We start from the raw sequence: 72,089 nt of genomic DNA, 5'->3' as shown, positions 1-72,089 counted from the left end.
TCCTTGAGCTTCATCATCGATTGATAAGTTTGCAATTCATTCAACAACATCGTTAAGTTATAAGTGATTTTGTTCATGACAGCATTTGTCCGGAATGGCAGATAGCTCTCAGGAAGAGATTCCAGTATCACGCTCACTTGACTTGTTTCGTCTATCATAGCCCCGTGAGCCTCTGCGATGTTAAAATGGACCATCATGTCAGAACATGTTCTCTCAACATCTCCTGTAATGATGCCATGATCTCACGAGCTGTGGGCATGACCTCATGTTTCTTGTTGAGTACATCAGATATACTCGCGATATAGGCCCGGGCATTTTCGTTAGCTGATGCGTGTTGTTATGCGATGAAATAATGGAGTAGAATGCGATGGTGGAATATGCATTGTGCATGTAAGTTTACTCAACAAGATCTAAGTATAAATCCTACTGAGTTGCCTGGTAAGCCCAAAGTCAAACATAGGGATTGAGGAAAATAGTATGCAATGGTAATTTTAGATCACTTTGCGGTAATAAATAAATCAAGGGGTTTGTTGGTTTGTTGTTTATAGTATAAAGTATATGCGGCGGAGTTGAGAAAATAGTTAATAATACGAAAGATACGATGCGTATGCAGGGAACGGGTTGAGAAGGGATTTAGCTAACATTTCCTACGGTTGCATCCATGTTATGCGATTAAGCTACATACATACAACAACAAGTCATCTCTCAATGCAAATGCTACGGCTTCTAGTTTTAGAACACATGTGATGTATGCGATGGTGTCTATAGGACCTACATTTAAGTCTCTATTCTTGTCTAAGCGATGACGAATGACACACACATACACAAGGCGACCACATACTACCATAACCTATCTCTAGGGTGCATGCGATGCATGTTGACAAACAGAACTTATCTCTAAGTCTCTATCTCTTGCTTATGCAGATCTAATCTTGCTCTCTCGAGTCTAGATTCTAACCTAGCTCTCTCAAGTCTTAGGTTCTTTCTTTAGGCTCTCTCTCGAGTAGCTCTAAAGGGTGATGGGCGCAACATAAGACAAGATGATCGCATGCAATGAAGATCCTAGGTCATGTTAACTAAGTACTTCTCAACCCATTCGATAGATTTAGCTACTCATGTGTATTTTAAAAAGAGTGAACAGATGTAGAAATGCAAGTTCCATTCTATATATGAAATCGAAGTACAAAATGACAATGTGAAATCAAGATAAAGAGCCTGGTAGCAATTTCTTGCTTCCCAAGGATTTTACACTATTCTTCTCTACTCTACTTAAAAGATGTTCTTCCTCTCGCAAGAGTCGCCCTCTCTCTATTTTTCCATGCTCCCTGGCACTCTCTCCAGCTGACCAGGACGATCTTCCGTCGTCTTTTCCCTTCTCTTACTTCCGCCTTCTAAGTATAAGAAAATTAAGAACAAGGCTAACTATCGTCTATTTGGTGAACTCTAAAACTGGGTGAACTCTCTAAAACTAGGCTAGCTCTTCGAAGAAAGTGGCCTTTGGTATTTATAGAGCTTCAGGGTGAAAGGCTTTTTCTCTTTTATGATTGCACTGATAGGATGGCATTAATTCTCTGTCTGATGCGCCGAATAATTGTCACTGAAAAGTTGAGTGTACTTGCTACAGTATGTCATTAACGGCATGTCAACTTAATTCGGAATCGACCGTCATCAGCTTTCTGTCCCATCATGATTTATTGAGATTTCACCCAGATGCGCCCACCTTGATGCTTCGGCTCTATGCGGCCACCTTCTTAAGCAGATTTTCGCGAGCGCAAATGATCGCATAGCCTTGCGGTCGCAATCTCTTAATGCGTTCAGACGTTAATTTCTTCGGATCGCATTTCCGTCATGCACCAACGTATTTTCTACACAAAATACATAAGTTAGTTGTTTTAATGTGATGGACGCATGTGATCACAATATTGTGAACTTAATGCGTTTGGATGCAATATTGTGTATTTTTACCATCGCAATCCTGCATTGTTTTATAATTTGCGCTGGAATAATGTGCATTTCTGCCTATTATCATTCGCCCTTACCCACCTATCATAAACATCCCGAATATTTCGGGTCGCCGTTGAACTGGGAACTGGAGGACACTCCTTCCTTAACACAAACCTCAAGTCATCTACTACTAATATTGTATTGATATTTGATTTCCAATTGGAGTAACCCTGTCCATTAAATTTTTCAGAAGCAAGTAGTTGTATAATCCAGTTCGACATTGCTGAAACATTTTAAACAAATTCTATTAAAATATTCATCTAAATCCATTTTAGCAAAACTAATAAAGTACCCAATAAATCTTTATTTATTTGCAATGATACTTAAGTGATTTAGAACAAGTGCTACCGTGGGGCAGTCAAGGATTCCTTCACAGAAGCAAGACAATTCTTGACCAAATACTATTATCTAGAATAACTCATATCCCAATAGTTCTTTTGGTTATCATTTCCGGTCAAGATCTTTACTAACACTTAGTAATTCTTGTAAGTGTGACCCGCCATTTTCAGATCTTATAGGACGGTATGAATATGCCTCCGAGAAAGAAGACAATATCCAAGACAGAACTATAAGACCCTATTCATTTTACTGAAGCTTGGGTTGTTTCGAATCCTATGTTACAACCCTCCGTAGGGATCGCCGCGGTTAACGGCTAGCTAGTGTTGTATAAAAATGACAGCAGGCGCAACATAGAAATCTCACAGTTTAAACTAATGGAGGAGACCATAGGACAATGTTGACACATTTCTTTCACCCACTTACTATGAACCACTTCCCTCATTCACCTTGTTATTGACCCATGCAAACACTTTCCGTATAGAGCAGTCGAGGTAAAATCGACAAGAAGCCGAGCATGGATCTCACGGTGTGAACTTTTGAGGACGTGAGAGCTAATAACTATATATCAAATATATTGTTAATCTCCCACTGAAGTGTTCTAAATGATTGGGTAATTTACTTAGGCATGACGACTAATTTCATACAACCTAAGTCTAAGTGGTTTATCCAAATATAACTCTTATAATTGGATTTAACCTACAATGTCTAGGTGATAAACAGTTTTATTACCTCACATCACTCATGCAAGCTCATAAAATTAGTTAACAACTCTCAATTGTTCGGTCATAATCCCCAAGAGGAGGTATTCCGTAAACCGTCAACTTTTGTACCCCCAGCCTTAGACAGGTTTATGAACCAATATGAGTTTGTAACCGTATTTTATAAGGCAACAATCTATTTTAACGATTAAAATTAGTTGTTAACCTAAGTGAGCATGCATCTGTTCTTTGTTATGGATTTTAAACGTCTAACTAATTTTATAACAACTTACAAAATTTAGACATGCTTAACATCCATAACATTCAACAAAGGTATATAATATAACTATTATATTAAACATAACTCTAACATGCATACTGTATATTATAACAATTATAACATACTGTCAATGCATGTAACATGCTTCCTATGGTGGGGTTTTAAATCTACATGACATGTATGCATATACATGAATTTATTTAATTATCACATACATCCCATGCATAAACAATTAAATACTAACTGTTATGGTTTTCGTTTTGGCATAAACAAGCAAACAGACAGCTAACAATTACAAACAGCTTCATAACCGTCTTTGAACCGCTCGAACCGCTCCAAACCAAACCCAAAACAACTCGAACCGGGCTAGATGAATCTGAACCAAACCAACAAAGCCTGAACCAGACCAACCACAACCATTTGAGGCTGAACCAGATTGAACCTTGAGTAAACCCGTCGAACCGGTTGCTCTTAGTCCAACCCCAATATGTTGTTAAGGCCGATCGTGTAACGCCTGGATGTAATCGTCTAGTGTCATCGCCTGGGGTTGAGAGGAAGTACACGATCACATAGTGTTTCCTGAAACCTGAATGATCATTTAGCTCTATCGCATAGGACTAGACGATCGTTTAGTTCCATCCCAGTGCAATCGTTTAGCTCCATCGCATAGTACTAAGCGATCACATAACACCATCGCCCAGCGCATCCAAGTCGTCGTTTAGTATCCGCCACAGCTAAAACGATCACATAGCTCAATCGTATAGAACATCATCGTGTCGCATAGCATTTATCTACACGATCACTTAGCTCCGCGACCAAACGAACGCTCAGTGCTATCGCGTAGCACTTCATCGCATTGTTTAGCACACATCATTGCTGAACAATTGTATAGCGCCATCGTTTAGCAAAATCAACGTATCGTATAGTTCCCACGACAAAAACTAAACGATCGCGTATTGTTATCGTATAGCAAATGAACGCATCGCTTAGCTCCCGCAGGTACACGATCGTTTAACGTTCAACATCACAACGACCAGCGCATATTACTAAACGATCGTCTAGCTTTTCTTCTCATCGTGTAACATCTGGAGCTAAATGATTGTTTAGCAACTGGACCTCAACAACAAATTTAAGCAGAAACTGAAAAATCTCGAACAGCAGCTCGACCTTCTTCAATTACATCTTAATTTCAACTCTAATGACTCCAAATAAATTACAGACTCTTGCTAACACATAAATGCTCATTAAAAAAAGAGCCAAATACAAATTTAATTGATAAACTAAAGAGAATTAAAATGCCAAAACAGAGAAAACCATAGCAGTGCATCGGTTTCTTATATCTCATGAAAAAACACCCACCTTGCCCAAATTAGACCAAATTAAAAGCTTAAAAGATGCTCTGATACCAATTGAAAGAGTTAAACAACATGCAGCAGAAGTATCAAGGATCCATAAGCATTCTAATTCACTAATTTTAGCAAAAACCAAAGCATGCTCTTCTCAAAAAGTGGGTTTTCAGAACATACCTTTGATGAACTCTCCAAGAAAACGTCTATTCAGCTGTTGTCTTCACGTTGTTATCAACGTGAACCACCTCAAAGCCTTTCCTACTATGATCTTGGAGCTTTAGGCAGAGTTGTGGGACTCAAGAACAACTTGAAGATGTGAAGAAACTAGAAAATACTCGCAGCAGCCCAACTGAAGAAGACGACTTCTTCTTCAGAAAATTTTCTCTCAAATTCTGTATTCTCTTCTTCTCCAGCAACTCCACTCTTCTTTATATATAATAGATGAACATGCAAAGAGATGGAGTGCATGGCTGGCAGCTCATGCTTGGAAAATCAAAGTAGAGAAGATAATGCATTTTGTGTGAGCATAAAGATGATGGTAATGGAGAAAACTCTTTTTCCATTTTGTGAACCATGCAAACGAATTTCCATTTTCTTTTTAAAAAAAAAAATAATTTTAAATAATTTTAATTCAAAATTTTTTCTTAAATTAAATTTAAAAATTAATTAATTTAATATCAAATATTAAATTAATTTTTTCACAATAATCATCTTTATATATTTAAATCATATATAAATATTTATTCTCTTGTTCTGTTTTATTTGAACGTTTCAAATTAATTTCTCAAACTACCCTAAAGCTTACCCATTTACGAGCTAGTAGGGGGACCGCGCGGACCTACAGATCATGGGCTTCAACGATTCGAGATTAATCGGCTAAACTCATTAGTCTGATCTAACCCCTATTCATTAACTAACGAGACACTCCACTATAGCCCATAGTTGAACTCCCCTCACTGTAGATATATTATGTCCACTTAATAACCATAATCAGTAAATCAATTCTTCACAGGTTGTCCGTAATCACAGCTAGGTCAAAAATACCGTTTTACCCTTATGACTACATCTTGTTCCTTAAGTTCCTACTGATCCTCTAATGAAAAATTATGATTCATAATCTCTATGAATAAAATCTTTTCTCTATCATGAGAAGGTAGGGCCCCGATTGTTCAAGACCTAGAGTCAGTACTTAAGAGAACAACCTATCTGCTAACCCTAAATAGGGTAAGAATGAATTCCATCTTGCAAGGCTATGTCCCCAGCTATTCAAACGGTCTTATCCCCAAAATGGTAAGCTCATTGAGCAGTGTTATTAGACTACTCTCACCGTTTGCAGATCAAGGGATAATCCTAAACAAACAGGAGTTCATAGCAAGCTCAGTATTAAGATCGAGTTAACCTAGGTTATATAATAAATGAAGTAGTCAGTTTTAACAGTAAACGGTCGTTATAAAAAAAAGTGACTATTTTCGTGGTCCAATCTATATGCAAACTCATTGCATAGGATACCCTCACTCTCATGACTCAACATGAACAATTTGTGGATCACATCATTTGTAGCACCTTACAACTTCTTGTAACAACTACAAAGTGGGTCGCATCCAATAGTGTTACCAGGATGAGATACCCAATTTCATCCATATACTTATTAGACTATTTAGGCTATATACTGTCAACTTGATCTTGTTTATGTCACTACATAAAGTTACAACATTTAGACTATAGCCAAGGATGCATTTATTGGATTTTCATAATAAGATGCAAAATCAACAAGTCGTTGTTATTGATAGAATAGAATGTGTAACACGAACTGCGAGTTCTAGAACATTCCCAACATTCTAGATATTTCATTTGGAATTGCATAGCAAGCCATCTCTTGATGTCAGTCAGAAATTCTACCTCATTTCCTATGAGTAGAATATCATCAAATACAGAACCAGAAAAGTAATAGTTCTATTAACGATTTTCTTGTAAACACAAAGTTCGTCAACATTTTGTTCAAAGCCATAATATTTGATCACAGTGTCAAATCTCGTATTCCAGGGTCGAGACACTTGTTTTAATCCATAAATAGATGAATTAAGCTTCTAAAATTTTTCCTCTTGACCCCGTTCTATAAACCCTTCTTGTTGAGACATATAGATACTCTTCTCAAGATAACCTTTTGGAAAGGTTGTCTTGACATCCATTTGCAAGATTTTGTAATCATAAAAGGAAACTATGGATAAGAGTAATCTAATAGACTTTATCATGGTAACCAGAGAGAAGGTTTCTTCATACTCTACCTATTCTCTTTGGGTAAACCATTTTGCCACAAACCTAGCCTTGTAGGTCGATACCTTACCAGCTTGGTCTCATTTTCTCTTGTAGATCCACTTGTAATCGATGGGTTTTACCCCTTCTGGTTGATCTACAAGATTCCAGACTAAATTGAAGTACATTGACTCCATTTCAAGGTCCATGGCTTTAATCCACTGGTTTTAATACACATCTCCCATTGCTTGTTTGAAAGTCAATGGATCCTTTAAGCCATCATCTGTTATGATGACTTGAGTATCAGTGAACCTATGTACCAGTCAGGCTATTGCACAACCCTTCCACTATGTCGAGGCACTTTCAACTCTTGAGAATAATGTGAAGTACCAATTTCATCAACAACTCTTGTTGATGGACCTATTCGATCAACAACTCTTATTGATGCATTTGTCGTTTCTCTGGTCATTTCATCTATTACTAACTTACTGTGAGGTTGATGATTTTGATGTGTTCTTCCTCAAGGAAAGTTGCATTTTTCGTCGATATAAATACCTTATCTTCTTAAGGATCATAAAAGAAACCATCTTTTGTCTCTTTAGGGTAACCTACAAATAGGCATACCTTTGAACGGTATTCCAGCTTCTTAGAATTTTGCACCAACACATGTGTTGGGCATCCCAGATCCTGCAGTGACATAAACTACCTTTACGTCCTCTCCATAACTCGTAAGGTATTTCTGAAACACTTTTCGAAGGAACCATGTTAATATATACACCACAGTCTCAACAGCATGTCCCCATAAAGAACTTGGCAACTGAGCATAACTCATCGTAGAACGAACCATGTCTAACAAGGTCCTATTTCTCCTTTCTGCCACACCATTATTTTTAGGTATGCCAGGAGCTGTGAATTGCGACTGAATTCCATGTTCTATCAAATAGTCCTGGAATTTTAAGTTCATATATTCACCACTTCGATCTGATCGGAGTGTTTTAAGCCTTTTACCTAATGGGTTCTCAACTTCAACCTTATATTCCTTTAACTTTTCAAGTATTTCGAACTTATGATGCATTAGGTAAATATGACCATACCTTGAATAATCATCAATGAAGCTGATGAAATATTCATACCCTTCTCTAGCTTTAACATTCATCAGACCAAAAAGGTATGAATGTACCAGCTTCAAGGGTTCTTTGGCTCCAAGACTTTTTCCAGAAAAAGACTTTTTAGTCATTTTACCCTCAAGACAAGTTTCACATGGAGGTAATGAAACTATCTTCTAACTGATTTAGATGACCGTTCTTCATCAATCTCTCAATCCTGTTGAGATTGATGTGACCAAGTCTCAAGTGCCAAAGATAGGAATTTGGAGAAATCTTCCATTTCTTATTTTGAGTTTTAGTTGTTTTAAATATCTCTATGTTAAAAATGGCTTTAACCTCAGTTAGTTTTAACATGTACAAGTTATTTTCTAGTTTCATAGAACAAATTTTGATATCTTTCGAAGTAATGAACACTTCATTTTTTTCAAAAGAAATTTTGTAATTTTGTTCCAATAAACATGAGACGGATATTAAATTCCTTTTTATAGAAGGAATGTAATAAACATTTTCAAGTAAAATGTACCTATCTCCTATAAATAACTTCATATCTCCCACTGTTTTAGCTGAAACAACCTCCCCGGTTCCTACCTTAAAGGTTACTTCACCTTCTGTAAATTGTCTCCAAGAACTTGTTTCCTGAGAGAAAATACAGATATGATTAGCGACATCTGAATCTATTATCCAGGTCTTGTTTTCATTTTTCACTAAGCATGTTTCATTGACAAGTAAATCGTATTTACTATGTCATTCGATTTTCACTTTCTCATTTATATAGTTCAAAACTTTAGATGAGTTGGAAGATAGAGGACATTCCTCTGTTAAAAATTGTTTTGAATCATCATTTGCTAGTAATTTACATGTTGAATTGTTATTACCGTTAACTAAAACAGAAATGAGTATTTTAGAAGAATTCGACATGCTGAAAATTTAAACAAATTCTTATTAGTAAATTGCAACTAAATCCAAATCAAGTTTTAGCAAAAAGTAATAATGTACCCATAATCATTATTTATTTGCAACGATACCATAGTTAGTCAGAATAAGTGCTACCGAGGGGCAGCCAAATACTTCTTCACTAAATCAAGACATTCTTGACTAAATACTATCTTCAGAATAACTCTTATTCCTTAGTCATTAGTCACTGTTTTTGGTTAAAAATTACTAACATTTAGTAATTTTCTAAGTGGTTTTCAGACTTCAGAGGTCGGCCCTAACGATGCTACCAAGTTGGAGAGTTGAGGTTGGGAATGGACCTAAGAAACCCTATCCATTTTTGGAGTTTGAGTTGCTCTAAATCCTATGTTACAACCCTTTGAGGGGATAGTCATCACTAAACGACTAGCAAGGTTGCCTAAAGTCAATAAGCAGGTGCAACATAGGAATTCTACGGTCCAAACTAATGGAAGAGACCGTAGGAGACGTTGACACATATTCTTCACCTACTCACTATGAACTACTTCCCCCATTCACCTTGATCTTGATCCATACAAACACTTTCTGAATGAAGGTCACTCCCAAGGTGACACGAAATGTTGTATGAATCTTATGGTGTGAACTTTCTAGGGATGTGAGAGTTGAAATCAATATATCATATATTTTATTTTACAATGAACAACTTCCCCTTATTTAACTTGATATTCACTCATGCAAACATTTTTCGAATGGAGGTCACTCTCAGGGTGACACGAAGTGTCGCATGAACCTCGCGATGTGAACTTTTTAGGGACGTAAGAATTAAAATCAAAACATTGTATATTTAATTTTACTGTGAACAACTTTCCCCATTCATCTAAATCTTGATTCATGCAAACACTTTCCGAATGGAGGTCACTCCCAGGGTGATACGAAGCGAAGCATGAATCTCGATGTGAACTCTTAGGGATGCGAGAGCTAAAAACAACATATTATATATGTTATTAATCTCCCACTGAAGCGTTCTAACAACATATCATATATGTTATTAAATTCCCGCTGAAGCGTTCTAACAACATATCATATATGTTATTAAACTCCCACTGCAGTGTTATACTAACTGTTTGGGTATATTTATACTCAGGTTCATTCCTGCTAATTAGACAACCTAAGTCTATGTGGTTTATCCAAGTATAACGCTTATAAATAGATTTAACCTACAATGTTTAGGTGATAAACCATTTTATTACCTCACCCCGCTCACATACGCTTATAACAATGCTCAATTATTCGGCTATAATCCTCAGATAGAAGGTGTTCCATAGATCGTCAACTTAAAAACCTCCAACCTTAGATAGGATTATATACCAGTTGAGTTTATAACCGTAATTTATATAATAACGACCTATTTTAACTATTAAAACAAGTGTTTAACCTACATGAGCATGCAGCTTATCTTTGTTATGGATTTTAATGTCTAATTCAATTTTATAACAACTTATAAAAATAGACGTACTTTGCATCCATAACATTCAACAAAGGCATTCAACATTTAATATAACACTTATATTAAACATAAGAAATCCTAAACATGCATACTATATATCCCTAAATCGGGTAAGCGTGAAATTTCATCTTGCACCCTATGTCCCTAGCTATTTACCCAGTCTTACCCCTGAAATAGGAGGTTTATTGAGTCAGTCTTAAACAGTAAACAACGTTATAAAGTAAGAGTGATTTATTTCTTGGTCTGATCTTATACAAACTCATTGCATAGACACCCCCACTCCTCATGTCAATACATGAACGAATTAAGATCACTTCGTTTGTAGCACCTTACAATAAATTGTAACAACTACAAAGTGGACCGCATCCGATAGTGTTACTAGAATAAGGCACCCAACCTTATTCGTATTCTATAAACCATTTTGGCTTTTTACTCGAACTTGATCCATCTTTATGTCTCAACATAAAGTTCAAGTATTCATATAATAGTCATGGATTTTAGTTTATTGGATTTAGACTTTACAAGTGCAATTTACAAAATTCAATAACAACTTTATTGAATAAATGTTGAATAACATCTTTATTGATAATAGAAAATGTTGAACTTTAAAAACTGCAAGTTTTAGAACATACAACCCAACACCCAGCTTGCCCTTCAAACCAAAAACTTCAAGAACTCAGCCTTTGCAGCGTAGAAAAAAAACAGCACGCGTCAAAACTTCTGAAGATGAACTAAGCAATGAAGCTTCACCTGATGAACATGAGTCAGAAGCTAAACTTGCATTAGACCATGAGGACACCAACCTTGTGGATCTCAACCTGCCACTTCCCTTTTTAAGCCTCTTAGCCCTAACATCTCCTATTAATGAACCAAATGGTCCAAGTCACCATAATGGAACGCATAGGGACTAGATTAGTGAAACAATAAGCCCCAGAAATTCTTCTTTCCGCTCTCACCTGCCTTTTGCCTTTGACCCACCAACAGTCATCTATAAGCCAAGGTGGATTGGGAACAAGCAACACTCACACCACTAACAGTCAGTTAAGCAAATGCATGAATCACAACTTTTTTAGTCCAATGCACCTACACCTCCTAGTGCACAAGTCAACATGGATGGGCTCAAATAGTTCATCCAAGCACAACTTCGACCCTTGGCTGCACCCATGGAAGCTCTTCACTTGCAACAGGTGACTCTGCAACGCCAAAATGTTGTTTTAAGGGATTACTTGCATCAGAAAATGCAGAGGAGTCAAGACCGGTTTGACTTCATGATGCAATATATTAATCAAGTCTTGACGGGAATATTTCTCCCACCTCCGTTGTCGCAACACTTGCGAGATCCCCTTAGATTCATAGATGAAGACCTTACCCCTGAATGCAGGGACTATGCGCTGGCCTCGTAAACAAATATGGGGTGTTGGCCTTTTGATTATATGCTTTTGATAAAATTTTTGTATGCATTTATCCATTTTGAATTTCATGTATATATCTTTACCATTAATAAAATTTACATCATTTTGATCCTTGCATTTGTCTTAAATAATCTTCTTATTTTGCCTTTATCATTATTCTAGTGTCTTGCATCATGCTTTAATACCTCGATGATGACACTAATTCCTGATAACTCCCAAATGTTTAGGATAGGCATTAGAAATCTAAATCTAAAAACCTCATTGAATGAAACATATTTTTAATTTTCCATGTGTGCATGCCTCATCTCAAACCTCATTTTGAAATTTTCTAAGATATTTTTGTAGTTCTTTTTCAGTAATGAGGACCTTGCTAACCTCCAAAATTTAGGGGTGGGGAGGTTCAAGTTGATGTGTCCTCTAGTTTATAAAAATCTTCATAATTTCACTCATTTCAAAAAAAAAAAAAAGGGATTTTGAATATATAGCAAAACTTCACTATCAATGTAAAAGAAAAAAACCAGCCTGATATAAGTTAAGATTGAAAATGACACTTACTCGTAGTTGGATGTCTGCAAGACATCTGTGGGGACATGTTAAAACGAAGGTAAGTAACCAGGACCAATGCATCCCAAACTCCATTGTTTAAGCCCGAAGAAAGGAGAACATAAAGCTTAGATAAGAGTTTAGTTGTGAAAAGTACTTGCTCGTAGTTGGATGTTCGCATGACACCCATGGGGGCAAGCCGAAATGAAGGTGAGTTACTTGAGTCAACGCATGGGTGGTCTTTAAGAAATAAGAACTTGCATTGAAAGAATTTTTATAGCGAGAAAGCCTTTTAACACATTACTGAACTTGAAAGATGGAAATATTTTAGAAACCAAAAGAACTTTTGAAGAATGTACTTGCCTCATAAGAGATCAAGTATATATTTCTTTAGGAATGGAACAAACTTATATTTCTAAATGCCAATCTCGAACACTCTTAGGTTAAAGGACATGATGAGAGATGGTGCTAGTTGCATTGAGGCCATGAGAGTATGTTAAGGAATTATTTTGGGAATGCTTAAGGATGAGCATTCTTCAAAATTTGGGGGTGTGATAACTTGTAAAAATACAAGTTATTGTTCTCTCAAAGTTGGATTAATTAGGATTAAAAGTGATGTAAATGTGTTCATAATAAAGGAAAGCGCATGGAATCGTATATATGTGATAAACTCATGCAAAAGTATCCTCTTAAGTAAAAAAGTTGCATCACTAACGTACTTTAATGTAGGAACTAGGAAAATTTACTAAGTGTTGCATATAATGCCAATGCAAGGAGCATATGTCCAGCTAACCCAATGCATGAAAGGTACATTTGACTTGTGCAATCAACGTCAAATCACAATTTGCAAGCATGGGCATCTAACTAGCAACGTCTGATTAAGGCGGAATGGCAGGCGACTGTCTCAAGATATGGAATTTAATGCTATCACATCACCAAATGGGTGTCCTGATTGCCTATATAAAGAGATATAGGTTGCAATGAGAGGAGTTAGTTAGAGAGTTAGCCATTTTTTATACTTCACTTCCGCCGACTACGAGAAAGAAATAGGAGGGACAATAGCCATTATCCACCGTTGGTAACAAGGTGCTGCTGAAGAGAAGCTCAAGAGAAACATCTCCTTCAACCTTTCCATCGAGTTGGCAATAGCAAGCACAAAAACAAGCTAAAGAGGACAAGAGATTGAACTTTGCGGCTTGAATTCTTTCTTTTACTTTGCATTCTCATTCACTATCCTACTTGATCGAAGTAAGATTATATGTATCAAGACTTATTTCTTTAATTCAATCTCCATCTCAACCATTCTTTACATCTCCATCTGTTAATTTTCTAAGTTGTTTGTGTATGTGAATCTTCTGGCTTCATAGTTGCATAAAGTTTGTTGCTTGAATCCACCTGATCAGTTGATTGAAGTGAAAAAGTAATTAGTTACTCAAGAGAGTAGTTATTTGTTGAACGCATCAAGCTAAGGTGTGAGTACTTCTGGAGATAAAATTATCCATGTCATTTACTTGTTCATTTTAACTAATGCATACAACCTAGAGATAAGATAAGTATGGCATCCACATCGAGAGTTGTTAAGCATAAATTAAAGAACAAACTCTAACAACATCACATGTTCACACTTAGATTTTATCATACATCTTTACCATTTTCATTTCATTGTCATTGTGATTATATAGGCTTGTTATTTTCATTAGGAAATCAACGCATATTATCTAACACTCGATCCAATCATCCATGAACCTTTTTTTCCCTTTATCTGAACTCCTACTTCCTCTAGCAGGTGTGCTAGTAGTTTAGTGTATATAGCCAACACATATTGATCAATTAGGAAACCTCTGCAATAGGTCTAAAGACCAAGTCTGCGTTAGTTTACTTTAGAATCCAGGACACTCAAGTTAGATTATACTTGGTTTCTAGCTTAAGAGAACTTGTATGCAACTAGCAAAGTGTGCATGAACATAAGTCTATCCTCTATCTGACGCATAGCATCATCTTCATACCAAGAGATAGATTAAACATCTTCCTCATAATCATTCATTCTCATCATCATTCATCTTCAAAAGCACGAACACGATTAAAAAACAACATAAGCTGGCAACAGTTATCATCAATAAGTTTCTCAATCTTTTCCTTCTGGATAGTTAAGACTTTAGAGTCTTCAATCCATATTTGATAGACTTCCTCATAGGACAGCTTGCCTTGAGTTGAGGAACATAAGACCAATAAAGGTCTTGAATTAGATCATCGGAATTAATAGCAACACAATCTTCAAGACAATCAATGGAGATACTCCCTACAAGAGCACGAACTTCTTCGTCTGACTCACTGCATGAGTTAGTTTTCTCATCAGATAAGGTAGTTAAAAATCCTTTTTCCTGTCTTCTAAGAAAATTGGGGAATTCTTCTTGAAAGTGACTAAACTCTTCACACTCCCGACATCTAAAGCTTCTTTCACGAGAACCTTGACCATCACTGCCTCCTTTATCATTTCCGTTTTGCTTGTTCATTTGATTACCAGGCCTTGGAACATTATTAATGATGGTGTTATTCATATCTTTGACATGTAGGGGAGCATAAGGGCTTCGAGAGGAGGTAAGCTTGTCCCAACATTTAAGAGGCTTACCAAACTGCTTTGCCAAAAGAGATATGGATTCCGCAAGATTCTCATCAGGATCTTTGGGCTTACATACTGAGCTGTCATCATTTGTAGAGGATTTGAGTGCAATTCTTTAACCTTATTTTATGTTTTGTCACCTAAGGTCATTTCAAATGTTCATAGAGACCCCAACAACTCATCAATTTTCTTGTACTCATATCTTGCGCTTCTTCGATAGCAATAACCTTCATATCAAACCTTTTGGGAAGAGAGTGAAGAACTTTACGAACCAGTTTCTCTTCAGACATTTTTCCACCAAGAGCAAAGGATTCATTCGCAATATCAAGAAGACGAACATTAAGCTCAAACACATTCTAATCATCATGCATTTTTAGAGATTCAATTTTTTTTGTCAAAAGCTGCAACCTTGACATTTTTACTCTCGATGTTCCCTCATAAGCCACGATAAGAATCTCCCATGCTTCTGTGACAGTAACACAGGTGTTGGTTAGCTAGAAATTATTCTAATCAACACCATTGAAAATAGCATTCAATGCTCGTGAGTTTCCTAACGAGGCTAGAACTTCTTCTTCAGTTCAATCATTCTTAGGTTTTAGAGTAACAACACTATCTTTGTCTATCACAGTTATGTGTGTTCACCCATTGAGAACCGCCTTCCATGATTTGTTGTCTATGAATTAAAGAAAAGCAATCATACGAGCCTTCCAATAAGAGTAGTTTGTGCCATCAAGGGTTGGCAATTGAGATGTAAATCCACCTTTTTTGATCGACTTCATTTAGAACTCAATAAGGGCAGTCAACCTGCTGCGATACCAATTGAAATAATGAATGATGAATCATAATGATGTCATAAGCCGTGATGTCACAAACAGAAATAACGATAACTAGGAGAGATAAGAGAAAGATAGAAAACACATAAATTTGTTAACCCAGTCCGATGTAATCATACTATGTCCAGCAGGCTTTGGGCCTAGGTGAAAAGAAATTCACTAGTATGTAATTTAGTTCTACAGTATGAACATAAACTAAAATTACATAAAGTTAGCTTACACATAACTGAATTTCTAGTGAGCTAGTTAGGCTCCCCCTAACGTCAATACGCTCTTCAATGAGTCTGCAGAATTAGACTCCTCCTAAAACTATTGCCACTGAAATGATCTCACCTTCTCTTCATCTTTTGATGAATAACCACTCACATGATGTCTTCAACAACTCTACCAACGTCCACTTTTTCAGAACCTATTTTTGATACCGTCTGATTAATCTCACGAAGATAATTCACATACAACCTCACGATTTCTTTACCAAACTTTTTTTAACAAGAATGCTCCAAATCAAGAGGATTTAGACGGCTAACCTAAAAACCCCAAAAAGCCAAATAAATATCACTTGTTCAAAAGGTTGACGATCCATAACCAGTTGCAACGAAGAAGGAAAAATTCTTCCAGCAGATCACCATCGATTAGGAAAAGATCTTACTAAAAATAGAGACAAAGAATCCAACATAAAAGAAAATATTATATGCCAACCACAACAATAACAATTATATTTCTCATTAATGAAGTTCTTTTTCCCATTATAAATAAATAAATAAAAGCTTTATTGAATTGCGCAATATCCTCATTGCAAAAAAATGAAAGAATTTATTGAAGAATTTATTTCTTCTTTTTTCTTCTTAGGAATTCGGTTGAGAATACAGAAAAAGTCTCACGTTGCCTTAGATAAGATAAAGCTCCTTAATATATAAGTGAAAACAACTATCTCGATAACACTAGATCTTTTGGAGAACAATATTATATCATTATAAGAAATATTTGGAGAGTACTTGTCCTTAATCAATTCAATTTCAAAGAAAAATAAGGCAGAGAAGAAAAAAGTAGGCTTTTCAAAAACTTTTTATGAAACAGCTCTCTACTAATTTTTTTGTTATTTTTTTGTCAACCTGGACATTTTACTGCCAATCTAGATTTAAAGACAAACTTTTTTCTATCTTTTGTTTATTTGGTTTTAAATTTGTTGAATTTTTTTTAGAAAAAATTGTAAATAATAATTGGAGTCCAATCAATTTCGTGAATTAGAGGAGAAAACATTAATAAAAAAGATATATTATACAATAAGGCCATGTTTGCCAATTTGTAATAAAAGTTGGTGTAATCGTAATGAAATTCCATTAATAAATCAATCGTAATGGGTCACAATCGCAAATGTAATTGGACTATTTTTTATTGAGTTTAATTAAAATTATGAATTTGGTTAAACTTACTATTACTACCATTATCGTTACCTTTACCTTTGAGGGTCAAACGGTAACAATAATAGTAACAATAACAATAAAAGTGTCAAAATTTATAATTTTTCTTTTGAAACAGTAACAATAAACGTAACGGTAACGATAACGATACGACGTAATTTCTAAACGCAATTGAATTGACCTCTCCACTCATTAATTAGTTCACATTTTTTCTTATAGATTTAGAAGTGAATCCCAAATGTTAGTATGGGTGTAGAACAGAGTACACAACACCAAAGGTCATCAAATGGAACCCATTTTCTCTTTACCGTTGATTTATTACATTTTCATTAGAGTAAACATGGCCTAATAGATCATTTGTCCCAACAACCTTACATAAAGTCTACTTGAATCAAAACGAGTATGGCTCAACTGATATCAAATATATACCTCGAGGTTAGAGACTTGATCCACCCTACATTTGTCAACATAAAAAATAAAATAAAATAAAATAAAGTTCTACTTGATAAAAGGAAATTTAAATTACATTCAGTTTCTCCATCAAGTCCTCTATGAACTTAAATCATATCTAATAAGTTCTTTAATTTTCATGTTTAATAGATAAATTTAAAAATGTCAAAATGTGTTGCTTAGAAATCAACTCAATCCTTTTTTCTACCCCGTTCAAAGAAAATATGTTATGCAGCTAATAAAGACTATCGACCTTAGATGACACATGACACCATGAATAATTTGGAAGATCCAACAAATTTACTAAAACCAAGTTAAGATTTCAAAACTATAGAACTAAACTACAACTAATCACAAATCATAAGAACTGCATTAGTAACTATCAATACTTTATGAAATTAATTTAATACTCATGTTGTAAAGTAAGCAAAAACAAACAAAACAAAACATTGCGTGCAAATGATCATGCATATCAAAAGTAACAATAGACTGATTTGATATGATTGGAGCTAAAGAAACCTCCAAGCAAGAGCCCACCCCAAAATAATAATAATAATAATAATAATAATAATAATAGAAGAAAAGGTCAAAATTACATCAATTATAAGGGAAAAAGAAGCCTGGTTCACTTTCTAGTTTCTACCAATGAATAACCACTTTGGATGGTATACAACTCTAGTGTCTTGTCTTCTCTTATGTACAAATAATAGACTATTGTGGATGGAAGCTTTGACGCTTAAGCAATTTAGTATTGACTAAGAAGCTCTGTGAAAGCTTACGATTTCGAAGTATGGCTTTGGTAATGGCGTCATAACCGTAGTTTTTGCACGATGAAGTTTCTCAATAACGGATATCTACCTTGTTTTCTTCATCATTTTTGCATTTTTGCACATTCGGATGCTCGAGGGAGTGACTTCAACCAATTCATCTTCTTGGATGTACTCGATACAGTCATCTAAACTATAATCCAATGGGGTATCAAGAACCACTGCAAAAGGCAAAATTATGGAGTGTAAAGTTGATCTCATATTTTCTAAAATGAATGTAGAATGATTATTCTAGAGTCTCTAGTATATTTATAAAGTTAAAGTAGGTATCACTGTAGTCCATGTATGTTGGAACTTGTTCTATTTTAGTAGTCCTTGTAGTCTCAAATGTCTACATTAAGTCCCTGACTTTCAATAAAGCTTAAATTTAATCCCTAGTGTTAGGTTATAATAGTTAACTTTTCCAAAAACAAATTAGTCTCCATTAGCTTTCCATATTCAATGAAAATTATTATTATTATTATTTTAACAAATTCAATAAAAATTAACTTCAAACTAACCATGAAGACTATTTTTAAGATATACAGAAATAACATATATATTTGGACATTTGAAAATTACAAACTATAAGGACTAAAATGGGATATGTATTCAAAAGTATAGGGACAAAAATAATATTTTAACATATTTGTTCTCTATAGACACTTTGAGGTTGTTTTAGACAAAGAGCGGAGTTGTGAAGTTGTGGAACCCACAGTGTAAGGAGTCAATGTTTTTTAGTCAAGGGGCCTATGAACCCCTTTGACCAAAGAGTGGAGTGTACTACTACACTCCAACTCGTTAGTCCAGCCCACACCTCCTTTTAAGAATACCAAGGAAGAGTTTCTTCTGTAAGCATTTTAAGCTGCTTTTAACCTGTCTTCATAATTTTCAGAATAATTATTGATTATGTAATCAAATATTGTGTTTCTAATTGACCAAAAGCATTTGATTAATAGTACCCTAAGAGAGGAGTTTGTAATAGTGGCAGGTGAGGAGCATTCTAAGTGCAGTATATATTTTGAGTGAATAAACAAAAACTAGTGCAAAAAGCAGAAGTGAAACTCAAACCCAAACATTGAAAACAAAAAGATTGAGGCAATCGAGTTGTTGTCACCTGTTTGTTCTTTGTTGGAACGTACATTTGTTGCAGCTTTTTTCTTGCACACGTTAAGGGATAAGTCCCCAGGGCGTTGATGAATTCCAACAATTTGACCTTTGTAAACATCTACGCCAGGACTCACAAACATTTGCCCTCTCTCCTGTGAACTAGCAAGGGCATAAGAAGTTGTTGTGCCTTCCTCAAAAGCAACCTGAAAATTCATTCGCATCAGCTTCATCAGGCGTTATTTTTTTTTTCCCGACGAGTCGGAAGAATAATATGTGCATTTTCATTTACATATCCCTAATCATAAATTCAAAAGAGAAAATATGGTTGAGTGATACTGATAGCATTGCAATTGCAAAAGTTGGAAATAAGTTATGTTCAGAGGTTTAAATCCTATTTTTGTACTTAAATTTTTATGTTTTTGTATTTTGGTAAATAAAATTTCTTGCCAAAATTATCTAACAGAGATTTGATCTATTTATATCTTTTATTCATTTACTAATCAAACATTTGCCAAACCACGCGAGATAAATTAAGTGTCAAGTTTCCAAATGTGTAAAGTTCTAGTTAAATGATTGAAGAAAAAATAACGGTGACTAAATAATTTTTTATACAAATTGTAGGAACCAAAACAAAACATTTGAAAGTAATACAAAATATTGAAATTAATGAATCAAGTTCAGAGAAATAAAATATAATTCAAACTATATTAAAAGACTAAAGATACATGGAGGGAAAAGTGAGACAACTTTCCTAATGCCTAAAACGCAGGCATTAATTCACAAGGTCTCTTACAGCCATAATTTATTTATTTATTTAATGAAAACGGACATTCAAAAATGCATACGCCCAGCTAACACTTCCACTAAAAAGATTTGAGTTCAAGCATAACACTTAAACCAGTTTTCTTTGTAAATAGCAAGAGAAACAACACTTTCATTAAATGATTTGAGTGCAAGAAGGCCTAGAAAACACAAGGGAGGTGACAAGAAAACTTTTCAACATTCTACTGTGCAAATCACACGGAACGAATACACCCCAAAAATTTCAAGCAATAATTAATCAAAATATTTCAAGCAATGAAATAATTAAATTACCAGTGAACCCTGATCACGAGTGTGAATGTCACCAGCCCAGGGTCCGTAGCAATCAAATATTGTGTTGAGAATTGCAGTACCACGTGAAGCTGTTAAAATTGCATTTCTCAATCCAAGAAGACCCCGAGTCGGAATCTTATATCTCAAAAAAGTTGTCCCTTCTGACCTGGAGAGAGATATTGATAAAAATTAGAAGAATTCATCTTAGTAACAAAAGTAAAATCAACTATGACCCTTCCTCATTATATATAGAAGAACGCTCCTAGAAAATGTACTTGATTCATGAATAATTTTTCAAAAAGTGATAAAATATCCTTTAGCATAGTATATACATTATTCAATATCATCAGAATGTAAATATGTACGTGGATTAGTTAGTGGCTGCAACAGCAACACTATGCCATCGTCTTCTATTCAATTTATGATACTAAGCATCTCCTAGAAAGAGTTTTAGAAATGAGTTGACTCGTTTAAATAAGATAACTGAATGTTACCAACTTGGGAACATTAAACTAAGCTCATGACACTACGGCAAGTCTTCTTGATTGTCTTTATGTACTCAACTTAAGCATTACATTAGTCAACCCACTAGTTCTCTAATCATCAACACGTAAAACATATATTGTTGAAAATATTAATCAAATCAAATCTACCATGCCAAATTTTTTGGTTGGGGGAATAGGAAAGCAAAGAGAGGTCTACAAACCCAACTCCCTGCATATCAAACATCTGTCCACGCCTCTTGCCCAACAATTCTACTACTGCTCCCATGTGTTCTTCTGGTACCTCCACAGTGGCAATCTACATGGTAATTTTACTTAGTTATGATTATGAAAGCCACTGATATAATTCAATCAAATGTTAGACAGTAAGCTATACTTTTCAAAAGTCAAATTACTTGCATGTAAGAAGACTGGATGCAAAACAAAGCTTCATATGGAAATTGTATTAAAATAAAAGTAAATGCTTAAACAATCTAACTTTTAGATTCATTCTTAATGAATTTCATAATGAACGTTTCTTTTTTCCTATCTTCAAGTCAAATGTGTACAAGGCAGGATTACAATAAAAAGCCAAAGATAAGCTTTGAATGTATATTATATACTATGCTATTACTAGATTTCAGTTTTCGGATTTGATAAACTATCAGACTTTATAGGTTAATTACAATCCTAGACATATTTAATGGCCTCAGCATTTTGAAATCCTTATCTTAATTGGATTTCTCTTTTGGAAAAAAATGTCTGTGTTTTCTAAAGGGCATGTTCTACTTATACATGAGCAGAGAAACATGCCCAAGTTAAACATAAGGAAAATAATAATAACTTTTTAAATAGTTATCCAAATATGTTTTCACTGAAATTTTATTCTAAAAAACCTGAAAACCATTCTTAAAAGAGAGTATTCTATTCCAATATCAACTATTTTTAAAGCCTGTAAAAACTACAAAACTTAAAACTTAAAAAATTAACAGTGGACTGCATCAAATAACAATCAGAAACTTACCTCATACGGTTCCACCAATTGGTCATTCACCCTTTTGGTGATAACTCTAGGAGGTCCCACCATAAATTCATATCCTTCCCTCCGCCTAAAATGAATATTAGTCATTAGAGGACATATACAGGAAATGGTGGAAGACCGTCCTTCATAAGAAATTCTTACATGTTCTCTATAAGTATTGTGATGTGCAAAGTACCGCGACCACTAACAATGAACGTATCTGCTGTTTCACCATCTTCAACTTTCATTGCTAAATTACGCTCAAGCTCCCGATAGAGACGATCCCTTAAGTTTCTACTAGTTACATACTTGCCCTGCAATTCAAATTAACAACACATATTGAGCCTTACGTTTTTTATCAAGTTGTAATTTAGACAGACACGAGGTTTTTTATATCCTTCAACTGCTGATCTATATGCAGCACATGTACTCCAAAGAGACAAAGAGACATTTTTTTTAGATAGTAAACAAGAATCTCACTCTATGCCAAAAACAAAAGGAGTTGATTTTCTAACATGGTAATAAAAACTTTCCAGTATCATCAACACCCTATAATATTCGAAGAGGCTGCCATAATGTGGCTTACAATTTTGTACTGTTGGATGTATAAAAGAGAAATCGTAACGTTCCTCAAATTTACATCCAATGGTTATTAGAGGGCATGAAGAATTTCAAATTTACATCCAACGGTTATTGTGAGGCAACTAAATTGTGGCGGCTTCTTTGAATGACTTTCCCCCCATAACCATTTGATAACAAGAGACTCATTTAGTTTTTCATTAGTTTTTCCAACTCCAAGGTACCTAGGTTCCATCCTACTTAAATGGCGGCTTCCATTAGACCTAGCTCCTTCCAAGAGGAAGTTCCTCACGATTCTATCCTCCATGTTGGGGAGATTGGACAACAAGCCTTTAGGCTTCCATCATTTATACGCATAAAAAATGGAAGAACTCTTCCCTTTCTAAGGGTGGTAGACTTATTCTCATCCAAGCTACTCTCCAACTTATTGCGTCTCTCTCGGCTATGTCTACAAAAGGTATCAAATCGAAGATTTTTAAAGGATTTTCTATCGGAAGGTGCTCAAAAGAGGTAGTTAACTGGTTATTCCATTGATTTTGGTGGTCATGGTATAGGCACTTTCTTTCCTAGAAATCACTCTTAAATCTAGAAATTACTTTCCACTTCAAATATGACTTTGGAGATTTCGTTTAGAAAAAGATTTTTGGTGGAAGGTCATTGCAAGAAAATGTAAGACAGTCACTGGTCAAGTACTACTATATCTCTCCAATCTAGAGGACCTTCTCATGCTATCTATGTTCTCAAAGATATCTATGATCAAATGTTCAATTGGTTATGACATGAATACTTGCTCCTAGAAAGATTTATAGATTGGTTCTGAACTTCCGACCATCTTCACAGCAAAGAAATCACTCATCCGTCTTTAGAACCACTCTCATGGAACCACCCTCTCTCTATATATATATGTAACCAACTCCTACTAACTCTTACTCAATGACTAATATATCCTTAATACCCTAATAAAGTTTCCAACTCTACGGTGATGATATTCCTTTTATAATTACAGTATAAGTTCTTTATTATTTATTTTCTTATTTTTTTGGATAAGAATTATAGTGTAAGTTCTCTTTGTGCCACTTGGAAGAACTTTTTGCAATCTCCCTTAGTTTGAGGCTCTGCTTTTCGTCCCCCTCCCTTTTGTAATTTAATTTATTCAATGAAATTAGCTTCTTCACAAATATATAGATATGTAATTTGTCAAAAGGGACGACAATTTAGGACTTCTGGTAGTTTCATTTAGACATACCTCACGACCAACAAATGGAGAAGTGTTAATTGCGAAAGCCATCTTTACTGTTGGTTCCTCCACCTTAATAGCAGGTAATGGTTTACCATATTGTTTGTCAGCAATTGTCTCACCAATCTGAACACAGGATAATCCACGATAAGGATAGTGAAAACAACAACAACAAATTTCACTACAACAAGAGTTTTGCAAAAACATAATTTATTTTTACCTGAATATCATCAACTCCACAAACCGCACATATATCACCAGCTTGCACCTTCTCCACAGGGACCCTACTGAATTTCTCATATACAAAAAGCTCACTAATTCTTGCAAATCTACAAGCATCTTCAGTTGTGCATACCTAAAAAAGAAAGACAAAAGAAGGTAAGAAACCAAACTTTCATTTAAAGAGAGAAATACAAAAGGAAAGGGGGGAGACAAGACAGTCCTAACTCAAGCCAAAGAATATTAAACAGACGCTCTTCCCAATTAGCCTTAATCAAATGAAAAATGGTGCAGCCACACCCCACTTGTTATCAAAATAGACAGAACAAATAAATTTTTCCTATCAAAGAACTCCAGGAAGAAGCCAAAGAGAGATAAACCAGAAGTTCCCCTTTGAATTAATCTTAGAAGATTCGAAAATTCTATTCAAGGAAAAGAGCCCTAAATTATAAGAAGAGGAGCCATGCCAACCATTAAGAAAGAACTTTATCAAGTACTGGCAACAAAAAGAGAAAAAAGGTGGTAGAGCCATAGAAGCCCAAATAGTCTTAAAATAAGACAAATCATATATCTCGTCCCAAAAGACCTCTACATCCTTAAATATTTTTCTATTCATTTTTAACCATATATTCCAAATAATAGCATGAAAAACAGGTTGCTTCAGAAACCTCTACTATGAAATGGAAAAGCAACCCTATAGAAAGCAGAATGCTTGTAAGTCTAGTTCAACCTGCAAAGTGTACTAACCTTCACATCCATTCCTTTTTGCAGTTCTCCAGCATGCAGTCGGCCAATGGCTATCCTTCCTTTGTGCTCATCATATTCAATATTTGTAGCCTAGGATAAGAAGTTCACATTAAAATTGAGATATATTTAGGAGAATGAAAAATGCAAGTCAAAAGAGTTAAACTAAGATTTGACAAATCTGGAGAATTGAGAAGTCTGTGTTTATCACCTTTGTTGTATCTTTAAGGATGTCACGTAAGTGCATAATCACAAACTGAAACATGAACTTAAGGCACAAAATGTGCACAAATTGCATTTAATGGACTCGTCATAAAGTTTAAGATATATGGTGGAAACTGGAAGGATTAAGAGTTGGGGGGAGGGGTGGAGGGGGAAAATAGAGAGAGAGAGAAAGGATATAATGTCAGTGGCTTAAACGAAGTTTTTTATGACAAGTGTGAAACTTAGATTAATAAAAGTTAAATATTTCAAAAACCAACGAGATGGAACAATTTTTTGTTTTTACGTTGAACAATGAGAAAAGTCAGAAATTGAATTCATATTTTTCTTATTTAGGAATATTATCATTTTAAAAAAAAAAAAAAAAAAAACTAAGTTTGAAAAGTTCTTTTATTATCCATAAGAAAGTAATACACCATAAAATAAAGTTCTCACGGTTCTTCACAGTGCAAATCAATTAAATTATTGAAGGTAAACAAAAACAATCAGAAGAAAGATCACTTACAAGCATTTGCAATGCACCATCTTTGTCAATTCGTGGTCCGGGGATGCATCTGATTATAGACTCAAAAAGTGGTCCAAGATCTTCTGCCAATTTTTCAGGGGATAATCCAGCCTTACCTTGAATGCCACTAGCATAAATCGCTTGGAAGTCACACTGAACCAACAAAAGTTGGAATGAAAAAAGGCTGTTGCTTACATTATCAGAAATAATGAAATGAAACATTCATCAAATGTTCATTTATTCGTCAGATCGTGTGCATTTTCCCACTACTGGTGAATCTCATTTAGGACTTCCATTGATGATTTTCAAAAATCTCCGCTGCTCCAATATTATAAAGTTTGTAAACAAACATGGAATGTTTTTATAAATCAAGTATTCTTTACTCTTAAGTTCATGTGAACATTATCCTTTAATGCTGCTCAAATATATAAAGCTTTCCGTTAACGATGTTAATTTCAAAAGATTGGTTGTTGTCTTGTAACTTGTAATATTCTTTTCTCTGCCATAATTTCTGTTGCATTATTATAACCTTTACTTATAGTATATCTTTTTCTTCCAAGCATAGGTATAAAGTCATTACCCATGACTTCAAATATTGTAAACATACCTGCTCATCTGAAGCATTCAGTTCAATGAAGAGCTCGAAAGTTGAATTGATGACATAATCTGGTCGAGCTGAAGGTCTATCAATCTTGTTGACCACGACCACAACAGCATGCCCAAATTCAAGAGCCTTCTTAAGCACAAATCTTGTTTGTGGCATTGGACCCTCAACAGAATCTACCTAGATAAATACAAAGAAAAAGACAAGAAAGGGCAAGGAGATCAAAATTAGAAACATGTTTGAAAATATATTATTGTCAGGACTACATCATATATTCAATTAATGGGAAAGAGGACAAAAAGTTTAAAACAGGTCATCTAGAGGCAAAATTTTGACTCATCTCACAATAACTTATGATGAAGCTGCAAGAAGTTATTAAATTTATAGTGGTTAGTTTTCATTTGGTGGCAAGTTAACAGATTATAAATAGTTAAACATCTAGATTTAACAATTGGTTATCTATCCCCTGTCTCAACTGACTCCCCGCCACCCCCACCCTCTGCTTCTTCCTCCTCTGTCCCTTGAAACCAAAGTACATGCAACCTTACCATCTTAACTCATTTGTAATCACTCTATCAATTCTTCAACTCTCCACTGACTTGACACCATCAGAAAAATTTGGCTAGATACAAAACTAGAGTGAGATAAGCCTCTCAGGTGACTTTTTTGTTTAGTAGGTTAGTGAAAGTGACAAGAAAACCACACAACACGCTGAATTGACATGTCAACATAAAGAATATTAATTTAATTAAAATATCCACTGAATTTCCATCGGTAACTAACGGCATAAACCATTTTGATCTATTTTCAAACCTTCAAGCGTTAAAATGTCAATCTTTGAAGCATTAGAAACGTATAGAACTATTTATCAACCTCAAGAACTAAATCTCAATATGTTTTTTTATCGAAGGAATCAAATGAAAAATACATTTAGTTACAGAGTTAACGAAGTTGTCTAAATATCCAAAATATAAATTTCTAGATAGAACCAGAGATTTCAAATAGGTAGAATATGTTGAAGAATACCACTAGAAGGATCCCTTCCACCATATTGAGAATGCGTTCAACTTCACCGCCAAAATCAGAGTGCCCTGGAGTATCAATTATATTAATCTTAGTATCCTTATATGTGATAGATGTATTTTTGCTCAATATTGTAATTCCTCTTTCACGCTCCAAGTCATTTGAGTCCATTATTCTTTCTTTCACAACTTGGTTGTCACGAAATACCTACAGTTGAAAATATGAAATACACATTAGGTTGGACGTTATTACTGTCAGTGATTCTTGCCAAGTATTTCTCATATTGTTTTTAACAAATAAATCACAGGCCTTCCAAAATCATCAAAATCATCATGAAATACCTATAATAAGTTAATGATAACAAAAACATTTATATCACCCAAGATCCAATCCAAAAACTTGATCACAGAATCTGCTCAAGGGAGGGACTCGTTGAAGATTCAGTTATTCCTTTCTAGCCCAATGCCCCATAAGAAAGCTTTGATCAAATCAACCCAAAGCATTTCTCCATGTTTTTTGAAAGGTTGGCCTACCAGCGAAGAATAAAGGAGAATGTTCACAAAATTGATGGAGCGATTTCTAATGCCCTTCATCTTCATTTCTAGCTCGAAGCTCTAATACATCAAATGATTGACGATAATAACCCAGCAGGTACGTACAACATATTTAGGGTTCTTGTTCACAATCATTGCATCACGTTGCAGTAAACAGCATTGATGATTTTGAAATCATGCAGTCGTATAACAATCATAATATAACAGAATGAATAATTAACACCCGCACCTTAAAATAAACATTATAAATTATTATTTGGGTATTACCTTTGCTTGCTTCAACATAGCATCAACCAAAGTTGTCTTTCCATGGTCTACATGAGCCACTATTGCTATGTTCCTTATATCTTGCCTCCTCATCAGTTGGCTCTTCGCTGAGGAAAAACATCAGCCGAAAATTGAAAATTCCAAAGGAAAGGTTAGTAATACATTTTGGACTGAGGTTGAAGACCAATATGAGATTTAAAGTTTAAGCAGCCTTGATCACCTAACACAAAACCTGTAAATTACAGGGAAAATCGTCCATTGACAGAGCTTGACATTTTTATATATGAATTTTCGATACAAATTTCCTAATTCGTAAACTTTACGACTCTAACCGTTCAAAAGACAGCCCGCAGTATAAAAAATACAGAGGTCGAGAATTGGAGAGTAATTTCCTCTCTTCTCGTCAACCATCTTCCTGAGACTCAAGTGCACGCGCCAAACTATAACAGCCGATAAATGAACAAAGAAAAGAAATGTAGAGAGAGGTACCGGTGCGAGCTTCTGTGGTTTGAGAGACAGAGCATTTGACCGGACATCGAATTGGAGTTTTCGAGCAAAACTTCAGAGCTTGTTTGGGCAATGAAACTGAGGTCCTGGAGGAGGAACTCAGACAATCAAGGTGCTTAATTAGTGGAGTGAAGGTTCTTCCGAGTTTGACCTTGGGGTATAGCAACGGGGAAGAGGATGAGGAGGAGCTGTTGAAGCTCATTACCATTTCCATGGCTGCTCTGCTCCGGCCGGCTCTCTTCTCTCTCTAGCTAGAGAGAGTGATGAAGAGAGAGAAGGGGAGAAGGATTTGGCAATTGAGGCTGGAAAATAAGGCCTGCTCTCGTTTCTCAACTTACTAGGGGCTGAAAAACATGGCTTTCCTTTTTATTTCTTTAATCCTTTTTTTTTTTTTGGTATGTTATTGGCCACGTCCTTTGGCAGTGGGTCCTAATGGCTTTGCTACTTGAGGTCACACTTTTTCTTCTTTTTGTGGCGAAATTATCTCCAAATGATATATGATTATGCTAAGGTTTTTGGATAGATAGGTTAAATGTTGGTCTTCCAAACTAGATGATGAAGGTTGAGTAACAAAACTAGTTACAATATGCGGTAGAGAGTGAGCAACAAGATTATAATAATGATTATACTTCATAAAATAGTAAACACTAACCTGATGCATGAGACAAACGAGGTATCAACTATGTTTTTCATTTACGAAATATCAACGGACGACTTATTGAGAACATGAATGATATTTGCAAAATCAACTTCCACAATCAAGGGTTGCAATCTCTAGGTTATGAGTTGGAGAAGTTAATACAAACTAACACTGATGGTCTCTCCTTCTAGAGCTTTGATAGGTCATCCACGGTCAAATTGCTTGTATCTTGTGCATCCAGGAGATTCCCAAGAGTCACAAACGACCCACCCCAACTCATTGATTTTTCTTCTCGTTGCACCAAAAGGTATTGGTATTGAGCTTCTAAAGACTAACTAGGGGAAGGGACCATCTTTCTTTGCTCTCGCTGTTCTTGAAAACTCACTAAAACTAGGAACAGATATTCCACAAAATAATAATAGCCCTTGGAACTTCTCAACCCTAGGCTTATTCACAATGCAAACTAAAGATCAAGGTGGGAAAATGTTCACACCACACTTTTTGAAAGAACTTTCACAAACACATAACATAGCTAGAAAAGTACTCGTTTAACTTCAGGCAAAACGAACATCATGTATTAAGTGGGTTTGGATTTAGTCATTGATAACTTCCCATAAACAAATCTCAGCTCTTGCGATGGATTTGATTTTCCAAGAGGTTTTCCACGAGGCACCAATGCTATTACTCTGCTCCATTTATTGTCAATTATTGTCGTTCCATTTTTTTTTTTTTAAAAAAAAGAAATAAATCTAAAATCATTGAGTGGCAATTTAGTTCAAAGGTTTTATGCCAAAAACCAACTAAGTCCAAAACTCCAAAGTCAGTTGAGCCTAAGTCGCGCATAGAATCCACAATAACATTTTACAAATTAGAGAGTTGTCATTCTTTCGGTGTTCAAAAGGCATAATATAAGACAAAGTAAAGTTTGAATTGTCTTCAGATGGGGAAAAAAAGAACCCTCTAAAAAATTTGAAAACCAAAAGTGTTCTAATACTAAAGTCTCCTAAAAAACAAGCTAAGAATGTTTGAATTGTACAAACTTTAATCGAATTTTCAAAAATATCAACAAACCAAAAATCCAAGTAGACCAATTAGTTGAGGTTGATAAAAGAGAGAGAGTGATCAATAAGTCGTATACTATTTCAAAAAGATCAATAGTTAAGGACTACTCATCAAACGAGATTAACAAACTATGGATCGACCCAAGTAAACCTTTAAAGACATATCTAAGAAGGCCAATGCATCAGAGAACAAACACTCTGAAATAAGAGCACCTAAGAAAATAATAAAATGATCATATATTAGAGATTAGGTAAATAAATATGTCTTACAAATTCATATTAATTTTCATTAACTAGATTTCTCAACCATTATTAATTTATTAAAATTTCGATAAATTAATAATATGAAATGAAGGTTATTATTTTATAGTTCAATTTCCAGACTATAATTAAAAAAAAAATAAAAAAATACATTAAGTGCTAGCCTAAATATTTAGGTCGTAAAAAGACGAAAATATTTGAAGACATTGACAAATATGCCAAAACGGAAAGAGTTCCAAAGTATTATTTATTTGTTTTAATGGATGAGTTTAAAAGGGTTTTTTTTTTTTTAAAAAAAAATTTTAATTTTTAAATATTTGTTATTTATTGATTTTTAAGAAATAATGCTAAGATACTTCCAAATTTTTCAAGTTTCAAAGTTGAGATGTAAGATTTTTCAACTTAAACCCCACCTTATGTAATTTAGGGGAAAAAAATTATCGATAGAAAAAAATGTTAAATAATTTAAAAAATATATATATATTGATAGTTCTATCCGTGTTAGTGATAGATTTTTATCGGTTATATTACTGATAGATACTGAAAGTCTTTTAGTCGTCTCTATAAAAAAAATTAAAATGTTGCTATTTTATGTAAATATTTCTTATTTTTCTAATTTAAAAAAAAAAAATCTCAACTTTTAAGAAATATCTCATAAATCACAATTTTATTAACACAAAATTCAATGCTAGCGACCTTTTTATTGCTTGAATACACATATAACACATATCCATAACTTTGAATTTAAAAATTCAAAATCTATTATACTTTAGATAATAAAACACCTATCGTCATTCTACAAGTTCATCTCCTATAAGTTCAAACTCAGATAATCCCCTAAAAAAGTTTTTTAAAATCCTATAAACTAAAATTAAATAATTGAAAGCATGCAAACAATACTAAAATTGAAAACAAAGTAATGACAAAAATAATATTTCTTACAAAATATATATAGGTGGATGAATTTTTATAAAAGTAATAGGTTAGAGGTTAAATTTTAACTGGTAACAACTTAATTTTTGTAATTTTAATTTATAACAATTTAGTCTATAAAATCTAATAAGTAACCATTAAGTACCTAAACCGTGAAATTTATAATACTCTAGTCCATTTTACGAAAAGTATCTTCAAAATTGAATGTCATCACATGTCATGTAACAATTATCATTTTTTTAATAACACAATTTAGTATTTATTGTTTATAAAAATTATTTTTTTAAGAAATTCATTAAATTATAATAATACTTTTCACCCTGAAGACTAAATCGTTACGAATTGAAAAATATAAAAATTAAATTGTTATGAATTTAAGAATAGATGAGATCGGAGAATAAATTGTTAATTTGATGAAAGTTTTGTGAATTTTTTTTTTTAAAGAAAAAAAAAACAACTTTAGAAAAAAAAAAAGAAAAAGGAAAAAGGAAAAAAAACCCCATAAAATAACATAAAACCCTTGCAGGGGAGAGAGTAGAAAAGAGACGGCCATGGAGTTGGAGCTTCTGCAAATTTTGCAAGTCTGCAGCGAAGCTTTGTCGCTTTGAATCTTAAGGCTTTTTATTCACTACCATCTATGGCGTGTAATTCCTCAGCCTGCCAGTCCAACTGCTACAGAAATCAACATGACGAACATACAATCGAACAAGTTTCACCTCCATCAAGCAGGTCCGATACAGCAGCCGCGGTGGAGTCTTGTCAAGTTGACACGAACGACGACAGTAGTCATACGCATCTCTGCTTTAAATGCAAGTCCAAGGAACGCATATCTAGCTCCGGAGTAGGAGACGATGGCCGATTGTGCAGCGATTGCTTTCGGAGCAACTTGTTTGGTAAGTTCCGGCAGGCTGTAAATTCCAATGCGATGATCTCTCCTTCTGATAAAGTGCTTGTTGCATTCTCCGGAGGCCCTTGTTCCAGGTTTTTCCTCCTTCTCAGACTTACGTATATTAAGTAAAGAATTGGTTCATGGCTGTAGATGCTAAGACTCTTTTCTTTTGTTGAATGTTGCGAGTGGACATAATAGATTTTACGGCTTATTCTTTTGGTTAGAATCGAGAGTGCTAATAATTTTCTCATGTTTTAATGCTATTTATGTGCTTTCGTTCCTACCCAATTCGCATATATTTTGCTTTATTATTTGCGAAGAGCACTGTTTCACCTCCACAAGTGAGATTATCGCAAGGAGAAAGGAGAAGATCCGTGAATAGATTGGAAGAACTAAGCATTAGTGTGACTCTGTAGTGCTTAAGCTGAAGACAAGAACCGATGCCCAGCAAAGCTAAGTAGGAAGAGAACCTATGTCAATCGTGATCTTAACCTCTTTATTTATAGGAGGAGTTATCGTTACTGGTAATCATTGCTCCATTGTCGTTGCTGCCATGTCTAGTCTCTCAGTAATATTGGCCTAACCTCGAGAAATGTGTGTTATGTATTCAGTAGCTAAATACAAACAATTTCTCATCTTCTACCATAGTTTTTGATGATCTATTCAACACTTAACCGAGCTACTGTTTCAAGTAGCTTTTGTTGAACTCTCCTCTAGGGCATGTAAATTGCACTTGACTTCACTGGATGAGCTTACTTATCTATCTTGGTAGCTATGGTATGCTCATCCTATCTTATTCCGTTTGGCAAGTCTTTTACGGGCGTCCTAATCCGTGCCACGTAGGCATATACGCACAGTATTAGAAAATTTCACTCATAACATTTAAAAATGTAAAACACAAAATATAAAGCACTTTTTATTGATATAGTGAAAGGTTACCTAAAACTATTGTGATTTGGTCATAAACAGAAGAAGTTTGCTACCTAATGGCGCTTGCAAAAACCCATCCAAGGAATATTGTTGCTAAAGGCACTATCTATAGATATCGTGTAGGAAAAACACAAAACTTAGCTTACATGAAAACTTCTACTCAACCTTTTGACTTACCATCGAACACTTCTGTTTCTTTCCGTTGACTACTATAACTCGTACTTGGAACAATAGTACCATAAATTTGAAGGGTAAGCCCTTTCATTTGTTCCATCCCCAATAGCTTGGAACACTCACTCATCCATGTTTCTCCAAATTCTACCTTTTGACTCAGAAGTCTTCTACTGCTACCCACTCAACATTCCCGCATCCATTAGAACATTTTCGTGGAGGTTGTGTCAGCTTGGAATGGATTTAGGACAAGTGTTTGGATCTATTATGACAGCCGTGAGCTGCCCAACAAACCTTTTGAATCTTGTAAAATATCTTTTCTGAGTTTTGAATTGAGGCAAAAGCATTCTTTTTGTAGAATCTACTGTATTCACATGTTTCTGTCAGTAGTTCCAATGGAACTACTTTATGTTTTACATAGAACATACCTTTTTCTTTTTAATAAAAGATATATTTTCTATATTATCAAATATAGTTATATGTATAATATTTAAATTAGAAGATAAACTAGTAAAATAGAACTATTTTTTTAAAAAAAAATTTAGGGAGAAAACAGTGACATCATTTGATTAAGTTACAATCAGAGTCTAATCTTTCAGCCGACCTTTATGGGAAAGAGGCAAGTCTTAGATCCTCTTCTTACATCTAATAGTTATTTGATGACTCTAGGAGAAGGAGGGAGAAGAAAAGAGTTTTTAAATGAAACTTGGCCTAGAGAAGACTTACAGAATATGTTTGCTGGTTCCTTGACGCCGTTCTTGAGTGAAAAAGGCCTGTATTTCAGGTGATGAAGATGGATTAACTGATTTTTCTGGTGCTAATATCCCAATTTTTCTTTTTGACAAACTCAGGGGGAGGACTCTTGCTTCTTGTGGATTGAGGCAAGAAGTTTCCCCTTTGTTTTGGTGGGTAGATTGCTTTATGGGCTCCTTAATTTTTTATTTCTAATTTTACTGAAGGTTTCTAATTAGTAGAGTTCATCCAAGTATCAGCCGCCTCCAACTTATGAATGACATTTTCTCTCCCCTTATTTTTAGAGAAATAGTTTCGATGATGAGATGAAATTGCAAAAGGGGAGGAAAGCCAAACTCCGTCCAAAGGAAGTTATTACATTTTCCTTCTTTAGAAAAAAAATGCAATAGATTTTTTCTTTGGATTGGTCCAAAAAATTTGCAGTTTGTTTAAAGTTGTTAGGATCTTTGAGTAGGCATCTTGGTGTAATGGGGTATTATGGTTAATCCGAGTAAACAAATGGCATTCAACTGAGGGTTTAGGGTTTAGGATAAGACATCTCTACTACTTCTAAGAGGTTGTAGGTTTGAATTTTCTCACTCTACATGTAAACATGAACATTTATTGAGTTTAATTATTTCTTACCTCTCAGTTCTAAAGATACAGTGCACAACTTTTTAAGATCTTTATACTGTGAACTTAGAAGAACTGAATAACATCTTGTAGCTTCTATTTTATTGTAGCTTCTATTTTAATTTATTTATTTTTGGAGAAAAACATCTTGATACTTCTTAAAGAGAATGATTTGGCATTCCTTTCGAAAGTCACCTATACAATTATTTAATTAGAATTTTTTAATTACCAATCTATCTTGGATGCACTAAAAATTGATAGTCATCTACCTCCTAACAAAACTTCCAGGGTGGCTTTGCAATTTGTTCATGAGATGCAAGTAAAAGCACACAAAAATTTTGAAGCAAGTAGGGATAGGTCATTGCAAGTTTTTGGTGTTGGAGTTGCTTATATCAATGAAACCGCTGCTTATTCTATCCCTTCGCATGAGATAGACAAAACAATTCAAACCATCCAATCGGTTGTGTCAAGTCTATGTCCACCAAGAAAAGATTTGCATATTGTTCAAATTGAGAATGTATACTCTTCAAATTTGAGTGATGGAAGGGAGAAGTTGAAGAAGTTGTTAGATACAGTCAACGATGTCACAGGAAAGGAAGACCTTATCTCATATTTGCGGATGTTATCCTTGCAAAAAGTTTGCCCCTCAATTATTCCTTCATTTAGCTTGCAGTGAAAGAGAGGGAAATTCTTAGTCCTATTGTTTGTTACGCAGATTGCAGCTGAAAATGGATACAACAGACTTCTAGTTGGGACATGTACTTCAAGGATTGCATGCCATGTGATTTCTTCTACCGTTAAGGTTTGCCTTCATTGTTAATTTATTTAATATATTTATTTGTATTTTAAGGAGTCAATTTGAAAGTTTAATCACTAGAAATTTTAGAGTCATGATATTGACTGACTAGAATGACGGTTAGAAGGTCGGTGCATTGACAGTTAAGGTATTTACATGGATATGAGAACTCTGTTGTTTGAGATAGAACAGAACAGTTGGTGCATGCTTCAAGCTTAGATCTTGAGGATATCTTATAAGATAATAAAATCCAAATTGGAACCAGTAATATGATGTGCAACTTTGCTCACACAAAAGTCTGTTTCCATGCTATAGAAGTGTTAAAAAAAGGTTGATTAACATTTTTAAAACTGCCGTCCACTTAATAATGCGTAGAGTTCTGACAAAAAGTTGGGGTTAGACTTAGAGCGGATGTTGTACTACTTTCAATAAAATCTTGGGCAAATTACAAATGCCACTCCTAATGTATGGTAGTAGTTGCAATTATACCCTTAAACTTTCAGTTGTAAAAATCAAGCTCTCAAACTTATATAAGTGTTAAAATTGGGCCCTCAAACTTATATAAGTGTTAAAATTGGACCTTCAAACTTACATAGTTGTAGAAATTGTAACAATTTTTTAAGTTTGAGGATTCAATTTTTATTGTTTGAGGATCAAATTTCTGCAACTATTATAAGTTTGAGGATCCAATTCTAACACTTGTATAAGTTTGAGGACTTAATTTTTATAATTGAAATTTTGAGACTGTAATTGCAACTACCCCATACTTCGGGGGTAGTTTTTGCAATTTGTCCTAAAATGTTTATACAAGAATATCATGTTTATTGGATCATTTACTAAGAGCTTGGCATGTACACTTCTATTTATAGTTTCGGCAAAGGCAAGGCTGGCACTACTCTCTGCAGGGAAAAATGGGATGCATGAAGGGGAGAAAGGGGGGCATCATTATTTTTCAGGAGACACCCCTATTAAGATATAGAAAATAGCTAGGCCTATGGAATCTTATGATGTATTATCTCGTTTGAAATTTTACTACTACTTGTTATAAGATGCTTATTTTTTTCTACTCGAGAATCTTTCCATTTGAGATAGTCCCTGCACTGATTTTGACTTCACTGTTTTAATTCAAGCAGGGCCAAGGGTATTCCTTACCGGCAGATATACAGTATATTGATGCAAGGTGGGAGATTCCAGTGGTACTTCCTCTACTTGACTGTCTTGCGCAAGAGCTCAACCTTCTTTGCTGCGTTGATGGGTAATTTTGTACTCCAATATATTTATCGTCAAGATAAATTCTTGGTTAACTTTGTCCCGTTTAGTACTTTACTGCTCTTAATTTTACTTACTGTTGTTGCATCTGTAATATGTTCACTTCGATTGAATCTAACTGATGATGAGAGATGTTTCTTGGCAGGGCAGTCTAAAGACAGTCGAACTGACCAAACAGTCCAGTTCTGGCATCAATGACTTGGTCTCCTCATTTGTGGCTCTTTTGCAGGTATAAGTAGGAAGTCAATTTAGAAAAATGTGCAGTTATATTCGTTTTGGCTGGAGAATGACCTTTTGGAAACATGTTTTGTGTTCAAATTAGGAGCCATTTTGGTTGAGTATGGAAACAATTTTACCTTCTAATTTAAGTGATTGTTTCCAAGTAAGAAAGAAAATACGCATACAAGTTGTAGGTCACTTGTCCTACCCAGGACTGTTTTGTAGAACTTGACTGAAGAATTTTTGTTTTATACTTTCTTTTATAGGTAGAAAATCCTTCTCGTGAGTCTACAATTGTGAGAACTGCTGGCAAGCTTACTCCATTCAACTTTAGCAGAATTCCGGATTTGACTGAAAGTAGTAATGTTCCCTTGGCCACGAAAAGGCGTCAAAAGAGAAATAACTTTAAGCATGTTAACTCTATATCTTCGGAGTCATTTTGTGCAGTCTGTAATGGGCCGCTTAACACGTCAGATGTGCAAACTCTAAGAAGGTTTGAAGCTGGCCAGACAAGTTCAAGTATTTTGGGTTGTACCTGTTGTTCGAGTTGTCAATTTCAGATTCTTCCCAAGGATTCCTTGTCTCAAGAACTGTTTCTTTCACTCTTGCCACCCTCTATGGTTGCTCGAGCCATGCATGGCAGCTTTGGCAATTCCAATTCGCTAAGGTGAGATTAAGTCTTGTTACTGTCGGTAGTATGAAAGAAGAACATGAATCTAAATCTCTGTTGTATATCATCTTTCAAAAAGGCTTTTCCCTTTGATTCTGGACCCGGGCATATCAAAGAAATCAAAGAAATCAAAGTAAAATATAATGAAAATTAAATAACTTTCAGCTTGTGTTTGCATGTTTCTAAAATTGTCTATATTAAGTCATGTTAGGTGGAATTAATGAAGTTATTGAAATATTGTTGTTGTATTTAGTAATGTGTTTAAAGTGTATACCAGGATGAAGTCTGCCTCAGTTATTACTATGTTGAGCTTATTAAGTAATGCTTTGAAAATATCCCAGCTAAATAGTTATGTTATTAATTAATTACAGGGAGCAAATACAAGAATTCTTGCTCTCAGACGATGAAGCTTAATCGTAATGCAGGAGTTGTTTTCCCTCAGTTTAACAACTGGTAATATTTTCTTCTGATCTAAATTGAATTGATTGGTATTAGGAACCAAGGGTAAAATCAAGGTATACCCGACTCCTGTGCATACTCATCGTTCTTTATACGGCTATTGGTCTGTATAATGAAGGATATAATTTATAACATCAAATGACTTGACCATTATTTCTAGTTGACTGATGGCTCCATATTGAGCATTGGAGGATTTTTTGTGTTTAATTTAAAAAATAAGTTATTTTGAAAAAGAAAATAGAATATTTGGCAATCACTTAAAATAGAGATTTCAACCATTTTTGTCAAAAGTGCTTAAATAAAAATGAGTCTTTTAAAAAGCATTTTTTTCTCGAGTCAATCTAAATGTGTCCTTTATTGTTGTAGTTAGAGATAATTGAGAGTTATTGTAGTGTGCCTTGTCTAGTCTTTTATGAAATGTTGCTTTCACTTTGGGTATTTTGAAAATGGTTATTAACAATGCTATATCAGAGTGTGCGTGTATCTGTGTGTTGTGTCGTTTTTTGTTTTCTACGTATTTGAACGACCTCACTTGAACAGATCTATTCTATAGGTTGTACAATTATGTCTTTTAGTTTTGGTTCATTTTGGTCTCTACCTGTTAATTTTGGTCTTTGTACTTTTAAAAAGTGATTATTTTGGTCTTTCCATTTTTAAGAATCAAATTGGCCGTTTTTAAAAATTGGACTAAATTGAATCAAAATCGAAAGTACAACATTTGAAAAGTATATGGACAAAAATGAATCAAAGTTAAAAGTATATCGATCAAAATGAAATTTTTTTTAGAGTAAAGGAAGTACAATATTTGGTATTGCCATGTTGGAATCATGTTGCTGACAATTTTGTTTTGGAAATAAATAATTAGCTAAATTATTAAGAGTATGTTTGAGAGTGATTTTGAATTGACCAAAATTACTTTTGGTTTATCATCATTATTATTATCACCATTATTATTGTTGTGATATTTGGTAATGGTGAGAAAGTGATTTTAAAAATTTCCTGAATCAGTTCAAGCGATTCCTTTTCAATTACTCGGGGTATATGTATTTTTTATCACGTGTCTTTGAGTGTTATTCTTTTTTTTTAAAAAAAAAGACTATTATTTTGGGTTAGAAATTTTTCTTCCTATTTAACTTTATTTTATTCTAGAATTTTGACAAAATTTGTATTTTTCTTTTTGAAAAATTTGTCCATTTTTAACTTTATTTCCCTTTAATTTTTATTCCCTCCCTAATTTTCTCTCGAGCTTATTTAATACTTATCTCTAATTTTATTCCATTTTATAAAAAAAAAATTCAATTTTCTCACTTTTTCTCGGGTTTCAACTCTTTTTTTTCCTCTCAACTTATGGTCTCTCTAATTTTGTTACCCATTTCTCCTACTTTTTGCCCTTCGAATTTCTCGTTTTTCACTCTAAGCTTTTTTTCTCCTCTTTTGGAAGTTATTCTCCATAAATTTTTGTTATTCTTCCCAAAAATTGTTATATATAGCTTTATTTCTTTATCTTTCAATTTTAGTTGTCGGTTTCTCCTCTATTTTAATATTTTTTTCTTGAAATTTTTCTCTCTCTATTTTCATAAATTTTTACTTCTCTCTATATAATTTTTTTTATTTACCATCGTCTAATTTTTTTTTAATCTCAAACGTAATGCCTTTTTTTCTTTTTTCTTTTTGTTAAAAAAATTGACGATTCTAAAGATATCTTTGAGAATAAACATTAATCATTAAAGATACTTTGAATTATATTTAAACTACCCGAACAAGTATGAAATTAAATATTAACATGGTTCATAACATGCCTTTTTAGTCATTAAAAATTAATTTTAATTGTATGAAAGTTACTTTTAAAAGTGTAAAGTCAACTATTAAAATAAGTGTATGAAAATTATCCTCAATTTTATTAAAATCACTATTTTTAAATCCTCCTAAACATATCCAAAATTGAAAGAAAAGAAAAGTTTGAATATGGTTAGAGAACAAAAAGTATAGTCCATCCTCACGTTTAAAATTGATAAATATTCAAATAAAGAAAAGAGAAAGGCAATGATGGAACTTAGGGTGTGTATACATTAAGTATTTAATTTATAAAATAAGTCATTTTTAAAGAAATTTGAGTATTTGACAACCACTCAAAATAGTTTTTTAAGTGTACTTTAACAAGTTTATATCAAAAGTGTTTAAATAAAAATGAGTTTTTTGAATAACATTTTTTTCTTTAAGTCAATCCAAATGGATCTTTATTGAACATATTTTGCATATTTTAACATGCTTAAAAATTTATTATAACTGGTTTCATCAAAAATTGACTTTAGTAAAACTTTAATGTACCAATCAAATCTACAATACATTAGCTCCTAACCTTGCCACCAAGTTTGAAGATCAAAAGTCGTTTGTTTTTGTAGACAATTCAGATTTTATTTTATGTTTTTAGATTCAAACTTCAATGAGTATGTATTTGGTAGACATCTTGGATTCTATTTTTTGGAATTGTTTTCAGATTTTGTGATCTAAACAATGAAAGTTCTGAGAACGATATTTTATGTTTTTAATGTATTCAAATATTGAATTTGAAAATTTAAAATGTAGAATTATATTAAAAGAGGATAAAAACATTAATGAATATAGTATTTCATTAATAAACTCAATTATTTTTGTTAAATTAAATATGTATTATATAATATAATATAAATTATATGATATTATGAAATAATCAACATTTGTAACATAAATCATATTCATAAATTAATTAATAGTAGTTTCTCTAAAAAAAATTAATTAGTTGTGTAAAAAAAATTAATTAATAGTACTTTATATTCAATGTAATATTTAGTGAGTAACTATTATTAATTTTATAGTTTATAAATATATTAACAAGGAACCTTTTTATATATAAAAAAAATTTAAAATATACACTTTAGAGCAAAAAAAAGTTTCAAAGGTATTTTGTACTTTTGAAATTTTTTGCTATAAAATGAAAATATTTTGTATATTTTTTTATTTATAAGAATTTTCCTTATTTAAATTGAAATTTAATTTATGAATCTTATGTAAGACACATATTGAAAATATGAAATACTATTATGTTTTCATTGAATCAATTGTTGTTTCAGTTTGCATACTAAAGAGACCTTAAGGAACTCGACTACAACGTTACTCTTAACCTTTAAAAATATTCCAAAACTATCATTGAAGAAAAAAACTTTTACGATTTCAAACAAAAACTAAAATCTAAAATGGTACGATAGTGATATAGAATGGAAATATGGATTTCTATGTCATTTTAGGTTGTATTTACTACACGGTCTAAATCTTGATTTTTGTCTAAAATTTAAAAAAATTTAACTACTTTGAAATGATAACGAGGGATAAGGACAATGTTTTTTTTTTTTTTTAAAACCAAAAAAATTTTAGGTTACTATAGTAAAAAACAAGTTTTAAAATATAGTATTTTTCTTGGAAAAATATTCCCATAATTTTGAGGAGATGCATTCCTTTTTTTTTTTTTTCCCACGAGTATTCACTCCCACATTTTTTAAATTTATTTTGAGATCTAAAAATTGATTTCGATATTTTCTATTACATATAAATATATAATAATAATAATAATAATAATAATTAAAAAGAAAAAACTCTCCCCCCATGGCCACTATTTTCAACGTCACCAACTAACGGCAAATAACGAATATTTTAATTCGTCCAATTTCTTTGACTTTTTCTGGATCTCTATCAGTAGCGAAAGAAAACGACGAAAAGCCTTTACTTGAAGACCAAAACTCCACACTAGACTCCTTAAAACCCCACCATTTTTCTTCATTCTTACCTACCCCATTCTTCTTCTTCAAAATCCTTCAATTTCTGGCTATTTTTTCTCTTCCTCCATTGTGTAATCAATCACATAATGGAGGTTTTACAGGCCCTCGATTCTCAGGTTCTCATTGGTTTAGCCGCGGCCCTGGTTGCCATTGTTGTTGGTGCTGTTTTCCTCTTTTCCTCCAGGAAACCCGCATCCAGAGGTTTCTACTCTACCCCATTTCTTATTTGATTCTTGTAAATGAAAAGTGTAGGGTTCTGTATCTGTTGGTTTCATTTATTGGGTGTTTTGAACTCTTTGTTTAGTTTGAAGTTTTAATTTATTGGGTGAAGATTCATCATGTTTTTGGACTGTGATTTTCTGTTTCTTGTTTTTTTTTTTTTTGGATGTGAGGCACATCTTGTAAATTGAAGTGTTGGGTTTTTTTCAGCTGTTATTTCTACTCTAATCCTTGTTACCTTTTTCAGTAGAAAAATGATTGAATGGTTTGGAATTTTGTGGTTGTTGAAGTCTATTTTGGAAGTTTAGTAATAGGAATGGTAAAAGTTCAAGTGGTTAGCTTGGCTTTTGGATGTGTTTACATTTCAAACTAGCTGAGCTGATTGAACTAAATTCTAGTGGCTATGGAAATTGTATTCATCTGTGTTGATTTTTTGGTTAATAAGAAATGGTAGATGTTGTGGGAACTGGGAAATATGCATTTTCAAGAAGGTAATCTTCTTTGCTTGCTCTGTCTCTTATGGAAGGATTAACACCTACAGTGTTATCTAATAAGCAGAGCATCCCCCCTTCAAAGAACAGAGGTAGGTTTTAGCAGCTCATATTTTCTCCCCACTTTTCAAAAGACCCAGTTGTCTCCTTAAGGGTATGGATGGAACCTCTGCGCCGGTCGAACTTTGAAGAAGCCTGCAAAAGAGGCTCGTAAACTAGATAAAAATGGGAAGTAGGCGGATGAAAAGGAATATATGTGTGTGTGTTTGTGGCTTGTAAACTAGATAAGAATGGGAGGTAGGAAGATGAAGAGGAATATATATATATATATATGTGTGTGTGTGCACGCGCATGTGTGTTCGACTACAAATTTTAGACAAGGTTGCGTTAAGAATAGTCGTCAACACTTTTTTTTAGCCTATGCAAGATTTAAGTGTGAAGGAAACTCGTAGGATATTAAATCTTAGGTAGATGACTGCCATGGATTGAATAGTCATTAACACTTGATTATTGCACATTCGATTATTCAATCTTCGGGTAAATTGTAGGAACAGTGTTGGTAAACTTTGTGGCAGAAAACGCCTTGACTAGGCTTAGTTCTTTAGAGCTATTGCTGGATTGCTGCGGTTCATATTTAGTTGTGAGTGTTTTTTTTTTTTTTTTTCAAATCCTCAACCAGTACTTTGAACGATCAATATACCTTCTATATAAAGATTCTCTTCTGGTTGGTTATGTTTCTATTTATAAATAATTTAAGAACCGTCTTATCTTGATTTCTGTCTCAACTTTCTTTCTCTGCGTTGTATATATTTACCTTTAATAAAATTGGTTGGCTCATATGTGCTATGTGGTTTGTAAATACAGCCTGTTTGGATCCTGAGAAGTTTAAGGAGTTTAAGCTTGTTAAGCGTACCAAGCTGAGCCACAATGTGGCGAAATTCACTTTTATACTTCCCAAGCCTGACTCAATTCTTGGTCTTCCTATTGGACAACATTTAAGTTGCAGGTTTCATTTCATCTAATATATTTATTTTCCCTGTCATTAAATCGATTGTTTCAGTTATTGCACCTAAAATTTGGTTCATCTTTCTATTACCAAAATATTTGGTTCATCTGACCTCTCTCTCTCCAAAAAAAAAATTATGAGCAGGGGGAAGGATAGCCAAGGTGAAGAAGTTATTAAATCCTACACCCCAACTACTTTGGATTCTGATGTTGGATATTTTGAACTAGTCATAAAGGTACACATAGAAATCTTTCTATAGGTTGATGATGTCGCATTAATTTTTATTATTCCAATACCCATACTTATATGAATGTGTGTATGGGGTTTAGATGTATCCCCAAGGCAGGATGTCGCATCATTTTCGAGAAATGCGTATCGGGGACGTTCTTGCTGTAAAAGGACCAAAGGTAGGTCTTCCTGACCGGGAAGTTCTGGTGGCAGTTTTGGAATATCTTATTATATTATAAATTTTTTAGGATTAAGTAATATGTGGAGTGGAGGGATTTGAACCTCTAACCTCTTGGTTGAGGACATACACCCTAGCCAATTGAGCTATGCTCAAGTTGGCTGCAATAGTTCAATGTACAATGTAGCTCAATTGGCTGGAATAGTTCAATGTAAAATGTATGTTGATATGATTTCATATTATTAATTAGTTATATAAGAAGCTTTAGATCCAAGTTTCTCTACCTCACCTTGAAACTTATGATGCTAGTAACGAAGTAGTGCAAAAGTTTCTGAGGGAGGTTTTGTTCGGACCTGCAAAAGAACAAAAGCAAATTTACCGGACCCCAGTTGTTGATAAAGAAAAGAACAAAAAGTAGTAACTCTCTTTATAAAACTTAGTCGTAGAAATCCAAAGGGAGGCATTTGAAGTGGATGTATCTATAGTTTGTACGGGATTTGGGTGTTATGGAAGTTAGAAAGGGAATTTAAACATTTAATGTTTAGAATTTGAAAGATTATAATTTATTATCACTATGGTTCGACTTCCATACCCTTTTATCATCTCTCTAAGACTACCTTTCAATAATTGAGAAACTTAACATCCTAGAGTCTAGTTGAGAAACGTAGCACCATTTTTGTTCATTATTTAGAATTGAGTTGCTTCGGATGGTGCCTATTTTTGAAATTTATTTACTCTATTAATTATTGCAGGGACGTTTCAAGTACGAACCTGGTCAAGTTCGTGCATTTGGGATGCTTGCTGGAGGCTCTGGCATTACACCTATGTACCAAGTATATCAAAGAAACAACTTTTCTTGTAGAATAAGATATTCCTTAATTTCTAAATCTTGGCTATATTGTGTTGCGTCATTGTATGTTGTCAAGTTTGAAAACAATAGGAAGCTCTCTCACTTTCACTTTTTTTTAGGTTTCTCGCGCTATATTAGAGAACCCGAATGACAAAACCAAGCTTTATCTTATTTACGCCAATGTTACATTGGAAGATATTCTATTGAAGGTAATCTTTTCTTTCCACTTCGAATCGATTTTCATTTATTTTAGTATTACCCTTCCATTTTCAAGACTTTATTGCTGTTGTTTGTGCTTGTGATATACTATAATCATGAAAGAGGTACTAAATATATCTATTTACTTTTTTTGTGATGGTATCAAATACTGGCTTCTGTTTAATGTAACTAAATTAAATTAATCACTTGTTGTAGGATGAATTGGATCTTCTTGCCAAAAGATACCCTGATCGCTTCAAGGTCTACTATGTGTTGAACCAGGTCAGTTAAAAGTTCTTAAATTTGGTAGTAATCTAACAATGGTAAGAGATCTTGATTTTAAATCTGGACGATATTATTTTCCTTTCGTTTTTTAAGGATAAGAAACGTTTCGTTGATTAATGAAATATCCCCAAAAGCCAATAGGCAAGTACAAGAAGCATTTCCTATTGGAGACTAAATAAGATAAATTGAAATGATTAAAAGGGTGCTTATCTTTGCACTAATAAAAAGCGGTAGATAAAACCATATCCATAAATATACGGAAAGAGGAAAAAGAATCCTTGATATATTATTTCCTTTCTTGATAAGATGCAGGTCGAGTCTGGTGAATCAAACTAATGATTGAGAGTCTATGAATGAGGGAAGAATATTAAGAATATACATTATACGATTCGGTTTATCCGAGCTTGTCGAGTTTAGAAATTTTGTGATACATCTAATGTTATTACCAATGCTAAGTTCTTCTTTGACAATGGAAATGGAAACAGCCTCCTGAAGTTTGGGATGGAGGAGTTGGCTTTGTGTCCAAGGAAATGATTAAAGCGCACTGCCCTGCACCTGCTGCTGACATTAAGGTATTTTTCTCCCTTGTATATTCTTAACTTGTTTACTATGTCCCATAATTTGAAACTTAGATTTAAATCCAACGTTCATGCTTATATTATTTTATTAGGGACGACCTAGACCTTCAAAACATGGTTTTACACTTTGGATTTTGCATAAAGAAACCATTTTAGTCATTGTCGTTAATTTTGATAAGTTGTTTATGGGCTCATGTTATGTTCGGTGGTTGGATCATAAAATATCGTTGTTGACTTTGAAGTCACATATAGTAAGTTAAATGTTAGGTCAAATGTTTGGAGATTCGTTTTAAATGACTAATAAATTATTAACGATAAAGACTAAATTAGTTTTCATAGGAAGTTTATAGTCTAAAATGTACATTTAAAATTTGAAAGACTAAAGCATATTGTTTAATAATTTCAGGACTAGTTCATAATAAACTTCGACATTTTTTTATGCAAATAACTTCTATGTTAAATTCTCTCTCGAGACAAATAATTAGAACATGTTTGAAAGTGATTTTAGTCATGTGAAACATGTTTTTAGTTCTTTAAAACTAATTCTAATGATATGCAAATTGCATTTAAAAGTGTCAAAATGAAAACTAAATTAATTTTGAGTGATTAAAAGTATGTTTTCGAGTGTTTTTAAAAATGACAAAAGTGATTTTGATGATTTTAAAATCACTCTTCAATCATGTCCTTAATCTCTTACATTTTTAAATTGACGTGTTTAGATTCTACGGTGCGGTCCACCGCCGATGAACAAGGCCATGGCTGACCACCTTGATGCTCTTGGATATTCACCTGAAATGCAGTTTCAATTCTAATCCATGGTGCCATCACTTCAACATTCTCATAATTTAAAGTTGAGGACTTGAATTTTCGTTCTTAAAATTTTAATTGTATCAGTGAGCATCAAAGTTGTAAGGGATTATGTGTAACTTTAAAAGATGGATGTTTTCTTAATTGATTTTACACTACAATTGAGGTCAATAAAATGAGAATAATTACATTTGTCAGGATTTTTCAGCCTTTTTTGCATCCTTCTTTTTAAATAACTCAAAGTTTCGGGGATTTGATTTTAGAATTATTTAAGACGAATTTGACTTGAGTTTTCAAGTGCTTAAAAATTGTATTTACGTTTGAAAATACTTTTTTAAGTATTTAGAAAGCCAATTCATATATTCCCTACCTATTGAATTGTGATGGTTGACTTTATATATATGAATGAATCTTATCAATAATTCTTAAAAGTTTTTATTAATTTAATATAAAATATGAAAGCATTTATATTGTTGCTTTTCTCGAATAAAAATTATTATTGTTATTATTTTACTAAGTTAGATAACAAAAATTAACTTCAAGCTACAATGAGGATTAATTTTATTTTTTTAAGTACAATTTAAAAATTTATCGATAGCAGAGGACTAAATTTGACATTTAGAAGTCAATGGACCCAGTTTTATTTTTCATATTGAAGTTGAGACTTCTTTTTTTCCTTGAAACAAGAAACATGGGACAGAAGTGAAAAGTATGCTCATCAAGCAAGTTATTTTTTTATTTATTAATAAAAACTTAATTAATTTTAGTTGAATCTAATATTTTAACTTTTTCCATGAGTAAAATCTATAAAACAACATTAACTTTCCATTCCATTAAGATATATGTCTATATATTAAAAATTAATCGATGTCGATGTCTTTAATATATTTTTTTTAAAGAGCATCTTCGATATATTTTATGAATACCCAATATATATTTTATTAATTTCGTGTTAAAAAATATATGAGTATAAACATTATAACAAAAATTTCTCAATTAAATTATAACTTTAAGAGTAAATTGTTTCATTCTTAAAAAAAAAAAACACCTTAATTATTAGTTTTGAAAATAAAATAATTTAAAAATATGTACAATTTATAGTAAAAAGTTCAGAAAGTACCCGAAAATTTTGAAATTTTTTGCTATAAAATGTAAATATTTTTTAATTTTTTTTATTTATAAGAATTTTTTTTTTATAAATAAATATTTTTTTTAGTATCCCTATTTTATGTATGTGTGCGTGTGTGTATATATGTGTGTATGCATGTATGTTTAAAATTTAAATATTACTTTGATCCTGTATTTTTAAATTTGGTTCATTTTGGTTTTCATACTTTTAAAATGTTCATTTTGAATCCTATATTTTTAACTTTGGTTCATTTTGATCTTTATATTTGAATTTTGGTTCATTTTGATCTTCGTATTTTAAGAATTTTTATTTTCATGAGATTAAAATAAGGATCATAATGAACCAAAGTTGAAAATATAAGAACCAAAATAAACTTAAAAATATAAGAACCAAAATAAACCAAAATAAAAAGTATAGGAACTAAAGAATTTTTTAAAACTATAAAGACCAAAATGAATAAAAAACAAGTATCTAAACAAAACAATGTTTAAACCTCTCTCTCTCTAGAATTTAGTAAGGATATTTTTAAATATAGAAAAATAACGAAAATATATATAAAATAAAGCAAAATTTTGAAATTATAATATTTTTATTGATAATTTTAAAATTTTACAAACCGTTGGAAATAATTTCACTATTTTAGTACTATTTTACGGATATATTTATCCATACTAAAATAGAGCTTGCTGTCCTAAACCCCTGAAAAACCTTAGCAACGGCCATTAGCCATGGCGGTTTCTTCCTTTCTATCGCCATCTCCTTCGCTTCCATTTCCTCTTCCCTTTGCTTTCTCTCCAAAGCGTCACCCAGTGACATCCATCAATGTTGTGCTTCAGAGCTTCTCTGCTGTAGCACAGAGACCAGTGCTCGCGAAAGCTAGCTCCACCTACACGACATGGGAAGGCCTCGACTCCGTCAACATTGCCGATGACGTAACTCAGGTTCTTGAATATTCTCTCTCTCTCATGGTTCATTTTGTTTCTCGAATTACGACAAGTATGGTGTAGATCTCAACTGTTTGTTCGTTTGAAAGGGATACTGATGAGGATTTTTGGGGTTTGTTATCGCTAGATCGAAGGGAGGATAAGAAATTACAAAATGGAAATTAACTAATTGAGACGTTAGATGTATTCAAGTTTAATTTTCAATTTGATAAAATTATTAGTTTTATGGTCAAAATTTACTGATTTGGATGGTTTTATTGAATGTATTTAGTTGATCGGAAGAACGCCCATGGTATATCTCAACAAAGTAACAGAAGGTTGTGTGGCCAATATTGCTGCAAAACTTGAATCAATGCAACCATGTCGAAGTGTCAAAGACAGGTACGCTTCTATCTCTGTATTGTACTCGTTAGAATCCTTGCGTATGACAGCACATTTCTATAGAACCCTGCGTTGGTTGGCATGACAACTATATTCCGAGTGGTATCTAGGAAAATTATTAATGAAACATCAAACAACTGATGTCGCTTATCTACTCTTCAAGAAAACTTAATTAGGATTAAAGTCATTCCAAAAGTCTCTAAAATGAGAGCTTAAAGCTTCTATTTATAGAGGAATAATCAACAAACTACAAGTCTATTACTAACAAAATAGCATATTAAAAAGAGATTGCAAAACTTGGGTTTTTGTGCTTTTGGGCTATTTTTACAGGGCATAGTGGTGACTGACATAGGCAGTCTCGGTTTCTAACTTTCTACTTTCAGCCTAATTTTATGTAAGTTTACACTCAACTCAACTCTACTCTATACTGCTTTTCAAATTAACTAGACTTCAGATTTTTGGCTACATCAGCAACATAATGTGTCGGACCATGTATCCTTTTTAACATATTTTTTCTTTTCATCTTAGTGAGAGTTATAGATATATATAAATATGTCCAGTCAGTTTATGTCTATTACCTTATTGCCTTCTCAGGATTGGTTACAGTATGATATCCAGTGCTGAGGAGAGTGGTGCAATTTCTCCAGATAAGGTAAATTGTGCTTGGAAAAAGTTGTGTTGTTTAAGATTCAGGAGCAGATATATTAAGTTGGAGCATATCTTATTTCTACTATTAAGTACATGAGCGCTTGGCTTTTGAGATGTTTTGTCCAACCATCTTTAATATTATTTCATTTATCTAGGAAATATTTGTTTTCTTTTTAAAAATAAAATACACGACTTTGATGTTACATTCTTGTAATGGGTAGACCATATTAGTTGAGCCAACAACTGGGAATACCGGACTTGGCATAGCTTTCGTTGCTGCAGCAAAAGGCTACAAACTTGTAGCCACCATGCCTGCATCCATAAATGTTGAAAGGAGGATCCTACTACGTGCTTTTGGTGCAGAAATTGTTTTGACAGACCCAGAGAAAGGCCTCCAAGGGGCTATTGCCAAAGCTGAAGAAATTCTAATTAGTAATCCGAATGCCTACATGCTTCAACAGTTTGATAATATTGCTAATACGAAGGTTATTTCCGTTTCCTCTTTATTCAGTTGTCAACACATACTATATGCAACCTAAATGGCTCTGTATTCTATAAGTCTTATACAATCTTCATTATTTCCTCCTTTTTATACAATCACATTGCAAGTGATGACAATCATATAATGTACGGCATGAATTACAGGTCCACTTTGAAACTACAGGACCTGAGATATGGGAAGATACCATGGGCAGTGTTGACATATTTGTTGCTGGAATTGGAACTGGTGGTACGATTACAGGCACTGGTCGTTACCTAAATATGAGGAAAGAAACAATTCAGGTTTAGGCTATCAAAAACTGGTCTCCCCTTTTTGTAACTTTAGTTTTACCACTCTCATGACCAATTGGAGAAGTTTTTTGTAATTCAATGGATAAGACCCCTTTTATAATTTCATCACATCAATGAAATTCTTGTTTCCTATAAAAAAAAAAAAAAACACTATTGCTTTCCTTGTTAAATTCTTTATATAAGAAAAGTAAAAGACTAGTAGAGATGGAGTTATGCACTGAATAAATAATGGAAAAATCGAAAGAAAAAGGACAAAAATGGATAAGCAAAGTGGCCAACTAACTTAATAACAAAATTCTCAAGAATTTTACAAGTTCTCATGAAAGCCATGAACATATTGTCAATAATCATAAATCAAAATCCTTATTATACAAAGTTATCATATTTTTATAATATTATACATATTATTAGCTCATCAAATGATTTCATTATTTCAAGAAATATAAATGTTTGTCACATATTTTCCATATGTTAGATTTTTTATTTACGATCTATTATTTATATGAGAAAAAAGTAAAGAGAAAAGTAAATGATACTTTGAAAGAAAGAAAGAGACAACTTTGTACTTTTGGTTTTCCAAGTTGCCAGATAAGAATGCAAATTCTTTTTGGACTGTTAGCATTCTGAATTCCGTGAATTCTACTTTTTGCAATGGACTAGATTATGAAAGCATCAATTTTCCAGCCTCTCCAATTTTCAATATTGTTTGACTCGATAGATTCCAATTCACCCAAAAAGGAGCTGTATTCATAGATTTCCTCTCAAATCTATAAGTTCTTAGTATATTAGTCATTTATTCTGGTTCTGGTTTGTGCTTCCTTTAGATCGTGTTTAATGTTTTGACACTGTGTTTTATTAACTTAGATAGTTGGTGTAGAACCTGCGGAAAGAAGTGTAATCTCTGGAGAAAATGCCGGTGAGTTGAATTGTATTTATCTTGTACTTGGAACAATGATCTCTAGTTTTTGGTTCAAATAAGGTTCAATTGTTGATTACTCAGGCATTAACATTATTGACGATTGGCGCAGGTTATGTGCCCCCTATTCTGGATGTCAAGTTGCTTGATGAGGTGATCAAGGTAATTACTTCCCTTTGAAGGTAAGGAGTAATATGCTATGCCGATAGTGGAATATACATTTTATGTTTTAGAACTTTTCTCTCTCTCTTTAGTTTACTATAAAATTGAATATTTAAGATGACTTATATGTGTTCCAAATTATTACTTAATATATCAATTATATTCCACCTGGTGGAATTGCCACATCCTTTTTCTCTTCTTTTGATGTGTTACATATCGATGTTGTGGCTCATTGTAGTCATTATTTGTTATTTGGTTCAGATTTTGAATGTTATAGTCTAGAAGACCACGTTTATACCTGAAATATTTTTAAAAACTATTAATACCTGATATTGTTACATGATTTTTTTGTCTTGTTTTGTTTTGTTTTTTAATGGCCACAGTCAGTTATCAACTGCTAGTAAATAACTTGCTAACGAGATAAATGTAGGTAACCAATGATGAAGCTATAGAAATGGCCAGGAGATTAGCATTGGAGGAAGGCCTACTGGTAATTAGTTATGTTCTGAAATGTTATTTTAAGTGGCAAATTTCCTTGCGTTTTTCTACTTCTATCCATTTCTCCATCAACAATTCGTGTGGAAATTTTGAAGTGTCCTGTGGATGATCCTTCATATTTCCCTTGAGATCTGGTGGTCTCCCCGCTTCGATAGTTTTCCTTGAGATTTGATAGTTTCTCATCCCTAGAGTGAAAGTGTTATTTTAGATTTTTAGTAATTAAAATATTTTCACCTCTTGGTAGGTTGGCATTTCATCAGGAGCTGCTGCAGTAGCAGCGATAAGTTTGGCAAGGAGGCCTGAAAATGCGGGAAAACTTGTTGTGGTACGTTCATTCCGTTTTCTCCATTGGAAAGTCATGTATTTTGATGTCTATTGTTTCTCCATTGAAATCATGTATTTTTTGTGGAAAACTTATTATCATCTTTTCCATGCCATTTCTTCTCCTTTTCATTTCTCTTTCTTTTTCTACACTTCTTCTGCAACATTCTGTTCTTTTCCGTGATCAACTATACAATTTTTAATTTTCAATCTACTAAATCTTTGCACTCGTTTTCCCCCCACTGATTATTATTATTTTTTCCCCAGTTTGCAATTTGTAGTGGGCAATTATTGCAAATTGGAGCCCTGTTTGGTATAACTTTGTTTTTAGGTTTCTGTTTTAAAAATGTATACCATACATTCCATACTATGGTTTCACATTTATGAGAAAAACTGTTAAATTCTTAGTCAAATTTTAAAAACAAAAATAAGTTTTTGAAAACTATTCTTTTTGGAAGTATATAAACTTAATTTTTGAGAACAAAAAATAAAAAACCAAATGGTTTGGGCCTTATACGTTCGACTCTTAAAAACCTAATCTAAAATGAAAATGGAAAAGAAAAGGACTGTGCAATGTTGGTCTTCAAAAGGGCAAGAAAATTGAATATGTTTGATCAAAATCTTAACTCTACTTATTATGACGGTATTCATGCTTGTAGGTTATATTTCCAAGCTATGGCGAGCGATACTTATCGTCGGTACTTTTTCGTTCTATTTATGAAGAAGCTCAGAGAATGTAGACAAGGTAGAAGTAATTGCCCATGTTTGATATGCATTGACGACACGTAAATCAATAAAGATAATGTAACTTGCTGATGCTTTTTTCAGTGCAGACTGTTTGTTTGAACAAACAAGTGTTATTTCTCAATGTTTCGATCGATGTGTATACCGACTAAAACTTCTCTCTTTTCTGTTTGGCAGGTAACAATTTTTTAAGGCACAAGAATCAGAAAGTAGAGTTGTACACCAAGCGTAATTGCATCTATATTAGGTAAACAATCGTTATTCCAAAAGATTGAGAAGTTAAAAAAAGGGTGAAATAAGGGCTTAAAATGCAAAGAGAAATGGTGTAATATTATGAACTAGAATAGAAGACAACGATCCATATCTCAAAAAGTGCTAATAGAAGTATAGGATAGGCGTTTTTAACTATCGAGCTATTTTGCAGTAAGTTTTGCCATTCTTACCAATAATCTCACAAAGAACATGTTTGGCCGAAAAAGTAGTTGGGATTAGTCACTAGAGTTGTTAACTCTATTCCTTATTTGGTCCAAGGAGTTTGTGGGACTCACTACTAAAAAACAACAAATCCATGACTTGTTAACTTTTTATGTTGTGGGTTCCACAATTAAGCAACTACTCAAACTAAGCATCTCCACTCCTTGCTGCAAACATTCCTTAAATATTTTTATATATCTCTAGGAAATATTAATTATTTATTGAATATGTTAGACATGTATCTCATAGCTAGATAAAGTATCATTTGCTAATGAATCTCTCCCCCACTCCAAAGTTTTATAGGTACTATTTAACATACCTTACAATAGTGTAATTATCCATATAATTTTCCTATTAGATATCTATGGCAGTCTATCGTAGTCTATTAATGATAGATAGTGACATTTTGTTATATTTGAAAATATTTTCAGTAGTTTTAATATTTTAATTTTTTTCGTGAAATTCTTTATATTAAAATGTTCATTTTGGGTCTCTAAAGTTTTAAAATGTCCTTATTTTTGTCCTCATTTTTTTTTTTGCTTTTGACAAATTAAGGACATAAGTTTGAGTATATGTATTAGTATGTCAATGAGGGTGATTTTAAGTTACGTTGGTCAGAGGCAAGCATTGGATAAGTAGAAATTAGAAGAAAAATAGCATAACAAAGACCAAAATGGTTGTTTTTAAAAACTTAAGGGATTAAAATAGATAATGTTGAAGTTTATGAATCGAACATGAAAATTCGAAGATAAAGTTGACAAATAAAAGCTTAAAGACTAAAAAGTATTGCGACTAAAATAGGATTTAAATCACATTCTTATTGAATAAAGTGCTATCCATCAAAATTCATTTATTCCCATGTTTTAGTAGTAGTAAAACCTTCATTTATTTTTCATTTACTTTTTATATAGAATCATACTATTTTAACATTAATTAGTGGCATTTAAAAAAAAAAAGAATTAATTAATAGCATTTAACTACACAATTAATGATTTTAGATATTTATTCACGTAGTTTTCAGTCGAGGCTAAAATCCTATCGGAACTGAAGTTTATACATGTTTTCCAGGAAAAAAAAAATCAAGCTTAATAGACGTTCAGCTTATGGAAATTGTTACCAATTTCTTAATCTAGATTTAAATCCCTTTATTATTATTATTATATACATGTATAAAACTGTCTATAGCCTTGTAATTTAATATTTTAGGGAACTTTAGAAAACAATCTTAAATATTATTGAAAGTTTCTTCTTAAAAAAAAAAAAACGTCTCATGTTTATACGTCTCTCCATCAAGATCAGCTAAAACATAGAAAAAATGGTTCCATGTAATTCATTTTTCTACTTTTTAATTATTTGAGCAAAATAACAAGGCTGCATATGTATTTTACCATATAGTTCTAAAATTTTTATTTACATTTTAGGCCCATTGCAAACAAAATTATGGCTTGCTCATTAGGCGGTGTAGAATTTGTTGAGCCTCAATTGTTGGTGCATTATTGTACCTCACTTTTTTTCTTTACTATATATGGAGTTGATGAATTAAACCTTGTCGATATTATGAACTTTATTCTATTGGGTCATTTTGACTTTCTTATATTAAGCTTATATTTCCTTTAGTATATACATTGTTATTCTATCAATTGAATGTTATTTAACAATTAATTGACAATCTCAGTAGATAAAGACACTAATTACCATCTTAAAAGTTGATAGTTTGATGTCTCTGTAGGCAAAGACATTATCGATAAGCCAATTTGTTTTTTTTTTTTTTAAATAATATTTTACTCGTAGTGTCTTAGCTACTATTTAATGAACACATGACATAATTATTCGTAATAGGTAGAGTGAGTAGGTTGAAATTCATGTATTCGTAAGTGTATAGAATTGTGTTATTATGAGATTAAGATCCCAATCAAAGTAATTTAATGTTCATTAGCCCCATATTGATAACAAGTAGTTGGGAAGGATTTCCAGTTGTTTAACATAGTGCTATTTAAGATTTTAGATGCAATTTGTAGTAATTAGTGAGTTGGTAGAATTAAAAGATCGATTAACGATTTATTATTATATTGTTATTATTTACATATTGGTATTTGACCTAGTTCTTTTTAACTTTGTTTATGTGTTAGTTGCATAGGTTAAAATTTCAGTCGAAATCTCGAGATTTTAATTGAAACTTCGAGATATCAACCACCTCAAAATTTCAGTACGGGGGAGTTTCAATTTTTCCCCATATATATATTTTTTTAAAAAAAGCAATTAGGCCTAATGAAAGTTTTTAAGGTTTATAGACTTGTCTTGTTTACATGAATTGTATAGTTTCACATATTAATGTATAATTTCAGCTCAAAATTGAATTGATATAAGTTTTGTTTTTTACCATCCAAAGTTTTCATTTCCAAGAAATCAAAATTGAGAAAAATAATGACATATGTTTGTTTTTAACTTCGTTCAATTCTTTTTTCCATTGAATCTTCATATCATTTCACCTTAAAATTGAATTTATATGAGTTTTGTATTTTTACCATCCAAGGCTTTCATTTTCAAGAAACAAAAATTGAGAAAACTATGGTCGTAAGCATTAATAATACGCAACAAAACTATGGTCAAGGTAATTATTCTTACTTGGATTATGATGGTCCTTCAAGACTTGATCATAATAATTTCCAATTTAATTTTCCACTGAGTAGTTATTATCCATTTGAAGGAGGAAAGTCATCGACCAATGAGATGTATCAACCAATAGGGTCTATATGTCGGCCCTACGAGTCCTATCATTTTCATTTAATAACTATCTTCAACATTTTCAATATAGGATAACCTGGCTTAGGAGAAATACCGTAGTTTCTACATGAATTATTAAGATTCTAGATTAGATGCTCCAAGGTTTTCTTTTTTGGTATTAGACATGTAGGTTTGATAATAAATAGTTTACAATTATTTTATAAACAAACATTTCACGTCCTCTAGTTTTGCAATTAATTGCCAATATTTGATATTATTTTGTAATCATTTTTCCATTTACTTTTTAAATTTCTATTCTTGCTTCGACTTTACATATATATTTGCGCTATACCTCTAAATATTATCTTACTTTATAGAAATGATGATTAAAAATGGTCAAATATAGACTAATTAAGTCAATCAAAGTTTTATTAACTAAATATAACAATTTCCATCAAAGTTTTTCGAAATTTCCACCAATATGTTATGAATGATTTTGGACCAAAAAGTATAATTAATATTTAGAAATGACAAGGTAAAAAAGAAGCATAAGACAAGTCAAAAGTGGAAATTGCATACAAAAATGGGCTAAGGAAAAGAATTGAGTCTAGCTTAAGCTAGCATGCTCAGTCTCGGCCTTGGCTGAGTTTGAGCCTTGCCAAATGCCTAAAGGGGCATGCATTACACATGCCCCGACCTGAGAGAGCATTTTAGGGTTGAGACATAGACCAAACAAGATACTCGGTCGAGGCTGATCCTAGCCAAATATAACATCGAGCATGCCTCTTGGCTCGGTAGGTCATTTAATTATCCTAAGGTGATTCCGAAACCTTAGGGGCAACTTATATCAATTTTTCCTATAAATACACCCCTTATGGCTTCATACGAGGTATCTAAAACTGCTGACTTCTTTTCCATCCTATAATTCTTTTACTGACTTAGACTTCAAAGCCATTTTTCTTTATTTTGCAGGTTCTCTCTTCCCTAAATTACAAATTTACTGTTGTTGTCACGTGGAGGTTAGGTACGCTTTCCCTTGACCAAAATTTGGCATCAACAGTTTGGTGTTGTTTGTAGGGAAGAAAGTGTTCTACCAATAATCTGCATAATATGCGTAAGAGGGTCGAGAATAAAAACATGGACGAAGGTGACTCAGACCAAGACCGTCACCTGCGGAGGACAAGAAATCAAACATCGCCTCGACCTGAGAAAAGATTGCTAACATTAGAAGAGCAAGTAATCAAAATGGGTCGTGATCTAACTTGTCCACTTGAGATTCTAGACAAGCAGAACTCTTCGATAATGGTTCAGGTGGAACCATTAGTACGTGATCCTGCCAAGGGAAGAGCCCTTTTGGTTGAAGATGTGGGAGAAACTGAGTCTCATGTTCTAAAGCCAACGGAGAGGCTGATCTTAGGTGAGAAAAATCCAAGAAAACGAACTGAAGCTGTAGGAGCATCAAAGAAACAAGAAGCTATGCATAGCAAGACCGGTAGGATTAACGCACTAAATTTGTGCCGAGGAGCCTGAGCCGAAGCCAAGATGATCGATGTCGAGGCCAAGGAAACTAAGGCCAAGGGGACCAAGTTGAGGACAAAAGATGAGGTCAAGACCGAGGAACCTCACAAGATGAGGAGATAATCGAGCCAGACCTTCGAAGCTTGATCATGAAAAAACGACGAGCCAAGGCAATGGCCGAGGCCAGGATCGATAGCCTTCCTTGGAAGGCAAAGTTGATGAGAATCCAAGATAAGATAGGAACATTGAGAAGGATAGAGAAACAGAAAGATTTGATCTTAAGGTACTGATCGAGCAAGTAGACCCTCTATTTACTAAAGATATCATGGTAATTGAGCTTCCCCAGAAGTTCAAAGTCCCGACCATTAAATTCTATGATGGCAAGAAAGACCCAGTAGAGCATCTTGATATGTACAGGTTTCTTTATGGAACTTCATGGAGTGTCTGATGCGAAATAATGTCTAGCATTCTCTTCTACCTTGACGGGGTCGACGAAAGATTGGTTCAAAAAATTGAAGAGATGACCTCTTGGCTCTTTCGAGGAACTATCTCGAGCCTTTATTACTCAGTTCTTAGACGGGAGAGACCAGTGCAAGCCAAATATACATTACTAACAATCAAGCAAGGGCCAAATGAAAGTCTATGAGAATATGTAGCATGTTTCAATAATGAAACGCTTTAAGTTGATGGATGTACTGACGGGGCAACATTGATTGGAACAGGATATGGATTGCAGGATGAGAGATTCCTTCGATCAATTGGTAAAAAAGAACCCAACATTTATGTTGAATTCAAAACGAGGGCCCAAAAGTACATGAGTGTAGAGGAATTGGTCAAGTCAAAGAAAGAGGCAAATGAAAAGGGAACCAAAGTAGAGTAGATCACCTACATGACCGAGACTACACTCACGAGTGGAGTTCAAAGAGAAGGAGCTTGAAAGAGGGAGACTCATTTCGGTCTCGACCAGGCCAAGGCCACCTCATTGTGGTCCAACGAGTAAGTTTGAAAGATATACCCTCTACGGTAATCTCTCTTGACAAGATTCTCATGGAAATTACAACATACCAATCTGCTTAAACATTAAGATCATGGCACTTCACCCGAGTATGCAATTAGCTGAAGGATGATATCGAAGTATTGATTCGTAATGGGTACTTAAGAGAGTTCATAAAAAAAGATGAGAAACACGAGGAAATACATAACGGGGGTGAACATATCCAAATACGAGAAATCAATTAAGGCCGAGGTTGACCAGTCAAGGCCGAAGCCAACTAGTCAAGCCCGAGGCTAACTTTGTCATAGATAGGTTTTATTCTTTTGTCATTTTCCTGTTTGAGAATAGTTATTTTCATTTCAAAATATGAATTTTGTTTTCTTTATTATTTTTAATGGGTATGGGATTTTTTTTTTTTAATTTAAATTTATACCTAAGCTTCTCTCTTTCCTACAAACAAAATATTTCTTATGAAGGGATTGGATCCCACAGCGGAAGGTCTTGCGTGAGATCACCTTGCATCCTGCGATTCGCTTTTACATTAAACAAAATTGTTATACTAAACAAAATAAATAAACACGTAAATTAGCATGCTTATGGAGAAAAGGGTTAGAACGGTTTTTATCTTTGTAGATTCCTTAGCGTCACAAACAAGCCTCTCCAAGGTTCCAACGAACAGATCTCCAAAAAGTCTCAATCATGAACAACTCCTTAAGCGATCTCGAACACTACCACGAGAGAAACCTCGTTATTCTCTAGGATTCCAATTGAGGAATAGGTGGTATCCAACTATTGAGAGAGGGAGAGGAGAATAGGGTTTTTGGAGAATTGAGAGGATTTATGGCTTAGAGAAAATATTGCACAATAACACTAGAGAATTGTGTATTGTCAGAGTTTCTCTACAACCAGAGTTGTGTAGGAATGTGTATTTGTAAAGGGCCATGGGGAGGTCTTTATATAGGGAAGGGTCAATGACCTTTCCCTATATATTTTTCTTTTCCTAATATATATTTTCCTTTTATATAATGATTAAATAATACTTATTTAATTAATTAGTTAATTTAATTAAATAACACTTATTTAATTAATTAGTCCAATTGAATAACACTTATTTAATTTGCACAATTAAATAACACTTATTTAATTTTAATTTGCACAATAATTAAATAACTATTTATACATTAATCCCAATTTAATGTATATATTTAATTATTATATACATCACATGTATATGCGCAATACCTCTCTATTAGTTAATTCTTTATGAATCTAAATCACTTGAATTAATTATTTGAATTTTATCATTTAATATATAGTTTCCTCAAATTAATTTGAACAATTTAAATTATCATTTTTAAGTATCCTTTAGTGAGCTAACGAGGGGCCTGGTGGATCGGTAGATCAAAAGCTCCAACGATATGAGATTAATTGGTCAAACTTTTTAACCAAGTTAACCAATATTCGTTAACTGTGGATACACTCCACTAAAAACCCACAACTGCACTTTTCTCACTATAGATATATTTCTGTGTTCATGGATATAAACCAATAATAGCGAGTTAATCCTTCACGAGTGTTTGTAACTCCATTTGGGTCAAATTACTGTTTTACTCTTGGGATACCTTTGGCTCCTTAAGTACTAGTGCTCCTCTAATGAACAACTTGTTTGTGGTCCAACCAATAAACAAAAACCCCTCTTGGGCCAATGAGAAGGTAGAGCTCTTTGTTCAAGTCTTGCAGACACCACCTGAAAGAACACTCATCTACTTGTCCTAAAGGAGGAAAGGAGTGAATTCCATTTTGTATAATTATTTTTCCAGCTCCCCACTCGGTTTTATCCCAAAAATGGTAGGTTTATTAGGTCGAAGATCTGGCCACCCTCACCCATGCGAATCAAAGGACAATCCATCGTAAACAAGAGTTCATAATATACTCAGGATTGAGACTAAATCGCCTAGGTTATTTTATTGAAATAGGAACTAAATTAGTCAACGGTGTTACATCTAGTGGTTACTATTTAGCGGTCCAGTCTTATGCAAACTCTTTGTATAGGATACCCTCACTCGCATGTCACCTACACGAACACGTTGGATCATTACGTTTGTAAATGCTGTCCGCTCTCCGATTGGGCAGTAAGGGTCGGAGAAGGGCAATCACTCATTCTTAAAACCAGCATTCTCATGGATTTATTGGCGTTGCGCTTTTTTTCTTGGCACAAAGTGGGTTGTATTCATAGTGTTACCAGGATAAGGTACCCAATCTTATCTCTATACTATAGATTCTTTAGGCAAAATCTTGAACATTGATCCCCGTATGTTTCCACATACAATTCAAGACTCATAAGGCAACCTTGGATATTAGTTTATTGAATTTATGATTATTAAGAAAAATTAGACAACAATACAAACAATAATATTTATGGATTGAACATTTATAACTCTTTATTGATGAGGGTCAATTAATAACATTTACTACCTACGAGTTTAAGCATATAAAACCCAACAAACTCCCATTTGAACTAAAACTTTAGTCAGTGAGTTGTATACAATCAAAGGTGGGATTATTATAAATAAATACAATAAACTAAGGCATCCATATACCCATTACATTTTTCCCATTTGCCCTAGATTATCCAATGTACATGTACTTAGACTGTCTAAATGACCTCCATACACTTTAGCCGAGAGAGCCTTCGTAAATAAATTAGCAATGGCTATTATTTTATTGTTGTCACAATATTAGGGGATGGGCAAGTCCATATTTGGAACCATTCCTAATCACTTAGGAACTTCCTTAGCCAAACTTCTTCCTTTTTTGCTTCACAAGTAGCCACATATTTAGATTTCATAATGGAATTTTCAATGAATCATTGCTTGGTGCTACACCACACTACACCTTCCTCGTTTAGGGTAAACATTGCTGACATAGATTTCCCAAAATCCTTGTTAGTTTGGAAATCAGAGTCGGTGTATCCTATAAGGATCAAATCCTTTGCTCCATACACTAGCTTGTAGTCTCTTGTTCTTCTAGGATACTTGAGGATGTTGTTAACCACTATCCAATGGTCTTACCCTGGATTGGACCGGTATTTACTTGTAGGGGGTGATGCCCTAAATTTCGTAGGGTTCTGTAGTTTGTAAACAACTGTATGAACAAACACTTGTGAAGTAATAATATGAGATATTTTCTTCACTATTGTTTATGAAATATGAAATATTTTAGTTGCATTAACCACAAACCAATAAACTAAGATCCCTAGTTATTGTTGTAACTTTAACATGTATGTGGAGACATACAAGTGGATCATGTCTTAACTGATAACCTAAATGGTCTGTAGTATATGGATAAAGGAGGGAAACCTTATTCTAGTGACACTACGAATATGACCCGTTTTGTAGATGTTACAAGTGTTGTAAAGTGCTACAAATGGTTTGATCCTGATCATTCATGTGGAGACATGCGATCGGGGATATTCTATACAAAGGAGTTTGTATAAGACCGGACCACGAAATGTTTAGTCTCGTTATTTAATGACGTTCGTGATAGAGACTTTTATTTTACTAGGATGACCATAGGTAACATGACCTTAATCCTGAGTGAGTTGGAAACTCTTGTTTATGAGGGCGATCCTTTGATTTGCATGGGTGCGAGTGGCCAGATTGCCGACTCAAACCTACCACTTTGGGGATTCATCTGATTGGGAAGCTGGGAACTCAGTTACACAAGATGGAATTCACTCCTTCCCCGAAGTAGGGATAAGTAGATAGATTGCTCCCTTAAGGGCTGATTCAAGGGCTTGAACGATGTGGCGCCACACACTTTCTCATGGCCCCAGAAGTGTTCACTCATAGTAGGACTATGATGTATTGTTCATTAAAGAAATCAGTGGTACTTAAGGAGTTAGATGTAACTATAGGGGTAAAAGGATAAATTGGTCTAGTTGTACTTAAGAGCGATCTGTGAAGGGTTATCGTATTGTTGATTGGTTATATCCAATGGACACAAAAATATATCTGTAGTGAGAAGAGTGCAGCTATTGGTCTTTAGTGGAGTGCCCGATAGTTAACGGATGGTGGATATCGTGACTAAAGAGTTTAGTCAGTTATTCACGTACCATTAGAGCTTCAAGTTACTGATCCATAAGGTCCTCTTGGTAGCTCAATGGATTCAAGTTGAGAAACAGTTTTTGGGTTAGTTTGAAGTGTTCAAATTAACAAGAGAGAATTTGATTATATATGATATAATTAAATTGGTTCAATTATATGTTATATAATTGATCTAATGTATTAGATACATTAATTGGAGAAATTGATAAAGAACTATGGTTTAAATATTACATATGATGTGATATTAAAACTATAGGTTATAAATATAATATGATAAGTTAGTTATCATATTTATTTATAATAAAAACAATTTTAAGATAATTGTTTTAGTTGGTTATTTATTTTCTCCATTAACCATGAATGTGGGAGGTTATTTTCAGTTTTAATAACTGAATAAAAAACGAAAAGAGTTTTCATTTTATGGACAATTTCTTCATTATTGATTTACTAATCGATCGCTCACGAGAGACTATACGATAGTCCTTACGAGAGACTAAACGATCGAGCGAGAGATTGCTAGACGATTACTATGAGTGCGACATATTGCTAGACGATTGGCTAGACGATTGCTCACGAGATCGAGAGATACTAAATGATCAAGTACCCATTATCTATATGATAGACAAAACTTTTCTCCCATTTACTTGATCGTGTAGTTCGATCATATATTTCCTCCTTCCCTCTACCAAATTCACACAGAGCCCACACCTTCTGGATTCTCACTCCGAGAATACCAAGGTTGTCGATTGGTAGTGTCAAGGGTTGTTGTTCGAGGATTAGACTATTCTGATTGTGACGATAGGGAGAGGTTGCTAGACGATTGCTCACGAGAGCAGAGATTTCCAAAAGAAGAGTTCTTCAAAGGTATATCTCTCAATTTCTCTTGTTTTAGTAAGAAAGCATGTTGCAATTTTCTCTATAATGCATAATTGTTATTGTATGTTTATGAATGCGTTTATTCTTTCACAATGGGCTTGGAAAGATCTTGCTTCTGCTCACTGGTTCTCTTGAACAAGAGTTCCTTTAATTGGTATCAGAGCCAGGTAAATGTTATACGACGCTTGCTCTTCAATTGTTTAGACGATTATGCTTCATTGCATAGTTGTCGTCTACACGATCGTTTAGGCTTGCATTTAAACTTGGTGCGTTGCACGACCGAGTGGCCTTCATGCTTCATCGCATAGTCAAAGGTACTCGATCGTTGCTACATGATTGTGGTTACTCGACCAACTTTACTAGACAATCACAAGGAAAAGCTACACGATCAAGGAGCGAGGCTTCACCCGGGCGGTTCATGACCTAGTTTGCTTATTTGAACCGGTTTACTCGATGGTTTATGTAATAGATAGTTTTCCTTTCCAGTTTTTTAGGCTAATAATCCTGGTCCATTAATTTTGGTGAATGTACGTGGGATGTATGTTTAATTATATGTCATATAGGTTATGCATTTGTCATGCATCATCTCTATAATGCTATCTCATTTATTAAATCTTGATGAAGAACTAGCTTCATCAACAACCGTTGTTGATTCTTTAATAGCTTCATTTAATACTACTTTGTTACGTGGTTTATGATATCTCGTGTAGTTTTCCTATAAAAAATGAGTTTGCCGATACAAATACTTTATTTTTCTTAAGGATCAAAGAATAGACCACCTCTCGTTTCCTTAGGGTAACTCGAAAGGTGTTTCAGAAAAACTCTTCGAGGGAATATTGTTTAAGTTGTGAACTGAAGTCTCCACTGCATACCTCTAAAACGTGTAAGGCAATTAAGCATAACTCATCATAGAATGAACCATATCTAATAAGATTCTATTTCTCCTTTCTAATACACCGTATTGCTAAGGTGTACCAGGTGTTGAGAGTTGGGATTGAGTTTTATGTTCTATCAAATAGTTTTGGAATTCTACATTCATGTACTATCTATCCCGATCAGATCAAAGTATTTTAATTATTTTACCTAATAGGTTTTCAACTTCAACCTTGTACTCTTTGAACATTTCAAAGGGTTCAGACTTATGTTCCATTAGGTATAAGTAACCATACCTCGAATAATCATCTATATAAGAGATGAACTATTCATACCCTCCTCTAGCCTTTACATTCATCAGAACAAAAAAATCTGAATGTATGTGCTCTAAGGGCTCTTTGACTCTATAACCTTTTCCAGTAAAAGGTCATTTGGTCACTTTTCTAGGTTACTTGGAGAAATTCTATGTCTTTTAGTTTGAGTAATAACAGTTTTAAATAGCTCATGATTTAAAAAGTGCTTTTGATTCAGTTGGTCTTAACACATATAAGTTGTCTTTTAGTTTAGCTGAATAAATAATCATGCCATTTTTTAAAAATGAATGCTTCATTTGAATTAAAAAATACAGAGTATGATTGTTCGATCAAACAAAAAATAGAAACAAGGTTCCTCTTCATCTTGGGAATAATGAAAGCAAAAATCTATTTCCTTAAGACAACTTAGTAGGTCCCACTGCACGAGTTGAAATGTTGTCTCCCGTTCTAAACTTGAGCGTCATTTCACCCTCTTTCTAGCTGCTGAAAGAAAGTAACTCCTTGTAAAAAAAAAAAAAAAAAAGGCAAACATGATTAGTGTCTCCTGAATCAAGTATCCATGCATCATGGCCATTTGCCACTAAACAAGTTTTCAGGACTAGTAAATCATATTTACCTTCATTCTTTTTCTTTTTCTCAGCAAAGTATTTGGGGGCAATTGCTTTTCCAATGACCATCCACTTTATAGTGGAAGCAATTGCCCTTATCAACCTTAGCTTTACCTTTGCCTTTGCCAGTAATGGGAGCTTTCTCATTCCCTCATTTTTTTCTGGATCTTCTTAGTACCAGAAATTGAAGGTGTTGGGGTTTGTGCCCTAAAGTCTCGTGTCCAGTAGTTTGTAAACAACTTTGTACGAACACTTGTGATGTATAATATAAATGATATTTACTTCACTACTTGACTTTGCACATTTAGATGTTTTTACCACAAACCAATAAACTTAATATCCCTGGTTATCTGGTAACTTAAGCATGTATGTGGTGACATATAAGTGGATCATGTCTTGAGTGATAACCAAAATGGTCTGTAGTATATGGATATAGGAGGGAAACCTTATCCTGGTAACACTACGAATGCGACCCGCTTTGTGGAATGGTCACAAGTGTTGTGACTTGTCATAGATGGTCTGATCCTGTTCATTCGTGTAGGAGACATGCGAGTAGGGGCGTCATATACAAAGAGTTTGTATAAGACCTGACCACGAAGTGTTAATGTCTTGTCATATAACACCGTTCATGATTGAGACTTCATGTCACTAGGATGATCATAGGTAACATGACCTCAATCTTAAGTGAGTTGGGAACTCCTGCCCTCAAGGGCGGTCCTTTGATCTGCATGGGTGCAAGTGGCCAGAATGCCGACTCAAACCTACCATTTTCGAGATTTGTCTGATTTGGGAGCTGAGAACTCAGCTTCACAAGATAGAGTTCACTCTTTCCCAAGATAGATTGGCCTCTTAAGGGCTGATCCTGATGCTTGAACAATGTGGCGTCACGCACCTTCTCATGGCCTGAGATATATTCACACATAGTAGGATTATGTTGTATTATTCATTAGAGGAATCAGTGGTACTTAAGGAGGAAGATGTAATTATAGGGGCAAAATGGTAAATTGGCCTGTTGTAATTACGAGCATCTATGAAGGGTCATCGTACTGATGATTGGTTATATCCAATGGACATAGAAATATATCTATGGCAAGAAGAGTTCAACTATCAGTTTTTAGTGGAATGCGTGGTAGTTAACGGATGGTGGATATCGTGATTAAAGAGTTTAGTCAGTTGTTCACACACCGTTGGAGCTTCGAGTCATAGGTCCATAAGATCCCCTTGGTAGCTTGGATACAAGTTGAGAATCAGTTTTTGAGTCAGTTTGAAATGTTTAAATTTACAAGGGAGTTCGATTATATATGATATAATTGAACGAATTAATTAAATATGATATAACTAACTTTATGTATGAGTTACATTAATTTGGAGGAAATTGGATATAAATATGATTTATATCTAGTAGAGAAAAATATTATCATTAATATATGATATTAATTATATGTTATAAATGTGATAAGATCATATTACGCGGTTATAAAGGAAATGGGAAGGCGCCTCTTCTGTTCTAAATAACGGATGAGTGCATTATAAATAGCTGACGGTGTGCAAGAGACAAAGGTGCGCGGACATTTTGAGATAAAAATAAAACCCAAGTAAATCTCGAAAAATCATCAACTATAACAAAAACATAATGTTTTTCACTTAGACTTGCAACTCTAATAGGTCCAAAAAGGTCCATACGTAACAGTTGCAAAGGTCTAGAAGTAGAAACCATTTTCTTTGGTTTGAAAGAAGACTTAGTTTATTTACCCATTTGACAAGCATCACAAACTTTATCTTTTTCAAAGTTTAATTTTGGAAGACCTCTAACAAGGGATTTCTTAGAAATATTTGAAATTAAATGCATGCTAGCATGACCTAACCTTTTATGCCATAACCACGAATCATCATGCAATGCAGATAAACATTTATTTTCTACTATAAGACAATCTAATAGATCAATAGTATAAACATTTTTATCTCTATTTCCTACAAACAGAACTTTTTCATCACATGCATTTTCTATTGTACAATTTTTATCACTAAAAAATACTCTGTATCCTTTATCACATAATTGACTAATACTGAATAAATCATGCTTTAAACCATCAACCAACAAAAAAATTTCAATAAGAAAATTCGAACCGTTACTAATATTACCTTTGCCAACAATTTTACCCTTTTTATTGTCATCGAAGGTAACGTATCCTCCATCTTTCTTTTCTAGGTATGTGAATTTTGTGTGGTCCCCAGTCATATGTTTTGAACATCCACTGTCTAAGTACCACTTATTCTTTATGGATTTCAAACATACCTGTTTTGAACATCCACTGTCCAAGTACTACTTATTCTTTATGGATCTCAAACATACCTGAGAGAATTAATTCTCAAGATGTAACCTTAGGTACCTAAATTTGTTTGGGTCCTTGGGGGTTAGCTAACAAAAATTTAGGAATCCATCTCTTTTCATTCATAATATTGATTTTTCTTAAATTGCATGCATAAGCTTTATGACCATGTTTTCCACATGCATGACAAATAATATAACCTTCTTTGACAAAGTAGTTTGTAAATTTCTTTTGTTTTTGGTGAGGTTTATAACCTAAGCCACTTTTATCAAATATGCATTGTTGCTTACCCATCATGATATCTAAATTCTTTTTCCCATTTGTAAACTTTAAAAGAGTAGCTGAAATATCTTCATTTTTATTTTCTAATAATTTATATTCTTCTTTTAAAGTATGCAAATTTGATTTAGATAAATCTAGATTTTTTCCTAATGTCTCATTTTTCTCTTTTAGATTATCTAGCTCAATTAATAAATTATTATTTTCAAAAGCTAATTTAGCATATTTCTTCCTAAGAGACTTATTTGCAACCTAGTTTTTCAAATTCAATTTTAACTTCATTATATGCATCAATGAGCTCACCAAAAGTAAGGTTTTCAGGACTTACCTCATCATCGTTGTCGTCTCCAAAAGCCATAACACACAAATTTGCTACTTCTTCCTCGCTTTCAGATTCGCTTTCATCGCTTTCGTTTCAAGTAGCTTTCATGGCCTTCTTGCTCTTCTTTGAAATGGCTTTTCTTTGAGGACAGTTCCACTTCACGTGTTCGAGCTTTTTGCATTCATAACAGATGATTGTATCTCTGTTGCTCTTTTCTTCTTTGTCTTATTGATTGTTGACTTTCTTTGAGAAGTTCCTTTTCCTAAAATGTTTTTTGCACTTCTTGGTCAAGTAAACGAACTCCTCATCATTTAGTTCAGCTTCAGTTTCAGAGTCCTTTTGAACTTGAGTGGACTTTAATGCTAGGCTCTTCTTCTTTTTGACATCTTCTTCCACATTGGCCTTCATGATTATCTCATGTGTCACGAGAGATCCAACGAGCTCCTCCAATGGAAGTTTTGAGAGGTCTTTTGCTTCTTGGATCGTCGTCACCTTAGCTTCCCAACTCTTAGGCAATGATCTAAGAATTTTTCTCAAATTTTCAGAGGTGGTATAAGATTTTCCTAATCCCTTCAAAGCATTACCAATATTAGTGAACCTAGTAAACATTTCAGATATAGTTTCATTTGCATCAATTTTAAACAATTCATAATTATGAACTAACATGCTAATCTTTGACTCTTTAACTTGATTAGTTCCTTCATGAGTTACTTCAAGCGTATCCCAAATTTCTTTAGCAGAATTACATGCAGAGACTCGATTAAACTCATCAGGACATAAAGCACAAAACAGACAGTTCATGGCTTTAACATTAATAGAAAAATTATTTTTATTTTCACCATTAAACTCTTTTTCTTCCTTAGGAATATCTTTATTATCAACTATCTTAATAGGAATTAAAGGACCATTAGAAACAATTTCCCATAGATTATAGTCAATAGAAATCAAATAAATTCTCATCCTAGTTTTCTACTATGCAAAATTATTTCCATCAAACAAAGGTGGCCTAGTGGTAGATTGACCTTCATCATACCCATTTATTCCAGCCATAAGCTCGAATAATTAAGTTTTTCGAAAAAGGAAGAGAATATAATATATATATATATATTAAAGATTTTTATAAAGAGAAATACTTTTCCAAAATTTAGATTTTAATCAAAAAGATTTCAAAGATTAAGAAGTAGAGAAAAAAAAAAGGTTTTAATAACCAATTTTCAAGAAAAAAAATTTCTAATGAAAATGGCTTTTAAAACTCAATTTTTCAAACTTTTTGCAAAAATTAGAAATATTCCAGATTTAATAAGATTAAAAAAAAAAAAACAGAATGCAAAATAAAAAAAAATTACAAAACCTTTTTGAAATAAGAAAACCGAGCTACCACTCTGATAGCAATTGTAGGATCTAAAGGCAACACTAGAGGGGTGAATAGGGTTGACTACCTATTTTTAAAAAATAATTTTATCTTCAAACAATGCTCAATAAAGTTAACCCATTAATTTGATTAAAGAAAAAATTTATGCAAGACAAAACTTAAATCATGCAAGCTATGATAACTTCAAATTTAAAGACAATTTAATCAAAGATAAATTTAAATAACACATTAAAAATTAAATCATGCAATTAGGAAAGATTAAAAAAATAACTAAGACAAGAAGCAAAAAAAAAAAAAAAAAAAAATTGAAAACAAGAAATAAAAGAGAGAGAGGAAGAGAAAACACCGGGAATTATAGAGGTTCGGCAAATTTCCTACTCCACTCTCCAAGACTCCTTCTTGGGTATTTCACTAAGTGATCCTCTTGCAGATGAGGATCAAACCGACACACGACCCTCTTTTTCCTAGGCTAAAGAGAAACCTAAGATCATTTTTACTAGTTTAGGATCAAACTAATTTCTTTTTCTCACAACCTAAGGTGTACCCACACCTTAATACAATTCCCAAAAATCAAAAGAAAACCTCACAATATTACCTCTTGAAGGCTAAATACACAAGTTTAGCACTAAAAAAACTCACAAAAATAACTCTAGGCCAATTTAGGAGCAAGGAGGACAAGAATTTGAGAGTAGAGAGAATTGAGAGCTTAAGACTTGATAGCTTTTTTTGGTGTGTCAATGAAGAGTAAAATCAAGTTGAATTTATAGGCGAGGGGGATAAATTTTGGCCATTGGATATATTTGTAAATGAAGGGTGGGGATTGAATAAAAATAGAAAAGGAAAGAATTTGTAATTAAGAGAGAAATTTTGAAAGATTGGAATTATTGAGATTTGGAGAATAAAAAGGATTTGAAGGATGACAATTTAGGAAGGAAATCAAATTTGAAAATGCTGAAATTTGGTGAGAATTTGGAGAAAATTGGATCAGGAAATTAAGGAAAATAAAAAAATAAAAATGAAAATAAAAAATAGTCGGATGATATAAGCACCACGCGCACAGGGGAGGAGATTGATCGTCACACGCTGCATTCTGTGAAGAAACCGCAGACACGTATGGTGCACGCGTGCGTGAAGCTGAGCAACCGTCACTTGTCATTATCTCATTCGTCCACGTCGCCACGTCACTGCCACATCACGTGCCACGTCAGCAAAAGGTGACCGGTTGAAGTGCCACGTCATCCGCCACATCATCAATATTGATAGTTTGTGTGCCACGTCGGATGCCACGTTAACAAGGTGTCACGTGTCACTGCCACGTTGGATTTCCTCCCCAATCTTCTTTTGCTTTTAACTTTCTCGTTTGAACTCCGATTTGAGCAATTCAAATTGCGTTGGAATCATCTTTCCGAGCTCTACTAGATAGTGACTCTGAAACACTAAAAATGTTAGTACAAAAAATCTGAATTTGTTATCATCAAAATACTTGGTTTGATTGAAGCCCTAAAGCTAACAAAACCTTGCTTAGACAAAGGTTCTTTATGGAAAATTATTTTATAAATTTAATATTTTATTGAAATTCATTTTAATCCTATTAAAACAAATTAAAAAGATTAAACTATTCCTAATCCCATTCGAAATAAGATAAGTCAATTTTAAACAATTTAAAATTAATTTGACCTATGTTTGCATGCAATCTAGATTATAGAAATTAATCAAATCCATTAAATCTATAACTCTTTTAAAATTA

General features: G+C 33.5%; 4 protein-coding genes across 5 annotated transcripts; 3 read left to right on the top strand and 1 right to left on the bottom strand.

The window, feature by feature from the left end:
- Positions 1 to 18,277: 18,277 nt before the first annotated feature.
- SVR3 (elongation factor family protein) lies at positions 18,278 to 29,283 on the bottom strand. The gene is made up of 14 exons (XM_039049137.2): positions 28,685 to 29,283; positions 28,196 to 28,302; positions 27,378 to 27,581; positions 26,355 to 26,531; positions 25,748 to 25,900; positions 25,024 to 25,113; positions 24,278 to 24,412; positions 24,067 to 24,183; positions 22,404 to 22,555; positions 22,245 to 22,329; positions 21,445 to 21,539; positions 20,739 to 20,904; positions 19,651 to 19,846; positions 18,278 to 18,715 (listed from the first exon to the last, which is right to left on the bottom strand). Exons 1-14 carry the CDS (start codon positions 28,914 to 28,916, stop codon positions 18,582 to 18,584), a joined length of 2,043 nt encoding a protein of 680 aa, XP_038905065.1. The 5' UTR covers positions 28,917 to 29,283; the 3' UTR covers positions 18,278 to 18,581.
- A 2,822-nt stretch (positions 29,284 to 32,105) lies between these two features.
- On the top strand, positions 32,106 to 38,558 carry LOC120091848 (Adenine nucleotide alpha hydrolases-like superfamily protein). The gene is made up of 7 exons (XM_039049999.2): positions 32,106 to 32,578; positions 35,241 to 35,589; positions 35,668 to 35,754; positions 36,882 to 37,003; positions 37,168 to 37,246; positions 37,503 to 37,903; positions 38,278 to 38,558. The coding sequence occupies exons 1-7, from the start codon at positions 32,235 to 32,237 to the stop codon at positions 38,318 to 38,320; spliced, it is 1,425 nt and encodes a 474-aa protein (XP_038905927.2). The 5' UTR covers positions 32,106 to 32,234; the 3' UTR covers positions 38,321 to 38,558.
- A 3,522-nt stretch (positions 38,559 to 42,080) lies between these two features.
- Positions 42,081 to 47,217, top strand: LOC120089939 (NADH--cytochrome b5 reductase 1-like). Its single transcript, XM_039047386.2, has 9 exons — positions 42,081 to 42,378; positions 43,752 to 43,893; positions 44,038 to 44,128; positions 44,223 to 44,300; positions 45,052 to 45,132; positions 45,269 to 45,358; positions 45,564 to 45,629; positions 46,118 to 46,204; positions 46,930 to 47,217. Exons 1-9 carry the CDS (start codon positions 42,264 to 42,266, stop codon positions 47,020 to 47,022), a joined length of 843 nt encoding a protein of 280 aa, XP_038903314.1. The 5' UTR covers positions 42,081 to 42,263; the 3' UTR covers positions 47,023 to 47,217.
- Positions 47,218 to 48,816: 1,599 nt separating this feature from the next.
- LOC120089862 (S-sulfo-L-cysteine synthase (O-acetyl-L-serine-dependent), chloroplastic-like) lies at positions 48,817 to 53,960 on the top strand. 2 transcript variants are annotated; one of them, XR_005485337.2, is made up of 11 exons: positions 48,817 to 49,087; positions 49,362 to 49,471; positions 50,066 to 50,123; positions 50,341 to 50,604; positions 50,765 to 50,902; positions 51,776 to 51,827; positions 51,940 to 52,009; positions 52,420 to 52,479; positions 52,732 to 52,812; positions 53,468 to 53,553; positions 53,730 to 53,960. XR_005485337.2 is itself a non-coding variant. In XM_039047280.2 (11 exons), exons 1-10 carry the CDS (start codon positions 48,875 to 48,877, stop codon positions 53,546 to 53,548), a joined length of 1,107 nt encoding a protein of 368 aa, XP_038903208.1. In that variant the 5' UTR covers positions 48,817 to 48,874; the 3' UTR covers positions 53,549 to 53,553; positions 53,730 to 53,960. The 2 variants fall into 2 exon arrangements, 1 of the variants encoding a protein (XP_038903208.1); XM_039047280.2 differs by having other exon boundaries at positions 51,940 to 51,989.
- Positions 53,961 to 72,089: the final 18,129 nt, after the last annotated feature.

This window comes from Benincasa hispida, chromosome 11 (genome assembly GCF_027475165.1).
Source record: "Benincasa hispida cultivar pf3 chromosome 11, pf3_genome.v1.1, whole genome shotgun sequence".
Lineage (NCBI taxonomy): Eukaryota > Viridiplantae > Streptophyta > Magnoliopsida > Cucurbitales > Cucurbitaceae > Benincasa > Benincasa hispida.
This window is presented reverse-complemented; position numbering and strand designations above follow the sequence as displayed.

Bases quoted from the DNA above. Each gene is read 5' to 3' on its own strand.
- SVR3 (XM_039049137.2), bottom strand. From the start codon at position 28,916: ATGGAAATGGTAATGAGCTTCAACAGCTCCTCCTCATCCTCTTCCCCG. The intron at 28,303-28,684 runs GTACCTCTCTCT...GTTTTTCCTCAG, and splicing joins AACCACAGAAGCTCGCACCG to CGAAGAGCCAACTGATGAGG. The intron at 26,532-27,377 runs GTATTCTTCAAC...GTATTTATCTAG, and splicing joins TGGAAGGGATCCTTCTAGTG to GTAGATTCTGTTGAGGGTCC.
- LOC120091848 (XM_039049999.2), top strand. From the start codon at position 32,235: ATGGCGTGTAATTCCTCAGCCTGCCAGTCCAACTGCTACAGAAATCAA. The intron at 32,579-35,240 runs GTTTTTCCTCCT...CAAAACTTCCAG, and splicing joins TCCGGAGGCCCTTGTTCCAG to GGTGGCTTTGCAATTTGTTC. The intron at 37,904-38,277 runs GTGAGATTAAGT...AATTAATTACAG, and splicing joins GGCAATTCCAATTCGCTAAG to GGAGCAAATACAAGAATTCT.
- LOC120089939 (XM_039047386.2), top strand. From the start codon at position 42,264: ATGGAGGTTTTACAGGCCCTCGATTCTCAGGTTCTCATTGGTTTAGCC. The intron at 43,894-44,037 runs GTTTCATTTCAT...AATTATGAGCAG, and splicing joins GGACAACATTTAAGTTGCAG to GGGGAAGGATAGCCAAGGTG. The intron at 44,129-44,222 runs GTACACATAGAA...TATGGGGTTTAG, and splicing joins ATTTTGAACTAGTCATAAAG to ATGTATCCCCAAGGCAGGAT.
- LOC120089862 (XM_039047280.2), top strand. From the start codon at position 48,875: ATGGCGGTTTCTTCCTTTCTATCGCCATCTCCTTCGCTTCCATTTCCT. The intron at 49,472-50,065 runs GTACGCTTCTAT...TTGCCTTCTCAG, and splicing joins TGTCGAAGTGTCAAAGACAG to GATTGGTTACAGTATGATAT. The intron at 51,990-52,419 runs GTAATTACTTCC...AGATAAATGTAG, and splicing joins TGCTTGATGAGGTGATCAAG to GTAACCAATGATGAAGCTAT.